General features: G+C 32.7%; 1 protein-coding gene and 1 long non-coding RNA gene across 4 annotated transcripts; both read left to right on the top strand.

Moving 5' to 3' along the window:
• The first annotated feature begins 16,912 nt into the window (after nt 1-16,912).
• On the top strand, nt 16,913-25,354 carry LOC112741073 (ABC transporter C family member 5). 2 transcript variants are annotated; one of them, XM_072216117.1, is made up of 11 exons: nt 16,913-17,249; nt 17,961-20,089; nt 20,176-20,496; nt 20,577-20,663; nt 21,446-22,126; nt 22,226-22,390; nt 22,540-23,049; nt 23,189-23,494; nt 24,033-24,096; nt 24,180-24,419; nt 24,764-25,354. In XM_072216117.1, the coding sequence occupies exons 2-11, from the start codon at nt 17,981-17,983 to the stop codon at nt 24,874-24,876; spliced, it is 4,596 nt and encodes a 1,531-aa protein (XP_072072218.1). In that variant the 5' UTR covers nt 16,913-17,249; nt 17,961-17,980; the 3' UTR covers nt 24,877-25,354. The 2 variants fall into 2 exon arrangements, with proteins under 2 accessions (XP_072072218.1, XP_072072224.1); XM_072216123.1 differs by lacking the exon at nt 16,913-17,249 and adding an exon at nt 17,434-17,502.
• A 20,554-nt stretch (nt 25,355-45,908) lies between these two features.
• On the top strand, nt 45,909-48,668 carry LOC112741065 (uncharacterized). 2 transcript variants are annotated; one of them, XR_003171362.3, is made up of 3 exons: nt 45,909-46,678; nt 46,793-46,897; nt 48,432-48,668. It is a non-coding gene; the product is annotated as an uncharacterized lncRNA (long non-coding RNA). The 2 variants fall into 2 exon arrangements; XR_011871854.1 differs by having other exon boundaries at nt 45,932-46,678; nt 46,798-46,897.
• The last annotated feature ends 23,421 nt before the right edge of the window (nt 48,669-72,089 follow it).

Genomic DNA, 72,089 nt, shown 5'->3' with positions numbered 1-72,089 from the left:
TTTCCATTTTTAAAGATACTTACTATCAATTAATGATTTGATTCAACATTTCAAGTATGTTACCTTTTCTGTTGAGAAAGGTTTAATGTTTGAATCATATCTTTTCTTGTTAGTCAAGTCTTTAATTTTCAAATCAAATCTTTTTAAAATGTTTTTCAAATCATATCTTCTCAATCACATTTTTTTTTTAAAAAAACAATCATATCTTCTTAACCACATCTTTTCCAAAATAGTTTCAATCAAATCTTTTTGATTTCTAATTTCAAAATCTTTTTCAAAAATCACTTGATTTCTTTTCCATTTTCATTTTCGAAAATTAAATAATGTTTTTCAAAAATGTTTTCAAAATTTTTCACTTAATTTTCGAAAAATTACTTCCCCCCTTCTCACATCCTTCTATTTATGGACTAACACTATTCCTTAATGCAAAATTCGAACTCCATCTTCTCTGATAAGTTCGAATTTTCTACTTCTGTCTTCTACTCTTCTTTTCTTCTGACACCTAAAGGAATCTCTATACTGTGACATAGAGGATTCCACATTTTCTTGTTCTCTTCTCTTTCTTATGAGCAGGAGCAAAGACAAAGGCATTCTTGTTGAGGCTGATCCTGAACCTGAAAGGACCTTGAAGAGAAAGCTCAGAGAAGCCAAAGCACAACTCTCTTTAGAGCACCTAACCGAATTCTTCAAAGAAGAAGAACAAATGGCAGCCGAAAACAACAACAATGCCAACAATGCAAGGAAGGTGCTGGGTGACTTTACTGCACCTACTCCCGACTTCTATGGGAGAAGCATCTCTATCCCTGCCATTGGAGCAAACAACTTTGAGCTTAAGCCTCAATTAGTTTCTCTAATGCAACAGAATTGCAAGTTCCATGGACTTCCATTGGAAGATCCTCATCAGTTTTTAGCTGAGTTCTTGCAAATCTGTGACACAGTCAAGACTAATGGGGTTGACCCTGAGGTCTACAGACTTATGCTATTCCCTTTTGCTGTAAGAGACAGAGCTAGAACATGGTTGGACTCTCAACCTAAAGAAAGCCTGGACTCTTGGGAAAAGCTAGTCAATGCCTTCTTGGCAAAGTTCTTTCCACCTCAAAAATTGAGTAAGCTTAGAGTGGAAGTCCAAACCTTCAGACAGAAGGAAGGTGAATCCCTCTATGAAGCTTGGGAAAGATACAAACAATTGATCAGAAAGTGTCCCTCTGACATGCTTTCTGAATGGAGTATCATAGGTATTTTCTATGATGGTCTCTCTGAACTGTCCAAGATGTCTCTGGATAGCTCTTCTGGAGGATCTCTTCATCTGAAGAAGACGCCTGCAGAGGCTCAGGAACTGATTGAAATGGTTGCAAATAACCAATTCATGTACACTTCTGAAAGAAATCCTGTGAACAATGGGACTAGTCAGAAGAAAGGAGTTCTTGAAATTGACACTCTGAATGCCACTTTGGCTCAGAACAAAATATTGATTCAACAAGTCAATATGATTTCTCAAAGTCTGTCTGGAATGCAAAATGCACCAAGCAGTACTAAGGAAGCTTCATCTGAGGAAGAAGCTTATGATCCTGAGAACCCTTCAATGGAAGAGGTGAATTACATGGGAGAACCCTATGGAAACACCTACAATCCTTCATGGAGGAATCATCCAAATCTCTCATGGAAGGATCAACAGAGACCTCAACAAGGTTTCAATAACAATAATGGTGGAAGAAACAGGTTTAGCAATAGCAAGCCTTTTCCATCATCTTCTCAGCAACAAACAGAGAGCTCTAAGCAGAATACCTTTGACTTAGCAACAATGGTCTCTGATCTAATCAAAACTACTCAAAGTTTCATGACTGAAACAAGGTCCTCCATCAGAAATTTGGAAGGACAAGTGGGTCAGCTGAGCAAGAAAATTACTGAACTCCCTCCTAGTACTCTTCCAAGCAATACAGAAGAAAATCCAAACGGAGAGTGCAAGGCCATCAACTTGGCCGAATCCTGGGAGGAAGAAGAGGCAGTGAACGCCACTGAGGAAGACCTCACTGGACGTCCACTGGCCTCCAATGAGTTCCCCAATGAGGAACCATGGGAATCTGAGGCTCAAAATGAGACCATAGAGATTCCATTGGACTTACTTCTGCCATTCATGAGCTCTGATGAGTATTCCTCCTCTGAAGAGGATGAGTATGTCACTGAGGAGCAAGTTGCTAAATACCTTGGAGCAATCATGAAGCTAAATGACAAGTTATTTGGAAATGAGACTTGGGAGGATGAACCCCCTTTGCTCACCAAAGAACTGGATGACTTGTCTAGGCAGAAACTGCCTCAAAAGAGGCAGGATCCTGGGAAGTTTTCTATACCTTGTACCATAGGCACCATGACCTTCAAGAAGGCCTTGTGTGACTTAGGGTCAAGTGTAAACCTCATGCCCCTCTCTGTAATGGAGAAATTAGGGATCTTTGAGGTGCAAGCTGCAAAAATCTCACTAGAGATGGCAGACAACTCAAGAAAACAAGCCTATGGACTTGTAGAGGATGTTCTGGTAAGGGTTGAAGACCATTACATTCCTACTGATTTCATAGTCCTAGAGACTGGGAAGTGCATGGATGAATCCATCATCCTTGGCAGACCCTTCCTAGCCACAGCAAAGGCTGTGATTGATGTTGATAGAGGAGAGTTGATCATTCAAGTGAATGAAGAATCCTTGGTGTTTAAGGCTCAAGGATATCCCTTTGTCATCATGGAGAGGAAGCATGAAGAGCTTCTCTCCAAACAGAGCCAAACAGAGCCCCCACAGTCAAACTCTAAGTTTGGTGTTGGGAGGCCACAGCCAAACTCTAAGTTTGGTGTTGAACCCCACATTCAAACTCTAAGTTTGGTGTTGGGAGGTTCCAACACGGTTCTAAGTATCTGTGAGGCTCCATGAGAGTCCTCTGTCAAGCTAATGACAGTAAAGAAGCGCTTGTTGGGAGGCAACCCAATGTTTTATAATTAACTATTTTCTTTTGTTATTTTCTCTTTTTTGTAGGTTGATGATCATAAGAAGTCACAAAAACAATGAAAAAAGCAAAAACAGAATGAAAAACAGGAAGAAAAACAGCACACCCTGGAGGACGCACCCACTGGCGTTTAAACGCCAGTGAGGTTAGCTGGTGGGCGTTTAACGCCCAGTCTGGCACCATTCTGGGCGTTTAACGCCAGAAAGGGGCACCAGACTGGCGTTAAACGCCAGAAAGGGGTAAGATGCTGGCGTTAAACGCCAGAAATGGGCACCAGCCCGGCGTTTAACGCCAGAAATGGCTCAAAACGTGATTTTGAATGCCATTTGGTGCAAGGATGACTTTTCCTTGACACCTAAGGATATGTGAACCCCACAGGATCCCCACCTACCCTACCACTCTCTCTTCTTCACCAATCACCTCCACACCTCTTCCCCAAAAACCCCTCACCTATCAAATCCCATCTTTCTCTTCACCACTCACATCCATCCTTCATAAAACCCCACCTACCTCACCATTCAAATTCAAACCACTTTCCCACCCAATCCCACCCTCAAATGGCCGAACATCTCTCTCCCCCTCTCCTATATAAACCCTCCTTCACTCCTTCATTTTCACACACCTTAAACACTACTTCTTCTCCCTTTTGGCCGAACACATAGCCATTCCCTTTCTCCTCATTTCTTCTTCTTCTACTCTCTTCTTTCTTCTTTTGCTCGAGGACGAGCAAACATTTTAAGTTTGGTGTGGTAAAAGCATTGCTTTTAGTTTTTTCATAACCATTTATGGCATCCAAGGCCGGAGAAACCTCTAGAAAGAGGAAAGGGAAGGCAAAGGCTTCCACCTCCGAGTCATGGGAGATGGAGAGATTCATCTCAAGGGTGCATCAAGACCATTTCTATGAAGTTGTGGCCTTGAAGAAGGTGATCCCCGAGGTCCCTTTTTCACTCAAAAAGGGTGAATATCCGGAGATCCGACTTGAGATCCGAAGAAGAGGTTGGGAAGTTCTTACCAACCCCATTCAACAAGTCGGAATCTTGATGGTTCAAGAGTTCTATGCCAATGCATGGATCACCAAGAACCATGACCAAAGTGTGAACCCGAATCCCAAGAATTATCTTACTATGGTTCGGGGGAAATACTTGGATTTTAGTCCGGAAAGTGTGAGGGTGGCATTCAACTTGCCTATGATGCAAGGAAATGAGCATCCTTACACTAGAAGGGTCAACTTTGATCAAAGGTTGGACCAAGTCCTCACAGTCATATGTGAAGAGGGCGCCCAATGGAAGAGAGATTCAAGAGGAAAGCCGGTTCAATTGAGAAGGCATGACCTCAAGCCCGTGGCTAGAGGATGGTTAGAGTTTATACAACGCTCAATCATTCCCACTAGCAACCGGTCCGAAGTTACCATAGACCGGGCTATCATGATCCATAGCATCATGATTGGAGAAGAATTAGAGGTTCATGAGGTTATAGCCCAAGAACTCTATAAGGTGGCGGACAAGTCCTCTACCTTGGCAAGGTTAGCCTTTCCTCATCTCATTTGTCACCTCTGTTATTCAGTTGGAGTTGACATAGAGGGAGACACCCCCATTGAGGAAGACAAGCCCATCACTAAGAAAAGGATGGATCACACAAGAGATCCCACTCATCATGAGATCCCTGAGATTCCTCAAGGGATGAACTTTCCTCCACAAAACTATTGGGAGCAATTAAATACCTCCCTAGGAGAGTTGAGTTCCAACATGGGACAACTAAGGGTGGAGCATCAAGAACACTCCATCATCCTTCATGAGATTAGAGAAGATTAAAGAATCATGAGGGAGGAGCAACAAAGACAAGGAAGAGATATTGAGGAGCTCAAGCACTCCATAGGATCTTCAAGAACAAGAAAGAGCCGCCATCACTAAGGTGGACCCGTTCTTTGATTTCCTTGTTCTTTATTCTTCTGTTTTTCGAATTTTATGCTTGTGTTTATCCATGTTTGTATCTTGTGATCATTAGTGTCTTAGTGTCTATGCCTTAAAGTTATGAATGTCCTATCAATCCATCACCTTTCTTAAATAAAAATGTGCTTAATTGAAAAAAGGAAAGAATTGCATGAATTTTGAATTTTATAACAGTTTAATTATTTTGATGTGGTGGCAATATTTTTGTTCTTTGAATGTATGCTTAAACAGTGCATATGTATCTTGAATTTGTGGTTCATGAATGTTGGCTCTTGAAAGAATGATGAAAAAGGAGACATGTTACTGAGGATCTGAAAAATCATTAAAATGATTCTTGAAGCAAGAAAAAAGCATTCAAAAAAAAAATCGAAAAAAAAAAGAAAGAAAAGAAAACAAAAAAAATATAGAGAAAAAAAGAGTTGTGATCCAAGGCAAATAAGAGTGTGCTTAAGAACCCTGGACACCTCTAATTGGGGACTTTAGCAAAGCTGAGTCACAATCTGAAAAGGTTCACCCAATTATGTGTCTGTGGCATGTATGTATCCGGTGGTAATACTGGAAGACAGAGTGCTTTGGGCCACAGCCAAGACTCAATAAGTAAGCTTTGTTCAAGAATCATCATACTTTACTAGGAGAATCATTAACACTATCTGGATTCTAAGTTCCTAAAGAAGCCAACCATTCTGAATTTCAAAGGATAGAGTGAGATGCCAAAACTATTCAGAGGCAAAAAGCTAAAAGCCCCGCTCATCTAATTAATACTGATCTTCACAGATGTTTTTTGAGATTCATTGCATATTCTCTTCTTTTTATCTTATTTGATTTTCAGTTGCTTGAGGACAAGCAACAATTTAAGTTTGGTGTTGTGATGAGCGGATAATTTGTATGCTTTTTGGCATTGTTTTTAGTATGTTTCTGGTATGATATAGTTAGTTTTTAGTATATTTTTATTAGTTTTTAGTTAAAATTCACTTTTCTGGACTTTACTATGAGTTTGTGTGTTTTTCTGTGATTTCAGGTATTTTCTGGCTGAAATTGAGGGACCTGAGCAAAAATCTGATTCAGAGACTAAAAAGGACTGCAGATGCTGTTGGATTCTGACCTCCCTGAACTCGAAGTGGATTTTCTGGAGCTACCGAAGCCCAATTGGCGCGCTCTCAACGGCGTTGGAAAGTAGACATCCTGGGCTTTCCAGCAATATATGATAGTCCATACTTTGCCCAAGATTTGATGGCCCAAACCGGCGTACAAAGTCACCCTCAGAAATCCCAGCGTTAAACGCCGGAACTGGCACCCAAATGGGAGTTAAACGCCCAAACTGGCATAAAAGCTGGCGTTTAACTCCAAGAAGAGTCTCTACATGAAAAAGCTTCATTGCTCAGCCCAAGCACACACCAAGTGGGCCCGGAAGTGGATTTTTATGTCATTTACTCATCTCTGTACACCTTAGGTTACTAGTTTTCTATATATAGGACCTTTTACTATTGTAAAAAAAAGATCTTTTGATCTTTGGAACCTTTTTCTTTAGATCTTTTGATCACTTTGGGAGGCTGGCCATTCGGCCATGCCTAGACCTTGTTCTTATGTATTTTCAACGGTGGAGCTTCTACACACCATAGATTAAGGTGTGGAGCTCTGCTGTACCTCGAGTATTAATGCAATTACTATTGTTCTTCCATTCAATTCCGCTTGTTCTTTATCCAAGATATCACTTGTTCTTCAACTTGATGAATGTGATGATCCGTGACACTCATCATCATTCTCACCCATGAACAAGGTGACTGACAACCACTTTTGTTCTACAAGCGATCAAGGCTCTAGTGAATATCTCTTGGGTTCTTTAACCGGAATCTTCGTGGTATAGGCGAGAACTGATGGCAGCATTCAAGAGAATCCGGAAGGTCTAACCTTGTCTGTGGTATTCTGAGTAGGATTCAATGATTGAATGACTGTGACGTGCTTCAAACTCCTGAGGGCGGGGCGTTAGTGACAGACGCAAAAGAATCACTGGATTCTATTCCGGCCTGATTGAGAACCGACAGATGAATTCCGCTATGCTGTGACAGAGCATATGCAATCGCTTTCACTGAGAGGATGGGAGGTAGCCAATGACAACGGTGAAACCCTTGCTTAAGTTTGCCATGGAAAGGAGTAAGAAGGATTGGATAAAGACAGTAGGAAAGCAGAGAGACGGAAGGGAAGGCATCTTCATGCGCTTATCTGAAGTTCCTACCAATGAATTACATAAGTATCCCTATCTTTACCTTTGTGTTATTTTCGTTCATCACCATTACCATTTGAGTTTGCCTGACTAAGATTTACAAGATGACCATAGCTTGCTTCAATACTAACAATCTCCGTGGGATCGACCCTTACGCGCGTAAGGTTTATTACTTGGACGACCCAGTGCACTTGCTGGTTAGTTGTGCGAGGTTGTGTAATGCCATGGTATTGAACACCAAGTTTTTGGGGTTCATGACCGGGGATTATGAGAGTTGTGAAAAAAGTATTGTTCACAATTTCGCGCACCAGTGACCTAAAAATAGTCTATGGTCACGGTTTTTCGAAAAAGTGACCTAAAAGGGTCTATGGTCACAGTTTTTACATATATATTTTATAATTTTAAATATTTTATAAATTTAAAATTTAAAAATTTTAATAACTAAAAACTAATAAAACTTTTATATGATTTACTTTAAATATTAAAATTTTAAATCTAATTTTATAAATAAAAAATTAAGTTGAATACTATTAATTTTAAATTAAAGAATATTTAAAACTTAAAACTAATTAGTAAATTGACAAATAAATATTATATTTTTAAAATAATTTAAATAAATTATAGTTAATTTTTAATTACTATTCTATCTTTTAATTTTACTAAAATTTCTAAACTACTCTAGTCCTAACCCTAATTGTAACTTTAATTACTATTCAAAAATATTTTTGTAACTAAATCAGATTTTGATCAGCTGAATATAAATTAATTAAAATTCTTATATATTTTTTTATAATTTTGGTCTTTCATATATTTAAAATTTAAAAATTTTAATAATTAAAAACTAGTGATAATTTATATAATTTATTTTAAATATTAAAATTTTAAATTTAATTTTATAAATAAAAAATTAAGTAAAATACTATTAACTTTAAATTTAAAAATTATTTAAAACTTAAAACTATTTAATAAGTTAATAATTAAAAATTAATAAAAATTTTATATAATTTAATTTAAATATTAAAATTTTAAATTAAAATACTTAATTAAAATTTAATAAATAAATTGATAATTTAATAATATTTTTAAAATAATTTTTAAAAGATTAAATTAAATCTTAAATTATTCTATATCCTAATTTAATTAAAATTATCAAACCTTAACCCTAAAATTCAAATCACACACTAACCCTCACAACCATATCTACTGACCCTTACTCCTTACCCCCACCCACGGTTTGAAAGAAAGAAAGAAAGGAAGGAAGGAAAAAAGAGAAAGAGAGGGAGCAGGGAGAAGAAGAGAGGGAGGTGACGGCACCGGCAGGGCTGGATATCGTCGTCGCCGTCGTCGTTGTCAGAACCGAGAAGGAGATAGAGGAGACGTTGAGAGAGAGAAACATCGTCTAGCCAAACGCGAGAGAGAGAGAGGGGGCCATCACAATCCATGCTGCCGCTAGAAGGATCGTTGCACATTGTTCTTCCATCAAGATCGCCGCCGTCATCGTCCAGTGCCTCCCGTCGCCGTTGCCCCGTCGCCGTAGCCATTGTTTATGTAGTGACTGGAGGGAGTCGTGACTATTCGCACCATTGTCGGAGCTGCTGCTCTATTCCGTCACTATCTGCGTGCTCAGGTATGTTTGTTCCCTCTTCCTTTGACCCCTTCACCCAATAATGTATCAAATTCCTAAGCTAAAAAGAAAATTGAGCTTTAGGAGTTTTATTAAGGTGTAATCTGATAATTTTAAATCTGATAGCTTTAAGGAGGGGTGGCCATAGAGCTATGGTCACAGTTTTAAGGAAGGGTGACCATAGAGGCTATGGTCACGGCAAAAACTGTGACCATAGTCCTTGGTCACGGTTTTAAGGAGGAGTGACCATAGAGGCTATGGTCACAGTGAAAACCATGACCATAGTTAAGGCTATGGTCATGGTTTAAGGAGGGGTGACCATAGAGCTATGGTCACGGCAAAAACCGTGACTATAGATAAGGCTATGGTCACGGTTTTTATGCGTGACCATAGATTAGTAAAAAAACGTGGCCTAAAGTGTCAGAATTTGAAAATTGAAATCGTGACCATAGATAAAAAAACCGTGACTATAGACCTATGGCCACGAGAGAATAGGCCACGGTAAAAAACTGTGACCATAGGTCCAAAACCATGACCATAGATCTATGGTCACCCTTTTTGCTAGCTATGGTCACCTTTTTTACCATGACCATAGGCCTTTTTTTTTGTAGTGTGTCACATCAAATGCTACGACATCCCCAAACAAATGATAATCCAGCTGACTACAATTATCTTACTAAAACAGGTATACCAGACAACCATCTTTGTCGGCCAAATACGCACATACATTCCTGGATTCTCTTGTGCTGTGGATTCCAAGAACTTAAGGCAAGATATCACATCCCCACGTATGAGCCTCTGTTGCTTGCCTATCTGGTTATACATATCCCTCTTTAGAAAGGGAACATTTTGGAATACCTCAGTAGTGTACACAAAAGACGAATAAATCTGTGGTGTTTTTATCCCAACTTTCAGCATCATGTTCATTTGTTCCACAGCGACTGCATCCATTTTTCTATGCCCCAATAGTATACATGTCAGTCTATCCTCTAAAAATTTGTGGTTGTAAACTTTCTGAAAGTATGATATTATCCATCTACCACTTTCTGAGTGCACGTGAACTCGCATCTCTGCCTCACAACCGCATCTAGTCTCCACCTTCGGCTCACGTTTCTGTCGTAATCCGTCGTTAACAAATCCTATATCTCTTAAGCCCTGCCGAAAACATACAAATTCTTGTTGTGTAATCTCATTCTTCATATTTTGTTGAATCTTATTCTTTCTCACAGCAAAACCATTCATTTTCGCATACAAACTGTAAAATAAGAATGCAACTGATTGATCCAAAAAATGAAACATCATAATCTCAGCAGTTATTTCTTTGAAATTAATACATCCAAGCTTTGCAATACCGTCGACGGCTCTCTCTTCCCAATTGTCATAGAAATTGTCCTCAAAATACTCATGTGACTTCGAGTCCACCCCTAATCCCCCATCCTCAAATTCATTACCACCAAGATCAAAGGCATCCTTTTCTCCTCTTCAGCACAGAGTGACCCATCAAAATGGTTCATTGCCGATTCTCCCTCCAGGCAGGCCTGTGCAGAACAAGCGTTCAGAGAATTAGAAGTGATTAGATAAGGCATAATACCGTGTAACAAAAATTTGTCAAAACACTACCATCGTCTATTCTGCTCTACAATTTGCTGTTGCTAAAGATAAATATTGATACGTGGTCAACAGGGCATTTTCGTCATCTTAGAGCTAAGAGACAGAATGATAATCTTGTCATATTCAAGGATCTAAATTCTAGAAGAATTGTGTCATGCCAGTCTTGGACATCAAGAAGACCAATAGTCCGTCTCAAAAACAGTGGTGCTAAAAGGGCAACAATTCACAAGGCCCATTGGGATAAGGCAGGACAACTAGAAGTCCAATAAAACTTTTCAAATTCAATGGGAGGCATAATATTTATTAATTTTCGAATTTTAGTAATTTATTTTTAATTTTTGTTGTTGTTAGAGTTTGTTGGAAAATTTGAATTACTTTTGATTTGCTCAAGGTTTTGAAAACCGGACCAGACCGGTCGGTTTGACTGGTTTAACCGTGAACTGGCAACGCAAGCAGTCCGGTCCTCCTCTAATAACCGCCAGACAAAAAACCGCTTGAAAACTGGCAAACCGGCCAAAAATCGGCCGGTTCTTCTAAACGGCGCCGTTTTGCAATTGTTTAAAAAATGAAACCCGACCCGACCCAGGACCCACTCACAAACCCAACCCCTTTCTTCCCACGAGCCCCATTTGTTAATCTCACTTCTCAGTCTCACAGTGAACCCTAGCCCTCCTCCTCTGAACTAAAGCATTCCCAGGCTCCCAGCCCAGTAGCCCTCCATCGTCGCCGTGGTCTTAGGTCATCAGCGCCACCGCCGTCGCCTGGTCCTCAGCACTAGTAGCCCTCCATCGTCGCCTGGTTCCCAACCCAGTGAACCCTAGCCCTCTGAACTCTGAACTGAAGCATTCCCAAGCTCCCAGCCCAGTAGCCCTCCATCGAACCCAGGTGAGTGAGTCGTTGTCTTCAATGTTCATCTTCTCTGAACTTTCTCTGCTAATCTTCTTTGGTCTTCGTTCCTCTGCTCAATTTCTATTTGTTGGTTAGTATAAGAATAAATAATCTAAAAATTAAATTAATTCTGGTCTTCAATTTTATTGTATTCCAATTGCAATTTATGTTTGTTGGTTAGTAAGTTTTTTTATTGTATTCGAAATTTACCATCTGATACAGAAAAATGAAGACGATGAAGAGGGCTACTGGTGTTTTAGTGTTTTGTGCTTTTGCTGCTTTGTAAATTGTAATTGTTGACTGGCTGAATGCTATAGCAAATTGTTAACTGGCTGAATACTGTTTTGCACTTTTGCACTTTTACACTTACTCTGTTTTGCAATATTGTTGACTGGCTAAATGTTGTAGCAAATTGTTAATTTGTTACTCTGTTTTGTTAATGCTGGAAACTTACTCGGTTTTGCAATATTGTTGACTGGCTAAATGCTGTAGGCAGAATTGTTAATGTTCATTGTGTTGTGTTGTGGGCTTGTGGTTGTTTTTAATTTCCTATTTATGATTCCATAAGACCAAGGTTAAATTAACAATTCAGGTGGAGTTGAGTTTTGTTTATGAGTAATTAAATGCACAAAACAGGAAGTATTGCTAATTTCTTGTGACTTTCATTGTTCTTTTCCCCCTTGTTGTGTTGTTGTTATGCTGCTGTTTTATTATGGCACTGTGATTCTCCGATCACTGATAAGTGTTTTGAGTTTGGAATTTCTGATTAATGACTTGTTAAGCTGCTGTTATTATTATGATGTTGTTTTGTTATGGCACTGTGATTGTGTGATCACTGATCAGTGTTTTGAATTTGAATTTGGAATTTGTAATTAATGACTTGTTAAGCTGCTGTTGTTGTTATGCTGCTGTTTTGTTATGGCACTGATGTTGTTATGCTGCTGTTTTGTATTGGTTGTTGCTGAATGCTAAAAATGGAAATCAAATCAAATGTCAGTTGTTGCTGAATGAGTAGGGTAGCTACCTGCCAATGCCATATATAAATAAACTGATGAATGATGATTATAGTAGTGGAAGGAGAGTCAAAGTGTATCGGTAGTTGGTGATATGTTATGCTTTCTTATTCAATGACTATTTGTTATGTTGATACCTCAATTTGGAAACAACACTACATCCTGTTTATGGCTTGCTCAGCAAGAAGAATCTGTTGCTAAGAGAGCTTTCTTACAACAGATGAATGCAACGCTGCCTAAGATTAGACCGAAAAGGTCATCTTGCAAGGTTTAGGTTCATGTTCAGTTAGCATAATACCACAGAATGATCAACATTTTCTAATTAAACTAGCTTAACATTCTTTTGAAATTGATAATCTTTTGTCTTCTGACATTTCTAAATTAGAATCTGATATGTTAAGTGATCCTGTTAACCTTCAAAGTCAAAATTTAATATTTAGATATTTCTTTTTACTATTTAACTTTTGAGTTTATATTTTGATAAGATCATATGAATTTGGTTGATGATTTTTTGTGTAGTGTTTTAAATTTGGAAGATATTTTAGGATTTTTATTTATAATTTATTTATTATTTTATTCTAAAACGGTTTTTTCGGTTGAACCATCGGTTGGACCGGTTGGACCAATGAACCAGTAAACCAGTGACTTGAGTGGTTTGATGACCGGTCCGATTTTCCGAACCTTGGATTTGCTTAGTAGTATTTTAGGGATTTTAAATTTAAATCAAATCTGATCTAATCTAATAAGATCAAATCTGATTTAAATTAGTTATCATATCTTTAGGATTTTAAAATTTAAATCAAATCTGATCTAATCCAATAAGATCAATATGATTTAAATTAGTTATCTTATCTTTTAGTTAGTTTGTTAGGTGCCTATTTAAACACCTTTGGTGAGACAATTTACATAACTTTTGATGAATAAAATTTCTTTAGTGCTTTATGCACATTTTTTGTGTGATTAAGTGAGGTGAGTGATTTGCTTCGCTTGTTACATTGAAAAAATTGAGTGATTCAATTTTCATCCCTCTGATCTAGGATGTCAAGGACAAGTTCTTTGAAGGTCTAGTAGGGAGCCCCTTCCGGTGACCTAGGTTGCTAAGAACATGTTTCTTAGAGGTCTAGTAGGAAAACCCCCCTTATCTATCCTTTGTTTTTCATTATCTATGTTTTATGTTTCCGCTATTTATCAAATATGCAAACCATAAAACGTGACAATACCCTTTGTACAACTTCATCCCTCCAAAACTTAACTAATGAAACAATATCCTTGCCACCAGCAACAGACTCCTTAGTCTAGATTCAAACCATTTAGGGTTTTACTGTAACTTGCAATCTTGCCTATGTCGATTTCTTGAAACAGTGCCTTACGGTCAATGCTTTTCGTCAACGATCCATTCTTTTATTGTTGGGCTAATTTCAGTAAACAACCCAATTGTCTACATGGAGTTTGAATGAAACTATTATAATTTGTAAGTGCCATAACATTATATGTTGTAGTGTGTAGGCAATTCTGTAAAATATGTAAAGACCTAACATTAAAACAAAAATCTATGTCAAAAATTTTTTATGCATCCTTTTCTTCATCCTGCGAGGTTATAACTTATTGACTATTAGTAGTATTCTGCTGGATAGCCAAAAGTTGTGTTAAGAAAACTCTTTTGTTCTTATTTTCATATAATATTAAATGTTAAGAAAAAAAAAGGAAAACGTGTGAAAAGAAAAAATTGCCAAAGGTAAATAGCAAAAAGCGGCGAATGTACCAGTAAATAAAAAGGTGCAAGCTAAGAAAAAAATAACACTGAGTATTGATTCATATAAAAAAAATAAGAGAAAGTAAAGTGAAAAGAAATGGTAAAAAAGAAAATAACAAGGATTAATAACTATAAATTATTTTTAATATAGAGATAAAGATGCTGTTTTGGTTAAATATTAATATTTAAAGTATTTTATAATATTGTAGATGTGTAAAAAATATATTCAATATGTATCTTATATATTGATTAGAATGTTGACACGTATTCAATACGTATTTTATATATTGTCAGAATATTAACACATATCCAATACATATTATGTATATTGACTTTTCACCTATAAAATTTATCCATGTATAATTATACTAAATAATTTTATTTTTTTAAAAAAATATTTATATTTTTTTCATATAAAAAAATTAGCCGGTAATAAACTTTATATATATATATATATATATATATATATATATATATATATATATATATATATATATATATATATATATATATATATATATCATGGGAGAAAGATAAGATCGTAAAGAAAAATGAGACATTATATTAATTCAACAAGGTTTATTATTAAATGAGATATAAGTTTTTAATTTGAGCAAATTTATTTCAATAAAAAATTAGTTAATATATATTTTTAAGGCTATTAATTAAAAAAGTATTTATCAAAAGCATATGATTTAAGATTTTAATTTTTTATTATATATTAATTAAGAAGTGATGAAAGAGAAAAAAGTTTCATAAAAAAAATTCGAAATTTGAGGAAATATTTATAGTTTGGGACAAAAGGTGGAGTTGAAATTATAATTATTTTTAGAAGGATTACTAGTAATATTCTTTTTCTTTTTTTATAATCAACAGTGTTACCAAAAAAAAAAAAAAGAAATAACTACGAGCAACAAATCGAAGGAATGCAACCCCTCTAAAATTAGCAGAAAATTACAAAAAAATTGTACCTAGAAGAGAATCATAAGTAACAAAAATGTCATTGTGACTATGGCCATTTAAAAAGTTTTAAACGTTATTTTTTTTTTAATTTTTGATTTATAATAAATAGTAATAATATTTGGTATAATTTTTAAAATTAAATTATAATTTTTTAAAAATCTATTTAAGTATTTATAGAAAAATTAAAAAAATAATTTTTTTATAATAAATTTTTTTATCATATTTTTTTAAAATAAATATTTTTAAAATTAAAAAATAAAATATAAAATAATTTATTTATAAATTATTTTTAATATAAATATTTATTGTTTAAACTATTTTTTTTAAATTTAATTAAACTATTTACCTAAATTGCTGGACCTATATTCAAAGATTGGCTAAATTATCAACACAATCATTTCCTTCTTTCGAACACATGGTTGCAGGTTAAAGCCCGACAGGTTCCAGGATTCAACCCAGGAGGAGATGGGATATTTGTAATTTTGTACGAGAATTATATACTATTTAATAATAAATGTTTAGTTAATGGTTTAATTATTTTGTTAGTTTTTATATATTTTTTTGTAATTGGATCTCTATATTATATTAGATTTTGTAATTAAATTTCTATCGTGACAAAAATATTAGAATTAGCTGAATATTTCGTTAAACAAAACGAATATATCTAACACTTGTCTGAAGATTCTGTATAATTTAATAGAATATTCTGTTAATTCTAACATTTTTGTCACGATAGAAATTTAATTACAAAATTTGATATGGTATAGAGACTTAAATAAAAAAAGTATAAGAATCTAATTAAAAATTTAGTAAAATATAGGAACTGACAGAATAATTAAACCTTAATTAATTACTATCTTTGTCCAAAAACTTTTAGTCAATTAATTAATTTGGTCCTTCAAAAAAATTACGATAAATACTAATGTATTTTAGAAAAAAACAGAAAGTACAAAACTCTTTATCAAATAAAATAAAGAGTTAAAAATTGTTTAATTAATAAAAAGTAAAAAATTAGCTAATGCATATTAACATGAGTGTTAAAATAGAAATTTGAAAAAAATTAACATGATGCACTTTATTCAATTTAAGAAAACAATTTTTTTAGGTGTCCCTTTAAGAAAAGAATTTGATCGAACTAAACTAGGATGTTAATTCAAAATCATATGTAAAATTTGAGAAATCAAATTAAACACTTAATCTTTTATTCAAGGATTTTGTTAGGTTAAGATAATTGATTAAAAAAGCTTTTATAAAACATTAAAATATTAAGTAGTTAAAATTTTAATATATTTATAACGTATTTGTTAAAAAATTTAAAAATTTTCACTGGCAATAATTTTAACTAATGCATTAAGAATATTTGCTAGAAAATTATTTATATAATAGAGTAACAAATAAAATGAATGGATAATTAGCAGCTGTTATTACATGTATAAACAAATTAGTCACTAATCAACTATTTATATAAAATATAAATAAAAAATATATAAAAATATTAAAATATTATTTATACATTAAAATTAACTATTAAAATTAATTGTTAATATAAAATAAAAATTAAAATACAAAATATACATTAAAAATAAATTACTACACATATATTTATGCATACATATATAATAATTAATTTTAGTTATTAATTTTAATACACACTTATCACAGTTGAAAAATCTGTATAACATTTTGGATAACAAATTTCCATTTCTGTTTAACAAACACCTGTCTCCAACTATCCTCAATAGACACAAATGGTGGGGACTAGGGAACAACAAATAAATGTAAATTAAATGTCAAAATCAAGCAATAAACCTCCATTGGTATATTTCCATAACTATAGAATCTGAGCTGAGAATGAATGTGATGGCTTCAAACTATAAATCCCACCAACAAATGGAATTTCTTCCCTTCCGTACTGAACTAAGTCCCTTCTTTTTCTCTTTGACCCCTTTTTTAGGTTTCTTAGCACTCACCGAAAGCTAAGAGAGAAAACAAGCAGTCCCTCAATTTGAGCAAAGTGTAACAAACAACTAAGTCCTTCACTCTCTCACGGAACTTCTTTTCATCACACAACAAAACAAAACAAAACAAACTACAGCATTGTTTAGCTGAGAGACAGAAGAGAGAGAGAAAGGGACAGAGAGAATCTCTTCAATTATTATAATATCATCATCATAATAAAATTTATAGTACATGATATGATATTAATTTTCGCCAACAATAACACCACCAAATCAATTTGGGTGAGTTAAATATTAATTTATTTCTCTACTTAAATAAATATTATGAATTTAATATATAATAATTTGTTGATTGATAATAAATTTTTAAATAAAATTATTATTTATAATAAATTATATTTTTAGTCTATTCAATTAGGAGATCCAGTAGCAACCAATAACACCACCATAGTTTTATATTATCATTAATATATAATATAATATAACATTATTGTTGTGGTTCATGAACAAATTTGCTCCTCTCCTGTTAAAAGAGGTTGGTTAATGTTGTTTGAACCAAAAGCTAGGTTTATAGCTGCCTCGGCAATTTTCAGAAAGGGGAAAACAAAACACGGTTATTGAGAGAACACCCAATTCGAAAGTTTTGTACTTTCCTCAATTGGGTGTCAGTTTTCCACATCAAAATCTGATTTTGATTTCGCGACTCACCACTTACGATTACAAATTTACAACTCGCTTCGTTTCTTTCTGTTTCTGGGAACGGAAATAACAGAACTGACACAACTACAACCCGTTCTCTATTTCAGTATTTCTATTCTGATTTAGTTGTAAAAACTAATCTCATTTTCTTTTTCTTTTAGTTTGCAATGTGTCAATAGAATCTGCTTCGAGATACACCAATTTTGTTTCTTCTTCTTCTTCTTCTTTGTTTCTTTAGACTCTGAAATGCCCTTCTTGTTATTTTATCTAAGGTTTCTTCCATTTTCTCCTCAGCGTGTTTTTTGAAACAAATAATGGAGGGTTCAGATTTTCTAAATAGTATCTCAGCTTCAATATTATCAAAACATTTCTCGGACTCTGAGATTCTATCCGACACGATCCTAGGATTGCCATTTTTGGAACTTGCTGCAATCTGCGTGAACCTTACCCTTGTTGTGTTGTTCCTCTTTGTTGTATCCGTGAGGAAGATTTGTGTGTGCGAAGGTCGGATTCGAATTAATAAGGAAAACGGCATCGCCACCAGCACCACCCCCATTAATGGAAACAATGGCATTGATGGTGAAGTTCAAATAGGTTCAATGTTCAAGTTCTCAGTGTTCTCTTGTTTCTATGTCCTTTTTGTTCAAGTTGTGGTGCTTGGTTTCGATGGGGTTTCTTTGATTTCAAATGGGGCAAATGGAAAACATGTGAACTGGTTCCTTCTATTTGTGCCAGCTGCACAAGGTTTGGCTTGGTTTGTGTTGAGCTTCTCAGCATTGCAATGCAAGCTCAAAGTTTCTCATAAGTTCCCTTTTCTCTTGAGGGTTTGGTGGTTATTGTCCTTTGTTATCTGTTTGTGCAATTTGTATGTTGATGTGAGAGGTCTTTATATGGAAGGTCCCAAATACCTTTCCACTCGCGTAGTTGCAAATTTCGCCGTCACTCCGGCACTTGCATTCTTGTCTGTGGTTGCAATTAGGGGTGTTACCGGTATACAAGTTTGTGTGGACCCTGATCTTCAGGAGCCATTGCTTGTTGAAGAGGAGACGGGTTGTCTCAAGGTTACACCATATAAAGATGCCGGAATTTTCAGCTTGGCCACGCTTTCGTGGCTGAATCCGCTTCTTTCCGTTGGTGCAAAGAGACCCCTCGAGCTTAAGGACATTCCCCTTGTAGCACCCAAGGATAGAGCCAAGACTAGTTATAAGATTTTGAACTCAAATTGGGAGAGATTGAAGGCTGAAAACCCCTCTAAGCAGCCTTTGTTAGCTTGGGCGATTCTCAAGTCGTTTTGGAAGGAGGCAGCCGTGAATGCTATCTTTGCAGGTCTGAATACTTTGGTAGCTTATGTTGGTCCATATATGATAAGTTACTTTGTTGATTACTTGGGTGGCATAGAGACTTTTCCTCATGAAGGCTATGTCCTCGCGGGAATATTCTTTGCTGCGAAGCTTGTGGAGACGCTGACGACTCGGCAGTGGTATCTAGGAGTGGACATCTTGGGGATGCATGTCAGATCGGCGCTAACGGCGATGGTGTACCAAAAGGGGCTAAGGCTGTCGAGCTCAGCCAAGCAAAGTCACACAAGTGGGGAGATTGTCAATTACATGGCTGTTGATGTTCAGAGGGTAGGGGATTACTCTTGGTATCTTCACGACATGTGGATGCTTCCGATGCAGATTGTTCTTGCTCTTCTAATTTTGTACAAGAGTGTTGGAATAGCTGCCATTGCAACATTGATTGCTACAATAATTTCCATTGTTGTAACTGTTCCTGTGGCTAGAATACAAGAAAATTACCAAGATAAATTGATGGCTGCTAAGGATGAAAGGATGAGAAAGACATCAGAGAGTTTAAGGAATATGAGGATTCTCAAGCTACAAGCTTGGGAAGACAGGTATCGTATACAATTGGAGGAAATGCGTGGAACGGAATACAAGTGGCTGAGGAAAGCGCTCTATTCTCAGGCTTTCATAACCTTCATATTCTGGAGCTCCCCGATTTTTGTGTCGGCAGTCACTTTTGCTACTTGCATATTGTTGGGTGGTCAGCTGACAGCAGGCGGTGTCCTTTCTGCCCTGGCTACATTTCGGATCCTCCAAGAACCTCTGAGAAACTTTCCGGACTTGGTGTCAACGATGGCTCAGACAAAAGTTTCGCTTGATCGGATAACTAGTTTTCTGCAGGACGAAGAATTGCAGGAAGATGCAACTATCGTCTTGCCACCAGGCATGACTGACACTGCCGTAGAGATCAAGGATGGTGTCTTCTGCTGGGACCCTTCTTTGTCTAGGCCTACACTGTCAGGAATACATATGAAAGTCGAAAAGGGCATGCGTGTGGCTGTTTGTGGCATGGTTGGTTCTGGGAAATCAAGCTTCCTTTCTTGCATCCTTGGAGAGATTCCTAAGCTTTCGGGTGAAGTATGTTTCTGTTCTTTATCTCTAAATTCAGTGGCATATATATATATACAGTACAGTTTTTACATGATTCATTGTTTATTTCTCAGGTTAAAGTATGTGGCACTGCTGCATATGTCTCCCAATCAGCATGGATACAGACAGGAAATATAGAAGAAAATATCCTCTTTGGAAATGCGATGGACAAACCAAGGTACAAGAAGGTTATTCATGCTTGTTCACTGAAGAAGGACCTAGAGCTTTTCTCACATGGAGACCAAACAATTATCGGTGATAGAGGTATAAACCTCAGTGGTGGCCAGAAGCAGCGGGTTCAGCTTGCACGAGCACTTTATCAAGATGCTGATATTTATCTCCTTGATGATCCCTTTAGTGCAGTTGATGCCCACACCGGATCGGATTTGTTCAGGGTTAGTTTTCTTAATTACTGAATTAATGTTTCTTATTACATGAATTAGATATGGTTTAATCGATGACAATGTGATTGCAGGAGTATGTATTGACAGCATTAGCCAAAAAAACAGTCATTTTTGTGACGCATCAAGTTGAATTTCTGCCTGCTGCTGATCTGATACTGGTATGGCCAAATGGTATTTTGTTGCACATTAACTCATTCATAGCTGTAGGAAGCTTCCTATGTTGAATAATACACTTCATTCAGGTGTTTTTTGTTTTAATTTAATTATTTATTTTGAACTATATTAAAATCTTTTGCATTTGAGAGATATATATTCCCTGCATGATCAGGGGTTGCAGTTGCTTTCTCCTATTTTAGTGTGATGCATTTGTTCTTTTCGGATTAGAATTCACAAACCTTTGGTTTGGGTTACAGGTTTTGTCCCTCTTATTTTTTAGTTACACTTCGAATGAAAATTGAAAGTAGAATTTGAGAAGTACACAATACATACTGTCATATCTTGCTACTTCAGGGATATGATATCGAAACATATATAAAACATCACAGCAATCAGTTTTAAGATTGACTGTGTTAAATTGATCTGTGCACAGGAAGGCTCAGGAGTGATTTTCTATTTAATTACGGAACTCCTGCCTACTGTTCTGTTTTACTGCAGCTTCCTCCTGAGTCAAACTCGTAACAATTGGCCGTTATGGTAATTGAATGCATTGCCGATACTTTCAATAATCTTTTCTTTTTGAATTAAAATAAGCTGTATTGCTTGATCCTGATCGATTTTGCTGCCTACATTTGTAATCTATCTCTGTCTGCAAAGATTATTAATTTGTTGAATGACTAGGTGGAATCCTGTTTGAATTATCTGACTATGATCATGTGGTTGATACAAAGTGAAAAAAGTAATTTTTCTCATTTTTTTTCTTTTTTTTTTTCTGCATTTGAAGGTTCTTAAAGAAGGACAAATCATACAGGCAGGAAAATATGATGAGCTTCTACAAGCTGGAACAGATTTTAAGACTCTAGTTTCAGCTCATCATGAAGCAATAGAGGCTATGGATATTCCTTCTCACTCAGATGAATCAGATGAAAACATGTCCCCAGATAGATCTATTATGACAGAAAAGAGATCCTCTGCTTCACTCGACATTGATGGTCTAGCAAAAGAAGTGCAAGAGGGATCATCCGATCAGAAGGCAATCAAGGAGAAAAAGGCAAAGCGCTCAAGGAAAAAACAACTTGTTCAAGAAGAGGAGAGGGTTAGAGGTCGAGTGAACATGAAGGTTTACTTGTCGTACATGGCTGCAGCATATAAAGGCTTACTGATTCCGCTCATAATTATGGCACAATCATTATTTCAGTTCCTTCAGATTGCTAGTAACTGGTGGATGGCTTGGGCAAATCCTCAAACCGCTGGAGACGAGCCAAAAGTAACTCCAACTGAGCTTCTTCTCGTGTACATGGCCCTTGCTTTTGGCAGCTCATTGTTTATATTTGTAAGGGCTGTTCTGGTAGCTACATTTGGTCTTGCTGCTGCGCAAAAATTATTTTTCAGCATGCTCAGAAGTATTTTCCGTGCACCAATGTCTTTCTTTGACTCTACACCATCTGGAAGGGTCCTGAATCGGGTGAGTTAATCTTGGTTTTCGACTTTTTGTGCCTCCTTAGTTTTGTTTGTCCATAAATGTGTGGCGTGCATTATGTAATGGGTTGTATGTATATACCAGGTTTCTGTTGATCAAAGTGTTGTGGATCTCGACATTCCTTTTCGACTCGGAGGGTTTGCTTCAACAACAATACAGCTCATAGGAATTGTTGCTGTAATGACAACAGTTACATGGCAAGTTTTGCTCCTGGTTATCCCAATGGCTATTGCTTGTTTGTGGATGCAGGTAATTATAGTTTATATCTTCAATTTTTGTTTCAATCTGCTTTTGAAAAAGGACATGCTGTGTACCATAAAGGTTTATTTTATTTTATCCGAGTATCTTGTGCTATCATCTAATGAATGATTTTTGACCTTCTACTAATTCCGTCACAGAAATACTACATGGCTTCCTCAAGGGAACTGGTACGAATTGTAAGCATCCAAAAATCTCCAATAATACATCTTTTCGGTGAATCAATTGCGGGAGCAGCCACCATCAGAGGTTTTGGACAAGAAAAAAGGTTCATGAAGAGGAACCTTTACCTTTTGGATTGTTTTGCACGGCCATTCTTTTGCAGCCTTGCAGCTATTGAGTGGCTATGCTTGCGCATGGAATTACTCTCCACTTTTGTGTTTGCTTTCTGTATGGTACTACTTGTGAGTGTTCCCCATGGAAGTATTGACCCCAGCATGGCTGGACTTGCCGTGACGTATGGCCTGAATTTGAATGGACGTCTATCTCGGTGGATACTTAGCTTTTGCAAACTTGAAAACAAAATTATATCTATCGAAAGGATTTATCAGTACAGCCAAGTTCCTAGTGAAGCACCTGCAATTGTTGATGATTCTCGTCCTCCGTCCTCATGGCCCGAGAATGGAACAATCCAAATAGTTGATTTGAAGGTATCCAGTTTAGTTTTGCATTAAGTATGCTTCTTGAATTTTTGTTTCTGTCCTGTATTAAGAAGTCCAAACTTATTATATTTTGATTTTTCTTTGGTCATCTTAATTTTATCTTTTAATGTGATTTTTCTTCTTGAAGATACGATACAAGGAAAATCTTCCATTGGTGCTTCGTGGAATATCATGTACATTTCCTGGTGGGAAGAAGATTGGAATAGTCGGACGTACTGGCAGTGGCAAATCTACTTTGATTCAGGCATTATTTCGATTGGTTGAACCATCCACGGGGAGTATCATTATTGACAACATCAATATTTCAACAATTGGCCTCCATGACCTTCGAAGCCGTCTGAGTATAATACCACAAGATCCAACCTTATTTGAAGGCACAATACGAGGCAATCTTGATCCTCTTGAGGAGCACTCAGATAAAGCGATTTGGGAGGTTAGTATTGCTTGGATAGTTCCATTTATGTCTTTGGTATTTAAGCTATTTCCCTAAGGGCTTTGTTTGCTCTAAATCCAAAGAATCAAGATCTCGTGTTTTTTTTTTCTTTTCTCTTTTTTTTTTTCTTTCACTTTCATTTCCTTTTTGCCATCTTTTGTGTTGCCTAATGGCACAATACTATGGCAACGTCTCATCCGCGGATCCTCTAAGGTCGTGTCTGTGAATTGGAATCTTGGAGGGAAAAGGGAGGGAAGAGAAGGGAAAGAAGAGTAAAACAGACTCTACTCAGCAAGGCATTCCCTTCCCCTCCAAGATCTCAACTCGCAGATGCGCCTGCCCTAAGGCTTGGTCTTTGTTGTTCTTGTGGTTTACTCTTTCTATATGTGTTTTACATTTTTGCTCTTAGGCAGACATGGTATAAGAGAATAGTCCAACAAACCTTTATCTTTCAAAGTACGGCTTTTTTCTTGCTTTTTTTTTTTTTTTTAAAGTTGGTTGTGCTCTGTTTGATTGGTTTGAGTTTATGTTTTAACAGGCACTGGATAAGTCTCAGCTTGGAGAGGTTATTCGATCAAAAGGACAAAAGCTTGATACGCCGGGTAAGAAGCCAAGATTTGAAAAGTGATTAATCTTCTTTCTCAACCCCACAAAAAGATAAGTTAGATGTACTTTGAATTTGCAGTTCTAGAAAATGGAGATAATTGGAGTGTAGGGCAACGACAACTTGTTGCTCTAGGCCGAGCGCTACTTAAACAGTCAAAGATACTTGTACTTGATGAAGCAACGGCATCGGTTGATTCTGCTACTGATAATCTTATCCAAAAGATTATTCGAGAAGAGTTCAGAGACTGCACTGTTTGTACTATTGCACATCGTATTCCTACAGTTATTGACAGTGATCTAGTTCTGGTTCTCAGTGATGGTGCGTATTTTGCATGCTTTTCTTTGGTCATTTTTTTTAAATATTTTATGCACCGTGACCTTAGGCTTTGTATTCTGTGGTATCGCAAAATGAAAATTTCTTGCAGTCAGATGTTGACATCTCATCCACACATTTTTCCTTTTTTATTTGCAACTGAGAGGTTTTCCAATAAAGTAAATTTCATGTGAAAAATGAAGTAAGCTAAATCATTTAGGAGAATTAATTATTTATATTTGATTGCCTTGCATTTATCGAGAAAATAAAAATACTTCATCACCTTGCGACTCAACTTTGTTAACGCCAGATTTTTGCTCATGGAGTTAATTTTTCAATGTTTTTTACAGGCCGGGTCACAGAATTTGACACTCCATCACGGCTATTAGAGGATAGGTCATCCATGTTCCTAAAGTTGGTAAGCGAGTATTCATCACGGTCGAGTGGCATACCAGATTTCTAAATAAGGTAATATTTCCCGCCTGCGGGTTAGTGCCCCCAAAGATCATTAGAATCTTTGGGGCAGTGGCAGCAAGAGCTCAACACATTTTGGAAGTTGAAACTCGAGATGCCTCGGTTGCTACGGTAGCTGCCGCATTTCGGCTCGTGCACAGACGAAAATGAAGGAGCACACGTTGCATGCCTCCTCTTCGACCAAGCACTCCAATGAGAGCAAAATTAGTTTCCACTTTGAAAGTATTAGTTGATTCATTCCCTTGAAGAAATGTGCATGGTTGGCATTCTTTGTAACATAAACTTAGATGATCAAGAAAGAAAGATGGGTTTGAATTGGGTTCAATAATGTTATATAAAAGTAGCTTTTAGAATGAGGCATTAGGATTTTGCTTAGCTGGAAAGCAGAGTTGACACTAGTTTGTGTATCCCACATTTTCTTGTAACATTTTTCAGTGTTAAAGCCGTTGTAGATTGGAGTTTTTTCATATTGGTTATTACTTATTACTTAAGTTCTTTTTCTTTTTTCATATATTTTGTTCAAAAATAGTATGTGCACACAAAAAATTAGTCGGTAAATAGCTATCATATATTTGTGAATGAATACATGTCTTATTGTAAGTTATTTTTAATATGTATTTTGTATTCTAATATATATTCTATTCGAGTGATTGATTTGGTAATTGATTTTTTATTTGGTAATTGATTTTTTATGTATACTTAATATAGTATTTTGTTAGTTTTTTTTTATATGTGTAGGTCAAGGATTAATCTATTGCCAATTGAGTTTTAATTAAAGAATTATCATTGGTTAATGAGCTATTACATGTACAAGACATAATTCAAATTTTCGACACTTATTTAAATGGACAAGTAAACTATGAGTCAAGCCTCAAAATAGTTCTTGAAATTTTTATGAGTCTCAAAGTAATCAATAGTTACTCAAATGCGTATTTAAAGTTGCACTCCAAGACTCATAGTATTCTCTAAGACACTTTCCGTCCATTGTTGGCCATTGGATTTGGCGCGTCTTTTGTGTGGAATGACGTGGTCTGGTGTCTCTCTCCATATCGTTGAAACCCCAACTTCTCCCCATCTTCCCTCACAAACAAAGACCCTTCTTCTTTTTCTCATAATCTTCAATGGCGCTGATCTGAGCTGCTGTGAGTGTGTGAGTTATCATAGAAAGGAATAGTGAATCAAATAGCGCAACTCTTTAAGATTTGTATTACACACACTTTCCTTTAGACTTAATTCGCCCCATCGATGTGGTGTGCAAAATGGGTTACTGTGAATTTCGATACAATAAAGAACACTTGACTTGTTTATGCACTCACATAGTCAATCCTTACACTAAATGATAATTTACAGAATAATATTTTCTATTCTTTCTTATGTGCATCAAGAAAGTGTTGAAATGGATTTTCAGCAATAATGAAACGAGGAAAATTTATAGGTATAGAGTACATGCAACATGTAGTTACGTACATGCAACTACGTACTCAACAGACATGGTTTTTCAAATAGTTATAACTTTTAACTTTTCAAAATAAGTCACAACTCTATGTAGAGATGTAACTCTTCAAAATAGCTTTTTACATATTTTTGAAAATATATCTCACAATCCCTCACTATTTTTAAAATTTCTTTTCAATCCTATCATTCTGGAAGTTTTATGCTTTCAATAGAGGTATCCTGCGATTTGAACCCTTATCTAGTAACTAGTGATATTCACTCCGAATTTAAAATGGTAGACAAATTTTGAACCATTTAACTCATATGAACAAGTGTGCATTAATAGCACATAAAATTTCGGTATCATGTAGATGTTATATTAAATATGACACACTTAGTATACTACATGGCCTTGTGTCTTGTATCCTTTCGTGAGCGCTTTAAGAATAAAATCTTAACTCCGAAAACCAGCCTCAGTTCACACTTATATAGGTAGATTCTATCAAAAATATCCCATGATTAAATACTTTAGCAATAATATACTTGCTATAGGTCTATTAAGAGTAAAAATTCATCCTGTTTCTCTATACCATTTTGGTTCTAAGTACTTTTTACTTTGGGATGAAAGAAATAATTATGAGTACTTGCAATTACTCTAACTAGAATGAGACCCGCGCGATGCGCGGGACGGTAAATTAATGATAGTATATAATAAATATTAAAAATTATTATGTTTTCTAGAAAAAAAATTAAATATGTGTAAATTGAAGTTAAAGTTAAAAGGTGTTTTATTTTAAATAATTTGTAGTACAAAAGATTTGGATGTTGGAGTTATACAAAGTGACATTTTTATTGGTGGTTTGATTTTTGCATTTGTTTTAATTGATGGACTTAGTCATCTTATGTGGCGCTAGTCCTCATTTTTTTTGTTGGTTGTTAGAGTTGCTGTTTTTTTCTTTTTGTTATAGGTTCTTGTGAAGATATGTTCTTTATGAATTATTGAGTTTGATGAGCTCTCTATTGTGTTATTTGGTTCCATCTTTGTATGTATGTTCTTCTTCCGAAGATGTGTCTTGAATTTGTATGGTTTTCTCTCTCCTTAATCTCTTGATGGGGTGGTGCTTCAATATCATTATTTTTCTGAAATGTCATTAGATTTGAAGCAGTTATACCCAATAGGTTTTTTTGCGTCGCTATCAAATAGTACAAAAGTTATTATAACACTTTGATCTGAAACCTTTAATTGAATTCTGAACCTAAAATAAGTATTGGGTAAGCAACTAATAATTTGATAGATGAGATTATGAAAAGTATATAGAGTTACCTTATTGTTGGATATTGTGGTGTTTGATTACATGTGCCACAAATGTAGTTGTTTCTTTTTTTTTATATGCTTTCTTCTGACGCTTTTTACATTTAACATAGTTCCATCCTAATTTGTCATCAATTTCATTTATAGTTGCTGAAATTGTGAAGATCTTTTCCTATTCCAATATTCAATTTATGTTATCATTAGGTATATAGTATTTGAGTAAGTATGAATGTATGATGCATGTTGTGATTTTTTTTTGTCATACCTGATCATAAGATTCTCATTGTATGGCCATTAGATCTTGGATAGTTATTCGATTTCTAATCGTTCTGCTCTGAAAGAATGATGCTCTATTGAGTAAGTTTGAAATGTGCAGTTCTGAAATAAATTTTTTGTGCTAAATTTGATGTTATGTGAAGGAATAGTGATAAGAGACTTATATATGTATTTTAAATGGTATGGAATTTAAATACTTATAACGTAAAATTTATTATGATTAATAATATTATTATGACATTTGTAATATGGATATTTATTACCTTTAGTGAGTTATTTATAAAAATTAATAAATTAATTGTTGCGGTTATAAATTTATTGTATTATTTATAACGGTAAGATATAATAAATATAGGAATATAAATTCAATGTATTTGTATGTTACAAATTTATTGGATTCTATTTTTTAGTTTTTTATTTGTACAAGTGTAATTACCCGTGTCATGCACGTGATAAGATTGAAATTATAATTTTAAATTATTTTTTAAAATTAATTTAAATTATAATAATTTGATTAATAAAAATTAATATATTATGCATTGTTTGTTTTTTTTTAAATTTAGTATTAATTGAATTAACTCTAAAATAGTTATTAATCGATTTTAATAATCTACTTTCTCCAATAAATCAGACATATATACTGAATGTGATCATAAATAATATAGTAATAGTTAAATCTACCAACAAACATATTGGCTATTATCACACTCTAAAACAAATTAAATATAAAGGCTATTAGCACGTACTTATAAATCTATAAAATCATACTGTTTTTAATTCGTGCAAGGGTTTATTTATCAAATAAACTTAAAATATAAACAAAAAATATTTATAAAATGGACCTGGCATCACTTGAAAGAATCATGGAAAATAATCAACTTATCTTATCATCCATAAGAACCATTTCTATGTAAGTCGTGTTGTTCTTGTCAAATTTGGATGAGACTTTTCATAACCTTATAATTCTTGACTTTATTTTTCAAACTTTTTCATTACATAATCTATCATAGGTAATACTATTGATAGAATCGTAGTTAGTATTCTTTAGGTATGAAAAATAATAAACAGAAGAAGTTCTATATCTGATGTACGAATTTTTTAGATGATAAATAATTGTAACAATTCACTATTAATCCTTATATATATATATATATATATATATATATATATATATATATATATATATATATATATATATATATATATATATATATATATATATGCACACACACACACTAATTATACACGGTAATAGTTAACAAATATTTTCAATGGAGATACTTACTCAATATATATGTTATGGATATTAATTATATGCCAATATTTTTAGGAAAGAGCTAAAAGAGGAGATATATAAATATATATAATATTATTGCTATATAGGAAGCATACATAAATTGCTACATTTCATTATTATGTTATACAACGTAAAATTATACTATCATGTTATTATTAATCCTAATTATGAATCTAAATAAATAAAATAGATAACATTGAATATTACTCTTTTTTTACATTCAATATTACTGTAAATATAAAAAGTAAAATAATTAATGAAAAAATATGAGCAGAAAATAAAACATATTAATTAAAATTCAATTTGTTATCTAATTAATCTTTTGTTCATACGATATAACTTTACAAAAATGTTATGAAACCTTTTTTATTCTAAAAAAGAAAAACACTATATGTAGCCTTTAGTAGTACAAAAAATAATTATAAAAATTAATTATTGATATTGATATTAATCATAATTGATTATTAATACTCTAATTTTTTAAAATATATTTTACCTTTTTAAAATATAATACATGTACCGTGTAGACTTTATTATTATTATTATTATTATTATTATTGTTGTTGTTGTTATCCACTAATTGATATCAAATTAAATGAGTAGGTCACTATTAATGTGTGCATCAATTATCTCCTAATAAAATTATTGCACTTGAATGAGAATTAGAACTATATCAATTGATATAATTAGAATGATTAAAAATATCGATGATTTATAAGTAGTTTAATAACTTATTAAATATTAATTTGATATAATTATAATGAAGATATTTTCTTAAATTAATATAATCATGCATTATTCATGAGCTAATTGTAATATAATTAAAATAAATTTATTTGAAAAAAAAAATTCATGTATAATTTTCAGAAATTATAATAATTTTTTTATTTATATATACGTATATATTAATTTTGTTAAATAATTATATATATATATAATTATATACATATATATAAATAAAAAAATATATGAATTATATTTCTTTAAACTCCATGTTACCAGCTATTAAAAATATTTAAATCACATGTATTAATTTTTTTTGTTATAATTATTTCGTTTTATATATATGATTATTTTTTATTCTACAATCGTGCAATAATATTTTTTATAATATTATTGCTATATATGAAGCAGCTTTATATTACTATAATTATATCAAATTTAATTATGATTGTAAATAAATAAAATAGAAAACAATCAAAACTAATTTTTTTATAGTCAAAATTTACGGTAAATATAAAAAATAAAATCACTAATGATTAAAAATTTGAGTAGAAAATAAAAATCCATAAGCTAAATTCAATTTGTTAACTAATTAATTTTATGTCCATATAATAATAATATTATTATATATTGATTAAAACTGTGAATACATACTAATAAAATTATTACATACGAAATGAGATTATTATTATTATTATTATTATTATTATTATTATTATTATTATTATTATTATTATTATTATTATTATTATTATTATTATTATTGAGTAATGATAATAATTCATGTGATAATGAATATTACCTATAAAATATCTAAAATTAAATAATATTCAAGTATAATTATGTGACAATTATAATTCAAAAATTACTGTATATGAAGTCACGTGAATTATTATTATAATTGATATAATAATTGCTATAATTGCTACATATTCTCAATCTTATCGATTGTATCAATTTAACTATATCAATTATATTCAAATTAGTAGTCAATTATTTTTATGAAAATTCTTACTATAATTAGGTTATAGTTATGAGATTATCTTTTATTAATCGTTATAATTAATTTAATAAAGATATTTATTAAGTATATATGTTATCTATATTAATTATATGCCAATATTTGTAAGAATGAGTTTAAAAAAGTGATATATAAATATATATAATATTATTATTATATAAAAAATAAATTTAAATAATATATTAAATATTAATTTGATATAATTATAATAAAAATATTTTCCTAAAATAATATAATCATACATTATTCATGAGCTAATTATAATACAATTAAATGTATAATATTATTCTATATTATTTATTTACTTTCATGATTTGATTTGATTGTTTTCTAGTTTATTTACTTATATAAATGATTAAAATATATAACATAACTATCGTAATTATTATAATTTTATGATAAAATTATAATTAACATGTTTTATCATAATTAAATTTTGATTTGATATAATTATAATAAAAAAGTTTCCTAAAATAATATAATCATACATTATTTATGAGCTAATTATAATACAGTTAAAGATATTATTATATCATAATGTCTACTTACTATATTAATATAATATCAAAAAATACATGTTTCATTATTTTCTATAGATAAAATTGGTTTTTATTGGCAACTAAATTGTGTTTAGGTCAACGAAAACTATATGTTTAGGTAGAGATTTTTGTCAAATATAATGAAAATACAAATAAAAAATAAAGGATAAAAATAAATTTAAATAATATATCTGGCACCACTTCATTTTATTAATTATTAAATTATTTAAAAATAATACATCCACGAAAAATATTCATAATATATAAATTGAGGCAATAATTTAAAATTTTATAATTATAATTTAATCAAATCTACTTAATATACTAAAACTGGGTTTTCCCCCAGCTACTAAAAATGACGTGTCGATCTCTCATGCCTCCGTTTTCCCTCCAAAACGAATAATTTTTTTTCTATTCTAAATTATTTTATTGTAATTATATTATAATTAATACTAAATGAATAATATATAATTATACTAATTTAGCAACATATCTTCATTATAATATCGAATCAATATTTAATGCACTATTAAACTACTTATCAATTATCAATTAAAAATACTTTTAATAATTTTAATGATAATAATAATATCAATAATAGTAATAATAATAATAATAATAATAAATCTTTGTTATCCGATTCACGTATATCAAATAATTTTTCTAAATTATTTTATAAAAAATATCTTTAATATAATTATATTATAATTAATATTTAATGAATAATATATAATTATACTAATTTAGAAATATATCTTCATTATAATTGTATCAAATCAAAATTTAATGCATTATTAAAAAATTACCTTAATAATAGGTAATTTACATATTTATTTTTGTTTTATTAAAGTCTATATATAGTGTTTTCCTGTGGTACATGAATCTAAATTTGAGAGTCAATTTATTTTATATTTAGTGTTTTTTTTACTACTTCATAGAATAAGAACGTATTCTTCGTTTTTTTTATTGAAGTTGATCCTTTTAAGGTACAATTTATAATTTTTTATAATATTTTTTTATATATTCATTCTATTATATTATTCTTTTGATAATTTTTTATTTGTTGTTACTCTAAGTTATTCTTATCGTCTAATGTTCCAGTTCGATTGTCTTTTGCCACAATCATTTACAATGCATCACATCCATAAAATACTTCATCAAGTTGTCTTCACTGATTCGGGTTCCAACTACATGGTTGTAAGCGTTCAGTTTTGCTAAATTCATAACAAATTCAGATATGCAATTTCAACGATTGGTAATATATTTAAATTTTCTTAGTTTAAGTTGTTCGTTATTAGAATAATTTTTTAACATATTTTGATTTTTTTTCCAGAAATTACCAGCTTTCTTTTGCATGCATGCAATGCCATTGAGGGAAATAAGAGTTAGTTTGGTTTCTCGGTGTGGCAATTCTATACCTTGCCGCATTGCATGGATAGCGAATGATGAAGCTTATCTAACAAGAGGATGGTCTGATTTTGCACGAATTCTAAATATTGAAACTTACGATGTTATTTCAGTTGGTTGTCGTTACAAGAATGATTCTATACTATACGTGACTAAGGACTAAAATAAGTTCAATATTGTTTTGGTAATTTAGTTTTACTATTAGTATTTGATTAAATTATAATTATAGAATTTTAAATTATTGCCTCAATTTATATATTACGATTATTTTTTGTGGATGTGCTATTTTTAAATAATTTAATAAAATAAAGTAGTGTCAGATATTATTAAGTTTATTTTTATCCTTTATTTCTTTATTTGTATTTTTATTATATTTGACAAAAAATAAACCTACACATATATTAAATCGTTGACCTAAAGACAATTTATTTGCCAATAAAAACAAATTTTATTTATAATTGGAATAAAACTTATTTGCCAATAATCGGTGGATAAAATTAAAATTACACCTGTGTCATATAATTATAATTGATTAATTGGTATAAAATGAAATTATACCCGTGCCATGAGTAATAATTTAAATAATTATATCTTAACAAAATATAATTTGAAATAATTTATAAACAATTATCTTAACAAAAATAATTATTTAATAATTGATTTAAAAATCAATGCAAAAAATAATTATTAATAATAGTATTATTAACCGGGTAAATAATATAATTTCAAATTATTACTTGAAATATAAATAATATATGGAAATTTATTGAGTAAGTCAATGATTTTGCACCTTAATAATTTGACAATTATTACTCAATTAGCCAGTTAATTAAATTAGTAATAACAATTTTCAATTTCAAATTTTGTATATTAAGTAGTTATTAAAAACTGGGTAATAATGATTTACACGGGAAAATTATTGATAAATTCAATTAACCATAAAGAAGATAATATACTAACAGTTTTACTATATTATTTATGGCAAAGGAAATTATTTTCTCAAATTAAATTTTATATAATTATAGTAAGTCTTTATAATTAAAGCAATATAAAACTGCTTTATATATAACAATAATATTATACATATTTATATATCTCTTCTTTTATCTCTTTTTTTAAAATATTGCCATATAATTAATGTAAAAAATATATAATATTAAACTGTTTTGTTATGCATATATATGAATTTATATAATAACCCATATAATTTATACGTATGGCATAATACATATGTTAAAAAAAGATTCCATAATTTTTGAAAATCACTGTTTTATTATATGAAATTGAAATTAAAATTAAATAATTTCTATTTATATAATTTTTTTTTCTATTAGTATCAAGTATTTTCATTAAAAATTCATATCGTTTGTAATTAGTATATATATATATATAAGTCGTAATAGTCAATTGTTTCAATTATTTTGACATTAATGCTCTTGCGAATGAACTAAGTGGGTATTAAGAAAGGCTAACTAATGAGCAGAAATTTGCATACAATCAAATAATTGGTGCTGTTAGCGGTAATATGGGTGGACTTTTCTTCTTATATGGTCAAGGTGGTTGTAGAAAAACATTCTTATGGTCAACTATATCATGCTCAATTAGGTCTAAAAGAGGTATAGTTTTAAATGTTGCTTCTTGTGGGATTGCTGTACTTTTGTTGCCTAATGGAAGAACTTCACTTTCAAGGTTTAAAATTTCTTTGGCCATAAATAAGGATTCTTTGTGTAGCATTAAACAGGGAAGTCCTCTTGCAAGGTTAATATCCAAGGCCAAATTAATCATATGGGATGAAGCTTCGATAATAAGTAAGTATTGTTACGAAACTTTAGACAAATGTCTAAGAGACATCTTAAGGTGCTCAGATTCGTATAATGCTCATTTGTCATTTGGAGGTAAAGTTATTGTTCTTAGAGGAGATTTTAGACAAATTTTACCTATGATTCCCAGAGGCTCAAGGCAAGATATAATTCAGTCTTCTATTAATTCTTCATATTTGTGGCATAACTATAAGGTTTTGAAGCTTACAAAAAATATGAGATTGTCACTAGGTGAAAATAACAACATACAAGAACTCAGAAATTTTGCAGAATGGCTACTCAAAATTGGTGATGATTTAGCTGGTGATACAACAGATGGTGAATCGATCGTTCATATACCATCTGACATTTTGATTAAGAACTCTGAGATAGCTTTGGATGACCTCATTAATTTCGTGTATCCAGATATGCTATCCAATTTATCCGTTGAAAATTATTTCAAGGATAGAGCAATTCTTGCACCAACTTTGGATTGTGTCACTAATGTCAACAACAAGATGATTGCAGGGTTACTTGGACAAGAAAGAGTCTACTTAAGTTCAGACTGTGTGTGTGCTGAAGAGGGAAATATGGAATTTGAGTTAGATGCTTTCTCGCCGGAGATTTTAAATGGAATAAATTGTTCAGGTCTACTACCACACAAGTTGGTTTTGAAGGTTGGCGCTCCTGTTATGTTGCTGCGAAATATAGACCAAACTAATGGTTTGTGCAATGGAACGAGGATGCAAGTTAGAAGAATGGGAAATATGGTGTTAGAATGCAAGACTTTAACTGGTAACAAAGCTGGAAGTATTGTTCTTATTCAAAGACTGAATCTAATTCCAAATAATGAAACATTGTCGGTCATGTTTCAAAGAAGACAATTCCTAATTATCATGTCATTTGCAATGACAATAAATATGTCCTAGGGACAAACTCTATCGAAAGTTGGAATTTACTTTCCAATGTCAGTTTTCACCCATGGTCAATTGTATGTTGCGTTATCAAGGGTAACGAGTAAAGATGGTCTGCGAGTGCTGTTGCAAGATCATGGACACTTGGAAGATAACTGCACGATGAATGTGGTATATAGAGAAGTTTTTGAGATCCTATAATAAAAAGGTAATAACAAAATGTCTTACTAAATCTATTTATTTATTAAAATTTATTACTATCACTTAAAAAAATTTAAAAATTCTAGGAACTAATAGATGAATTCTTATTGTACATTAATAGTTTGAGAATATTAAAATTATCATTAAAATTCGTATAATTTTATTCTCTTGACAAACAATTTTATAATTACATTAATCATATAATTTTATATACAAATATTTATACAGTGTTGTTTTATGTATATATTTTGCAGGTATCAAAGGATAGCATTGAATTGTTATTCAGTAGGTTTAAATTATTTATTGTTTATTACAAAACTTTCTGCATTAGAATTCTCTATTAATTTGTTCTTCATTTTGAGCTGATTTTGATATTTTCTTACTTCACAGTAAATCAATATATAAAACTTTGTTGGTAAATTTAAGTATTACTAGATTATTTATGGTCATATTGAGTATATATGCCTGATTTATTGAAAAAAGTAGATTAAATAACTATTTTATAGTTAATACAATTAACACTATATTAAGAAAAGAAAAACAACATATACAAATTATTTTTTTATTAATTAAATTATTATAATTAAAATAAAATTTAACATAACAACTTAAAATTATAATTTCAATCTTATCACGTGCATGGCACGGGTGATTAAACTTGTACTAATATTAAAACCAAATTACTTAAACAATATTGAATCTATTCTAGTTCTTAGTCACGTATAATATAGAGTCATTCTCGTAACGATAACCAACTGAAATAACATCGTAAATATCAACATTTAGAATTCGTGCAAATTCAAACCATCCTCTTGTTAAATAAGCTTCATTATCCGCTATCAATGTAATGCGGCAAGGTATAGAATTGCCACATTGAGAAACCAAACTAACCCTTATTCCTCTCAATGGCATTGCATGCATGCAAAAGAACAACTTAAAATAAGAAAATTTAAATATATTACCAATCGTTGAAATTGCATATCTGAGTTTGTCACAAATTTAGCAAAACTGAACTTAAACTGAGAGAATTCAATCTCATTATGTGCTCCACTTTGAAGATTTTCGGGCAGACGTAAAAAAGCATAGAGGGGATGGAACTTGAACTTGCCCTATAAAATTCCGTTGATGCAATTTCTCAATCAAAAATCGAGCTCGTCCCAAGAAAGCTAACTTTAACCACATTCCATTAGGTTGGTCATAATAGGTGAGTAGATCCAACCATCCTTCGATAAAGTAGAGATTATTGCCCCTTCTTTGAACGTTTACATCCATGTAGTTGGAACCTGAATCAGTGAAGACAACTCGATAAGGTATTTCATGGATGTGATGCATTGTAAACGATTGTGATAAAAGACAATCGAACTGGAACATTAGACGATAAGAATAACTTAGAGTAACAACAATTAATAAATTATTAAAAGAATAATATAATAGAATGAGTATATGAAAAATATTATAAAATTATAAATTATACCTTAAAAGGATCAACTTCAATAAAAAATGAAAAATACATTCTTATTCAATGAAGTAGTAAAAAAAATACTAAATATAAAATTATGAGCTGACTCTTAAATTTAGATTCATGTACCACAGAAAAATACTATTTATAGACCTTAGTAAAACAAAAATAAATATGTAAATTACTTATTATTAAGGTAATTTTTTATTATGTATAATAATTACGCATTATAATTGATAAGTAGTTTAATAGTGCATTAAATATTGATTTGATATAATTGTAATGAAGATATGTTCCTAAATTAGTATAATTATATATTATTCATTAAATATTAATTATAATATAATAATATAATTATAATAAAGGTATTTTTTATAAAATAATTTAGAATAGATGAAAAATTTCATTCGCTTTGGAGGGAAAACGGACTCATGAGAGATCGACACGTCACCCTTATTAGTTGGGGGAAAACCCAGTTTTAGTATATTAAGTAGATATTTTATTTTTTTGCTGATTTGGAAATAATAGTTAATTTGGCAAGAATTGATTCTAAAGTTGTACCAAGTAAACAATATTGCTGACATGGCATTAGTAGGAAGAAAGAAATGTCTCAAAAGTAATGTGTATATGCTTATGTATCTACTTTTATATATTAAGAATAGATAGTGTATTTTACCGCATTGAACTCAAGACTTGATGTTACTCAAGTGTGAGTTGAGTTTCTACCATTGGTAATTATTTAAAATACGGATTTTATTCCCATCCCTTTTGATGTTTTAAACATCAAATCCCTTGTCAATCGTCAAAGGATTTGTAAGATTTTGTTTTGGCCTTATAAAATTTATAGATATAACTCCATTGCCAATAAGATTTTTAACATAGCTATGTCTTACTCCAATGTGCCTAAATTTTTCATTATAAATTTGACTATAAGTTTTTGATAATGTTGCTTGGCTATCAGAATGTATAGAGATTGGTGCCATTAGTTTTGGCCAAACTAAAATTTCATGTAATAAATTTCTAAGTCATTTAGCTTCCTAGCTTGATGCTGCCAAAGCAACAAATTCTACAGCCATGGTAGAGTCTGTTATGCAAATTTGTTTCTTGGATCCCCAAGAAACAACAACCCACCAAGGATAAAGATCCAACCACTTGTTGATGCATGATCTTCTGTATAGCTTATTCAACTGGCATCTGTGAATCTTTTTAAAACAGAAAGTTGACCACTATACAACAAAGTATAGTTTAGTGTTCCTTTCAAATATTTTAATATTCTTCTGACAGCATGCCAATGGTTTTTGCTTAGATTACTTGTATATCGACTTAAACTTCTTATAGCATATGCTATATCTGGTCTAATACAGGTCATAGTATACATTAAGTATCCAATTATTTTTGCATACTCAATTTGTGAAATAGACGAACCTGTATTGGGTACTAATTTAATACTTGGATCAAAAGGAGTACTCACTAAATATTCTTCAAACTCATAAAACTTTTTTAATATTTTTTTCTATATAATGAGACGGAGATAATTCTAAATTGACTATCTCTAACAATTTTAATTCTTAAAATTATATCTACAACTACCATATCTTTCATATCAAAATTACTAGAAAAAAATATTTAGTTTATCCTATCTATTCTAAATCAGTACCAAAAATAAGCATATCATTAACATATAAACAAATCATAATATCTTTACCATTTTTAATTTTACTATGCACACATTTATCAGATTTATTTATTTTATATCAATTAGCAAGAATAGTTTTATCAATTTTTTATGCCATTACTTAGGGTCTGTTTCAGTCCATATAAAGATTTAACTAATTTGCACACTTTATTTTTTTGACCAGCAACTATAACTCCTTCTGGTTACTTCATATACACCTCTTCGTCTAATTCACTATTTAAAAAAGTTGTTTTAACATTCATTTGGTGAATGGAAAAATTAAAAATTGAAGCAAGCGCTATAAGCACTCTAATTGTTGCAATTCTTACTACTAGTGCATATGTATCAAAGTAATCAATTCTTTCTTTTTGTGCGAACCCTTAGTAACTAACCGTGCTTTGAACTTATCAATAGTTCCATTTACTTTCATCTTCTTCTTGAAAATCCATTTAAAACCAATGGCCTTTGACCCACAAGGGAGATCCACTAATTTCCAAGTGTTATTTCTTATTATTGAGTGCATTTCATCTTGTATTGCTTGTTTCCAAAAATCTGAATCTCGAGAACTTATAGCTTTTTCATAGGTCTCAGGATCACCTTCCATATGAAAACATATAAGTGCAATGCTATCTATTGATTTACCTGTCCCTTCCACAAGGAGCATAAAGAAATCTAGTCCATAAGTCTTTGCTTTTCTGATTTTTTTTTTTTACTTTTTCTAACTTCAATATTTTCAACGGGTTTATTTTTTACATTATCTTCTATTTCTAAGTGAATTTTAGGTCTTGGAGTTGAATTAAATCCATCCTCTAGAAAAATTGTATCTCTTGATTCAATAATTGTATTAGCAGAATATGATTCATTAGATTCAATAACTACAAACCTACAAGCTTTATTATTCTCAGCATATCCTAAGAAAAAACATTTTATACCTCTTTCTCCTAATTTTTTTCTTTTAGGTTCAGAAACGTTTACAATTGCTCTACAACCCCAAACTTAAAGATATTTAAAATTAGGCTTTTTATTCTTCCAAAGTTCATATGGAGTTATTTTATTCCTTTTATTAGAAATTCTATTTAAAATATAAAAGGCAATTAACATAGCCTCATTCAAATAACCTTTTGCTAGACAAGAATAAGATAACATGGCATTAACCATTTTTTTCCAGCACCTTATTTTTCTTTCAGCAATACCATTCTGTTGTGGAGAATATGGTGCAGTGGTTTGATGAACAATATTAATGGACTCAAAATAATTAGAATTATAATATTCTCCTCCACAGTCACACCTTAAGTATTTAAGAAATGTTTTATGTTACAATTCAACTTTGGTTTTAAAAATTTTAAATTTATCCAAGACTTCATCTTTAGAATACATTAAATATATATAACAATATCTATTAAAATCATCAATAAAAATTATAAAATATTTCTTTTCACTTATAATAGGCCAACCATGCAAATCACATATATCAGAATGTACTAATTCTAATAATTTAGAATTTCTTTGTATTCTTTGAAAATGAAGCCTTATTATTTTGGTTAACATACAAATTGTGCATAAATCTGAATTTTTAATTAATTTTGGAATAATATCATATTTTATCATATCATTTAATTTATGAAAATTAACATGTCATAACCAATTATGCCATCAATAAAAGGACTCAATAATATAAAAAGAAACATTATTATTATTATTATTATTATTATTATTATTATTATTATTATTATTATTATTATTATTATTTACAATATTTAATTTAAACATATTTTTATATAGATATCTTTTACCCACAAACACTCCATCTTTAGACCGAATAAATTTGTCACCTTCAAAAACAGCCTTAAACCCATACTTGTTAAGTAAAGGTACAAAAACTAAATTTTTTCTAACCTTGAGTACATACTATACATCAGTAAGAGTAAGGCCCAATTTGGGTAAACTATTTAATTAAGTTACTTTTGAAGAAATAGCTTAAATAATAAATGCTTATATTAAAAGTAACTTATAAATAAGTTATTTTGTATTTGGTTTTTTAGTTCTAAAAGTACTTATTTTAAGAAAAAAGTGATAAAAAGTTTTTTATTATGAGAGAAGTCATTTTTTTAACTTCTCTTTAAACACTAAAATAGCTTTTCAGAAAGTTACAATTTTGTTTTGAAAATTGTATCAGACATTAATACTACACCTTTTCATAAGTTAAAAGTTAAAAAAAGTCACTTATGAACCTAGCCAAACGGACCCTAAGTACTCTTCCGGAAGTGAATTCAAGTTTCACAGTCCCTTTTTCCATTACTTGAACAGATGATGCATTTTCCATGTACTAAATAGCCCCATTCTCTTATTTGAATGTCTCGAAAACATTTTTATTCTTGCACACATGTCGAGTTGCACCAGAATCTATCGACTATGACCCAATATCTTTAATCATGTTGATCTCAGAAATAACAGCAATAAGATTATCTTTTATTGCTGTGTTGTTCTTTTCTTTCTTCTTTCTTCTTTTTTAAGAAGTGACATTCTTTCTTAAAATGTCTTAGTTTTCCACCATGAAAACAATTTTCTTTCTTTTTATTCTTTCTGATATACCATTGTTACCTTGAGATCTATTAAAATCTCGATATTTTTTCTTGTTGGGCTTGTTGGATTTTTCATCCTCCATTACGTGAAGATTAGCATGAGTAATTTGCTCTTTAGTATTGTCTTGTTTACGATACTCTTCTTCAAGACGAAGGTGATTACTTAATTAATTGCTCGAGAGAAACATCATCCTTTCTATGTTTCATAGTTCTTTTGAATTCTTTTCACAGTAGAGGAAGTTTGTCAATAATTGAAGAAACAATAATGATATCATCCATGTGCATGTTATGTTACTTAAAATTATTTAAAATACGCTCAATTTCGTGCATTTGTTCCATAACAGATCTACCATCAACAATCTTATAATTATTAAAGCTAGTGACAAGAAATTTCTTACTTGTTGCGTGCTCAGCCATATATTTTGCCTCTAATTTATCCCATAGTTCTTTTGTACTCCCAACATTTTGGTAGACATCAAACAATCAGTCAAGCCATTGAATATGTGTTTGGTGCATATATAGTCATCGCTATCCCATTTTTGCATCGCTCGTATTTTTGTAATGGACTCTCCTTCAACATCTGGTGGTCTTGGTATGGCAAGAACATATGCCACTTTTGGTAATGTGAGAAGGAAGTGCATCTTCTTTTGACATCGTATGAAATTTATTAGCTATCAAATCTTTTTAACTTGACAACATTCGAGGTCATTTTCTTAATTGATGTCGTGGCTATTTTTGTTTTATTGGTGAATGAATTAAGCCTAAAGATAAAGTAAGGGTTTAGGCTCTTACTTTTTTTTTCATGTATATCTTCAATTTTATATTATGTACTTGCGGTTCTTCGAACTTACCTCAAGATTTTATTTAATTTTTTTTGCCGAGATGCATTTTAGTTATGATCTATTTTTTTAACATAGTAGTAATAGTAATAATCACTAATCTGGAAAGTTATAAAAGAAAAAAGAAAGTGATTCTTTTGGGACATGATCTTTTTCTTTTCTTTCTTCCTTTAGAAATTTCTTTTCAAATTTTTTCAAAAAATCTGATTTAAACAAATACTGAGTAGTAGCAGTAATGTAGTAGTAGAGCAGCAACAAGGATGTTAATTAACGAGAGATAGACGAAAATAAAAATGTGCTTTCATGGTTATTTATAATTTGTGCACATGCTATGTAAACAGCTGTAATTTAAATAGTTGTTTAGTTTTGTATAGATGTTTTGAATTGTTGATAAAATGAGTTGTTTATATAGCATTATTATTATAATATTATTTTGTTTTATTTGTAATATGGGGGACATGTGAGTTCACCTCGAGAGATCAGTTATCACTATGCTGAAACAGTGGATTTTGGTACTTTTTGGTCTAATTTCGAAGAGGCTGGTGAGTACTCCATTTGTTTTTGGGCAATTGATCATAGTCTGGCAGTACCTTTGATCATTGATTTTGACGAAAAAAGTGGAGTTGCTAAAAAAGGACATGTTGAAGTAAGTATACCAAATTTGTTTTTAATTATGCTTTTAATTTTATGAAATTGATTCTAGGAAGCAGAATAGTTTGATTGGAATGTCAAGATGAGAGAATCTAGAATCAATTCTGAGGTGATGAAATTGATTTTGGGACTAGGAAGAGCGAAATCAAACATGATGTTGCTTGAGTTAGCATTTCATGTATATGTGTGATTAGTATTGTATTGGTTAGAGAGAGATCATTTGGAACTCTTTCAAGTCAGCATGATTAGTCTGTTTGGAATGTCAAGATTTTCTTTCCATTGTTCTTGTGAACTGTGATGATAAGCTATTGAATATTAAAACTTTAAACTAGCAATGCTTTTTGCCTTTGCAGTTCATAGAAATAGAGGACCTTTCTATCTAATAACTTATTTATTATATCTCCTTACTATTGCTTGAGCCTTCTTGTTCATTTTTGAAGCACTTGATAAGAAAAAAAGCGAATTATTTTGGTAATATTTTGATACCTAACTCTAATTTGGGAAAGAAACTATTTTCTTGCTTTTTGTAAATTTAGGTTTTATTGATTTGATGTGCACTAGATATTGATTTGATGTGCACTATTTTACGATACTGGATTTTATGGTCCTAGAACGTTTGGACCATTAAATGGTTCCATAACAAAACATATTTTTCAAATTTTTTTAACAACTGCGACATAGTTCTTTAACTAATGTTAATTACAAATTAACCCTATATATTTTATTTAATTATAAAAATTATTTTTTATTTTATAAATTACTATTTTATCAATCATCTATTATGTTTATTAACAATAAAAAATAAAAACAATAACGAATTAGATCTTCCATTGATCGTAATAAAGCTTTTGGTCATTCTAATGGATTAAAAGTTTATATTTGATCCGTGACATTCGTCCAGGGTCACGAAATCGTGTTTTCTTGAAATCCAATCGATTAGATTATCAAAACAATCGATTGAATTATAACTCAATCGAGTGGATTACATTGTATCACAAAACAATTGATTGAAAAATACAAGGCCGCATGGTTTTCACATAAATCAATCGATTGGTCATATGACCTAATCGATTGAACGATGAATAAAAAGTGGATTTTTGTAATTCAATCGATTGTTTCTACTACCCAATCGATTGAACGCTTGAAAATAACCTGAGGTCTCACAATTTAATTGATTAGTTGTGTTATCCAATCGATTGAATTCACCAAAACAAGATGGATTTTCCAAAATCAATCGATTGGTTGTGTACGTGAATTCCTCATCTGCCACAATAATTGGTTGGGAGAGTTTGGAGAAAAATCGAGACATATATTCAGCGATTAATTCCCAACCAATAAGGATTACTAAACATCGTCAAAATAATTGAATACAAATAGATGATACTCTAAAGCAATTTAATGCAAAAAGATTCTTATCAGGTGTATATTAAAGACTTAAAGTCAATTTATCATGCCTAAATTGGTCAATGAGAGCTTCATTGGTTCATGAGAATGTAATTTGAGAGCAGTTGAAAGTTAAAATGGAAGATTGAATTTTGGAAAATCCATCTTTTTTTGGTGAATTCAATCGATTGGATAACACAACCAATCGATTGAATTGTGAGACCTCAGGTTGTTTTTAAACATTCAATCGATTGGGTAGTAGAAGCAATCGATTGAATTACAAAAATTCACTTTTTATTCATCGTTTAATCGATTGGGTCATATGACCAATCGATTGATTTAAGCGAAAACCATGCTGCCTTACATTTTTCAATCGATTGTTTTGTGATACAATGTAATCCACTCGATTGAGTTATAATTCAATTGATTGTTTTGATAATCCAATCGATTGGATTTCAAGGAAACACGATTTTGTGGCCCTGGACGAACGTCACGGATCAAATATAAACTTTTACTCTATTAGAATGGCCAAAAGTTTTATTATGATCAATAGAAGATCTAATTCGTTATTGCTTTTGTTTTTAATTGTTAATAAACATAATAGATGATTGATAAAATAATAATTTATAAAATAAAAAATATTTTTTATAATTAAATAAAATATATGGGGTTAATTTATAATTAACATTAGTTAAAGAACTATGTCGCAATTGTAAAAAAAACTTAAAGAATATGTTTTGTTATAGGACCATTTAATGGTCTAAACGTTCTGGGACCATCGAATCCCTTGCCCTATTTTACTGCACACACTAGTCTCTGCATTTTGATGTATTCTGTTTTAAAATTATCCTCTTCTATAACATTGGAGAATAGATGAGAACATAGGAGAAGATTGGAAAATATTGAAAATCATTTGGGGATTAGGATTTTAAAAGAAGAAAAGGAATCAAATTGCAACAAAAAAAGTTTTCATCCCCATATTAGTGTGGCAGTGTAACAAGAATTAGTCTAACTTAGCTTTAACGATAGACAAAAAGTACCTTAGAAACTACTACGAGTTTCGGAGTGCAACTGTAAGACTCCTAAATTTTTAAAAATTATTAATAAATTATTTATGATATACTATATTTATTTAAGACTATATTTGTAGAGATTTTTATATAAAAGTTGAGTAAACCCTTATTTATTATTTAGAGTTCTTATAATTGAAAAATAATGAATAGTTTATATGCCTTAAATTTTAATATATAGATTTTTAACCTTATTTTATAAATAAAAGAGAATTAATTTACTTATCTCTAATTTTTACTAAATTAGTATTTAACTGAAAATTATTTAAAAATTATTAATTAGAAGACATTTTTAAAGATGGATATTTTATATTTAATTTGATTTCTATTATTACCCTACTTTTTATTTAAATCATAAATAGCTTGTTTTATAAAACTTTATTCAACCGTAAGAAAATTATTTGAATGCTTTAATGCTGCTGCTTTGGAAATATAAACAAGACATAGCACTTCATTTTATTTAATAATTGTTATGATAACTAGATTTAGCAATTCTGGTTCTGATTTTAACTAAGAAAAGATTGGGAGTTAATTATCACTCACTCCTTCCCTTTTCCTTTTCACGCTAAGCAGCTCTAACCCCTTTCTCATCCTCTCTGCATTTCACCGACTCATAAACGAAGCAAGCACACTCACATGCACGGAGAAGAAATCTAAGAAAGAGAGGCAGCGTCGATGGAAGAGGAAGACGCGCTAGAACTGGTAGGCCGCGCTGCTGCTGTCGCCGCGCCATCGAGTCGTCGCCGCCGAACCGCCTACGAGTAACAGAACCGCGAAGAATAAGAGTGCACGAAGAGAGACAGGGAGCCGATTATGCCACCACCGCCGCGTTCTGCCGCCGTTCCCCGTCACCACTCGTATTGCCGGCGCCGTCCTCGTCTGAACCGTCGCCAGATCCGCCGCCGTTTAAGTCGCGAACAGGAGAACGCACGCGAAGGAAACCATCGCGGAGCTCCTCGCCGCCGCTGCTGGCACCGGAAAACCATGGCTGCAGCCGCCAGAGGACGCCCCTGCAGCTGCCAAACCCCATCCCCTTCCAGTTTGGGTTCCGGCTCTGGTTCGTTTATGCTGGGTTTTGTTCCCCTGAGTGTCGGAGCCGCCATTCTCTTGTGAGTTCTTCCTCTGCTGGTTAAAGTCGCCGCTGTTGGAGCTTGCCGGAGTTAACCGCTGGAGCTGTGGCTGTGCTGTACTTAGTTTCTTGTTGGTAGAGTAAGTCGTTCTTGTTCTGAAACTCTTTTAATCGCTGTTATATTATATGTGGCTGAGGTTTTGCGATACTATTTGCTATTTGATTGAGTTCCGGTTATTTCTTATTACGATTAGAGTAGCTGTGGTTGCTACAAAAGTGGTTTAGAGTTGAGGATGAGACTGCCGCATTGTGGGCCGAGAGGAAAACTGAGTTTATCGCGTAGCTAAGTCGTAAACGAGGTAGGGGTTTTCTTAAAATCTATCTTATATTACAGAGTTGTGATAAATAGATATTGATGCAAAGAGATTCACTTCTGTGATTATATTGGTCTTATGGATGTGATGGTTTGTTGGACTGAATTATTGGGTGCTTGATTTGCGTGAGTGGTGTGTGGTTGTGGATAAAAACCGGTTTAGAATGTCATTTACTTGATTATTAAGAAATGTAGATTTTCTTGGTTTTAGAGTTTACTTAGTAATAAAAATGAAACTATTTTGGAAATAATTTGAGATATGAAAATAAATTGATTCTGGGAAACGGTTTGATTGTGAGTTGGTTTGATTTTATGAATGATTTAATATTTGAGTTGATTCGATTTTAAAAAGAGTTTTATTGTTAGAATTGGTTGATTTGAAAATAATTTGACATTGGTACTGGTTCAATTCTGGAAAATGTTTGAGATTTGGAAATGGTTGAGAAAATGTTTGAAAAATGTTCGGATGGGACCCGAAAAGGGTGGCAGTGTCCGAGTTTTAGAGGAGATGCTGCCGAAATTTCATAAAATTGAAAGTTTTATTTAAAGTAATTAATTAAAAAAGATTTGTTTTTAAGCATTATACGTTTTAAGATTGATTTGTCTATCAAAGAAAGAATTTTATTTTGGGAATTGAGATTGTTAACCAATAGAATGAAAAAGAGGATGATGAGGATTTTCTTTGAAATGAACTTGGAAATGAGATTTGGATTGATGAATGATTATGATGTTGAGTATGATGAGATGTGAAATTTGAATTGTTCACATGGCTTATGAATTTGAAATATCCGAGATACGAGGTTCCCTGGATTAAGTGCCGTGGCTTGCCACCACGTGTACCAGGTTGAAAACTCGATACTCTGTTGACCCTACGATGTAAGTGGGTGACCGGGCACTATATAAATTCCCGGGAATGTTACCCCCATTGAGCAATATTGATTATTTGAGAAAAAAGCTATGCATAGACTCTTGGGGATGCACGTCGGGGGACAGTCTAAGTACAATTCAGACTTGTCGGGTTGGCTGGATAACCGACAGATGAGCCTCATCAGCCATAGGACAGGCATGCATCATATGCATCTGTATGCTTTGCTTGGGTTTGAACTTGTTTGGGTTTGCCTAATTGCTAAACTGTTCTTAACTGCTACTTGAACTATTTGCTGTAACTGCTACCTACTTGTGCTTTCCTTGTCTGTCTTGTCTGTGTTTGTCCTGGCGTGCTACATTTGAGAATGAACTTTGGTGCTGAATTAATGATTGTGTGGTTTGATTGCATGAATGATTTCTGATTGAGATTTTCTTATAAGAAAAAGATTTTGGATTTCTGAAAGATTAAACATTGCCTCCTCGAAAAGGTTTTAAATGATTACCTATTGGTTTTTTTAAAGAATTCATAAGGCAATAATAATCACTAAGCTCGAAAGCAGATTTCTTATTAGATATCTTCTTATGACAACTTTGAAACTCCGTGGTGAGACCGTGTGGTTAGGTTCTCACCCCCTACAGATTTACCTTTTCAGGAACCGGATGAAGAAGCATTAAGAAGAGTTATACTGCGTTTGGTTTATATGCTGTTATATTGATTAGATTATTTTTTTTCCCTCGTCTTTGTTATTACAAGTTTGTAAGAGGGATAGGAATTGTATGTTTTATATGTATAATATATTGAATTATTATGTAAGGAGTCTTGTATATGAATGTATGCCTGTTTTGTATTTTTCTTAAGATAAAGTATTTATTTATGGTTTTCAAAGAAATCAGCGATATAGTGTCGAATCACAGGCTCCTATTTTATTATTTAGTATGTAAAGTGGTTGTAACACTTCTTGCTATCAGAGTAGTGCAGCCGGAAGCGTGACTTCTGATAGAGAGGGTGTTACAGCAACTGTAAATATGCATTTGGATAACTATCCACTTCAGAAACCACTTTAAAATTCGGGTACAATTTCAAGAATTATTTTGAGATTTAACTCGGAAACTATTTACGTAACTCAAGTTGGTTCATCCTCCCCATCTTTTGCAATATAATGATACATTGTATCCCTTAAGATGGGGACTAATTCCCTCTAAAAACGAGGTGAAAAGGGGAAAAGGTCAACAATTTTTCTCACTAGAAATAGACATTCGACACGTAATTTTGGAGGACTGATTATTTGTGTATGATTAATATCAATCATAAGTTAGGCCCTAAAACTATTTTAGAATGAAACCCACGTTGTACGCAAACTCAAATAAATGATAGAAATGACTAATTTATGTTATAGAAATAATTTTAAATACTTAATTATGAATATGAATAAAAAAAATTTTGGAATAATAAAAGTCTAATTATATGAAAATATACATGGTAAATTTATAAAAATTATAAAACTCAATTATTTATATAATGTCTAAGATTATCTTTACTAAAAATGCTATATATACATAAAAAATGAATTAATATGTATTTGCGTATAAATATGTGTTGTTTTATTTTTAAAGTGTATTTTATATTTTAATATATATTTTATGAGGATAACTAATTATTTTTGTGCACGTAATATGGTTGTAAAAAAAGGAATTGAATATTAGCTTCTTTTTACTTTACTTGAGTAATCTTGGAACTTAATAGAACTTCTGGATTCTGTAGTGTTGCCTCAGGTGAAAAGTAGGAGATTAATTTATTTTGTCTCTTGTCGAAAAAAATAGTTGGATAGAATAAGTAGGAGATTATTAAGTAGAAGACATATAGTTGTAAAGTCTAGTTGGATAGAATAAGTAGGAGATTATTTTGTTTTATCTCCTAAATAGAGAAACCAAAAACAGAGAAGAGAAGAAGAAGTGACAGGGCCACATATCCCGATTCAGCTACCGTAAGAATCGCGACTAATTAATAGTTTAACTAAATTAAATTAATTGCCCAAAATAGGATCCAAGAATTTAGAATGTTAATTAGAAAATTTAAATATGATTTTTGGATTTAGTAGATTTTTTTGAGTTCAAAAATGTAATTTTTTGCGAAAAACTACGTGAAAATGCGTACCGGTAAATTAGCTGGCAGTACCAGCTTAAATCTATCCAGTACTGTGTGAGAACAGTAAAAATAGTAGAGAAACTTATAAAATCAATTAAAGTTGAAAATCGGACACTAATTTTAAAGGTTTGGCCCAAAATTGGGTCAAATGGGTTAAAAAATGCTAACGGATTGGATTGGGCCCAAGTCCAACATATAAAATCCTTCTTTAATGAGCATTCAACTCATTCACTACACAAAACACCACAAACACAGCTGCAAGTGAGAAGAGAGTGTTACTATTTACTACCAACTTCCGAAGGTCATAACTTGAGTTACGGAACTCCGATTCGCGTGCCGTTGATGGTTACGCGAAGTTCTCGTCGAGTCTGTTAGTTCTATCCAACTTGTGTAGGTAAGATTTCGAATTTCACTCCCCATTCTACTATTCTAAGAATTTCAAAATTTTAGGTTTGGTTTTTGAGAGATTTTTGTGATTTTGGGTGTTTAGGTACACTCTAGCACTTGGTTGCTATTAGATTTTGCTCCCAAAACTGTTGGGTAAGGTAAGCTTGCTCTTATCCCTTGTGAATTTGTGTATTTAGGAACTCTAGATATTGATTTGTCGTAAATTAATGTGTATAGTTTGGAAAATTTGATTGTTGATACTTGTTGGAGTTGATTGGTGATTTGTTGGTGATTGGAGGCTTGAATTGGATTCAACTTGGTGAATTGTACATATTGGGAATCGACCAAGGTATGCTTTCGATTTTTTCTATGTAATATGTAATATTTCTAGACACTTAGGCTTGTGGACCATAGGATAGGTTTGAAAATTGATTGCTGGTAATTGTGATGTATGATGATTTCGATGATTGTGATGATTTTTGGTGAATGATGAGAATGAATTATGATATTTGTTGATGTTGATGTATGTTGAGGATGGTGGATTGATGTTGAGATTGGATTATTGTGATTATGCGAAATTATGATGAGGTATGGTAGGTGATGCTTATGAGTAGTGAGATTGTGTTAAAGTTGGTTATGTTGGATTCTTGATGTAGAAATTGTGAAATAATTGAGTTTATGGTAGATGAATTGATTGAAATAGATGTTAAATTGATTGGATTGTAATTGTGAGGTAAAGTAGAGTAATTGGTAGTGTTTTGTGGTGAAATTGAATAAGCTTTGATTTGGTTTGGTTATGAATTTTGGAAGTTTGAGAACCTAGCTAATTTTGGTAAAAAATCAATTTTTGGTAAATTTTGACGGATCATAACTTGAGCCTCAGTTTTTGAAATTGGTTGAAATTTGTCTTAAAATAAACTTCATTTAAAGATCTTTAAATATACAAAGTTTGATGAAAATGGATTTTTGTAGAAGAAGTTATGAACGTTTAAAGTTTGGTGTTTAAAATTGATTTCTCTAACCTTACAGAATTTTGCAAATTTGGAATGGCATGCGTACGTGAGCACCCCATACGCGAGCATGCGCCTCTACCAGGCTCTCATGTGATACGTAGCCCTATGCATGCGTACGCGAGATGGGCCAACAACAGGGAATGGGTACGCGGCCTCCTGCACCATACACGGGTGATGGTTTCTGTCCAGCACTCTTGCGTATGCGACTCATGTATGCGTACGCATGATAGTCCAAAACTGAAGTGTGCATACGCACACTTGAGCATGCATACGCATATGCCATGTTTTGCTGAAAAATGATTTTTTTTGCTTTTAAGGGTTCCCTAACTTTCTAAAGTTCTTTCAGATGTTGTTTAAGAGTACTATCTAGTAATTAGGTTCTAATACTACTAAAGATGAGTTAGTGACTTATTTTAGTAAAATTCTACATGAATTTAGAAGACAGAGACTTAGGTTTCTAGAGTATTAAGAATGGATTAGTTGAGTGAGATGGCGGAGTACTGTAATGACGATTGAATTGATGAATTTGTGAATTTCAGATTGATGATGTTGAAGACGAGTCTAGGATTCGGAGTGGACTAAGTAATGAAAATAATTTTTGAAAACCACTAATACATTGTTTTATACTGAGATTGTTGAGACGCTATACGTCTGGCAAGGACCGTGGTTAATCCCACTTATCGAGGGCGTGGCGGTGGCGTAAAGACAGTGGTTAATCCCGCTTATGTTGAGATGTGAGATCTGTGGCAAAGTATCCCACTCGTATCCTTTCGAATCACAAGAGTGTGTCCGACACTATATCTGTGGGAGGTTCCTGTAGCTATATACGTGATCGAAAGGCGACATTTCCATGGGAATGTGTCGGGTTGGTAGTTGAACTGACAATGTGATATCACAGCCAAATAAGACATGCATTCATCATGTACATATTTTATATGTTTGCTTGCTTTGCCGACTTGCATTGTTTGCCTAATTGTATAATATGCTTACTTGTTTCTTGAATTACTTGCTATACATGATTATACTTGTGTTTTACTTGCATTGCTATTACTTGTGTTTTCTACTGGGTTTGAGGAGGTTCGGAAGGCGGTGGCGATGAGATCACATGGAGGTTAGGCTGGTGAAGACTGTGGGACAGCGATGTAAATGTTAGAGTAGAAAATCCCAAGTTAAATTCCCTTATTTTATTATGGTTTTAAAGTGATGGTTTTAAATTTAATTATCCTTTAAGTTGAATCTCATGATTGATATGAAGCTCTAGGATTTTCTTTGGTGTCCTGGAGTCTTATATCTTACATTACTGGCATTGTTACCATACTGAGAACCTTCGGTTCTCATACCATATTCTGTTGTTGTTTTTCAAATGTAGGTCATAACCCACCTTAGTGAGTTACGTGATGGTGACAGAGTGGAGGATCCTTATCATATTTTGGAGTCTTTTGGATATTTTGTTTAGTACTCTTACTTTTGTATTTATATTTGCCTTAGAGTCTTACTTTGATAGAGATATATTGTATATGCTGGTTTTATTTTCAAAACTCTGTATGTCTGTATATAACTAGTTGGCCTAAACTCTGCGGGCTAAGGCTAGTATCTTATGATTATTATACTCTTATATCTAGGTATGCCCTACTATTTTGTATCTATAACTTGTGCCTTGTTGCTTTTAGTTTCGTGTGAACGTTTTGCGCTTTGTAACTTTGTTTTTGGGCTTATTCCTTCATCGGACTTCTAGAATTATTATTTCTTTCTATATATAATATTGTATAAGTCTTAGAATTATCGTAACCTTTGATTAACCTTTGCTTTATGGCATGAGATAAGGCTTAGAGTAATTAGGGTGTTACAGCTACTCAGTGTAATGTAGCCTACATCTAGTCTCCATCACAACTTATGATGGAATTTCACTATCTTTGAACAATATTACATTCGCCAATTCTTCCTAAGATTCTACCCAATCCTATATGGGATAAATCCAATTTCTAACCCAAACCACATTTGACTAGGAACTCACCCTAGCTTTCAACAGCAATGTACTCACCCAACTTGTAAGAGAATCCCCTCAGGATCATGACAACAAAACAGAAAAACTTACAAAAAATTTTTAAATAAACTTTTGACTTTTTTCCAATTCTAACTCTCTTGCCTTTTTCCACTCAATAACTTTTTCTTACATATCTCACTGTATTGCCTTTTACCGTTGAAAACAAAGAAAGACTAGATTGAGAAAACAAAATATTCAATAAAAATTATGAAGGAGAAGAGTGTAATAGCTCTGTAAGCTATGGAAATTCAAACGTTGTGCTCTCACTCCTTGCCTTAATCATTGGCCGTTCACCCCTTTAATAGAGGAGTGAACTTTCCAAAGTTTGAAACTTGTTTCAGCTCGTTAGTCTTCTTCTCTCAAAAAAATCAGTAACAGCAGCGGCGTCGCAGAGGAGAGATTAAAGTAGTATCAGTGACTGAGTCATACATGCATTCATACCTTCTATCTTCTCTTTCATCCTTTTTCAAATTTTTTCTTGAATCTGAACCCTTCATTCTTGCTTTGGCTCCAAGTTTGATTCTTGAACGTTGATTCATAGCAGAGTTTTATCATTTTCAATACCTTCAACTTTTCATTTCTGTGTATACAAGGAGAAGATTTTTTCACCAAATTTCAATGAAACACAAATTTGTAAATATGTCTTTGTTGATGCTTTGGAAGTGATGTTTGCTTTTAGTCCTAACCTCTTTGACTTCTTCTATAATTGAATTGGTAACCCACTTTTGATTTTTTTATTTTACCTTAACTCAGAGTTTTCTTTTTCTTGCTTTTTCTACTAAGTTTTCACGTGGATGATAAAAGAGAGGGAAGAGGGAAAAGAGAGAATTTGGTTTCGGTGGTTTGGTGTTTAGTTAGATGGAATGAATTTCAATTTTCTAGTTAGCCACTAAGTTAGAGAAGGAATTGATTTAGATCACCTAGTTGGACTTGTGATAGTTTTTGGATATGGGCTTAGTTCATTAATTTGAGTACTGAAATATTTCTTTGTTGTTTGAGATAGAAATTTGTTGTTGTAATCAACATTTTTTTCCCTTAAGTTGAGTGTATGTGTGTGGGCCTATTTTTTTGCTTCTTGGACTAGTGTTAATTAGTATAATTTTCTGCACACTAGACAAACTAATCATACACATAATTGACTTTTTAATTCAATAATAATATTTAGTCATTATTTATAAAATATTGTTAGTTTTCAAACTCAACAGTATCTTTATTAATTTATATTTTAAAAATTAAAATTTCATATATCTATATTATCAATTATTTTGATAAATAACAGATTGTATTTTTATTAGATATAATTAAAACATAAATATTAAAATAAAATAAAATAACATTGAATGGCTACTCGAATCAATTCAAAAGTTAGCTTTTTAAAATATTAGTAATTATTACTTTTAGTGATTTTTTAAATGTGAATTATTTTTGTAGTGTCTTTGTTAATAATTCTCGATAACATTTTTTTATTCTCTTATCTATTTATAATATATTAAAAGACAATCTAAAATAATTTCACAATTACTTTTAGATATTTAATTTTATTTTATATTGATGTATAATTTTTTATCTTTACATTATATCATAAAATTTTTAGTTGCATTTCTATCTCCTCATTATATTAGTTTTGGACAGAATATTAGTCATTTACTTAATGACTTTTTTAGTTTAAATTTAGGATGTTCAACTAATAGATTTTCTTAATTGTCTATTTTTTTATCAATTTAATTTAATATTATTTTATGTTTTATTTTTTAAATTAATTTTTTGACAAAAAATTAAGATATTCAATAAATATTGGTGTATTATATCCAAGGTTTCAATCTTCCAAATTTTAGGCAAGTATAACTTTTTGTATTATTTTATATTTTATTAGTTCTTTAATTAATTTCTTCTACTAGAAAAAGACATTCAAATATTTGATAAATATATATTGTAATTTTTAATATTTATTGTTTGAACTATATTTTTTTTAAATTACATATTGGTCCTCCAAAAGTTCATTTCAAGTTATGTCACTATAATAAGTTATCTTTGTATAATATCATATGTTTTGTTTAATATTATTTTTTAATAGTTATAATTGGGTTATAAAATTTGTTTTATTATCTCATATCAAGTCTATTATTTTTCATTTTCATTAATTTTCACTATAAAATTGACATTTAACCTTAATTTTTTATGTTCTTATCTTTTATTTTATGTAAATTACACTGTTATTTTCAATATTAATATTAATGTTTTTAATAAGTATAAATTCATTTAAAATTTTATACTTTTTTATTTCTTCTTACATAATTTCATAACTCTTTTTTTCTCCTTTTCCACTCTTATTAATTTTGAACAACTATAATTTGACTTATGACCATAGTTTTTATTTTTATTTATTTTTTAATTTGCTAAACATGTGTACTTGGTGATTATGTAATTGTATTTATTAGTTTTTTCTAATTTTTTGTGTAATTATATTCATTAATTATGTAGTGTCTTTGTCATTTATATATTACTTTTTTTAACAATTTATATTTTTTTAATATTATTTAGTTATAATAATATTATTAAAAATACAAGTTGTCATGATTCATGAAAAATAAAATAAAAAATTGAATATTATTTTTAATTATAAAAAATATGAATAATATTCATACATTAATTTTATTATTTTAAATGATTATTTATCATTAATCATTACAAAATTTAAATCACTTTTTATATGTCATTAAACAAAATTTTAAACTTTTTAACTAATTAAATTTAATACATATTATTACTCAATTGAATTACAAAATAATAGTTAAACAAAATTATTATTTAGAGTAAAGTATCATTTTTATCCCAAACGTTTCAAAATTGACTCAATGTTGTCCTGCCGCTAGGGATTTGTTAATAGAATTGCCGGCGAGATAAAATTGAGACGATTTTGAAACGTTAGGGACTTAAATAGGACAAAAATGTTGGGGACAAAAATGATACATAGAAATAAATTTTAATTTTATCCTTCAATAATATCAATTTTTACGGTACATAGTTATTCAGTTATTTTTTAATCACATCTAAGTAAATTATATTTAATTAGATTGCTTTTGTTCTAAATAAATTTATTTTTTATAATTTTATTCTTAAAAATTTTTACTCATCATAAAATATTTGTAAAATGAATAGTACATAAATTTGTGGGAAAAATGATACATATACAATAAAGTTATGCGATTCTAATCATTCTACAAATATTTTATAATGAGTAAAATCTTTAAGAGAAAAATGATAAAAAATAAATTTATTTAGAATCAAAGTAATGTGATTAAGTGTAATTTATTTAGATGTGATTAAAAAATAATTGAATAACCATGCACCGTAAAAGATTGATATTAATGAAGGATAAAATTAAAATTTATTTCTATCTATCGCTTTTGTCTCCAACGTTTTGTCCTATTTAAGTCCTTAACGTTTCAAAATGTCTCAATTTTGTCCTGCCGTCAATTGTGTTAACAGGTTCCTAACGATAGAACAACATTGAGTCAATTTTGAAATATTAGAGACTTAAATACAACGATTTAAACGTTAGGGACAACTTTAGGACTTACTCCAAATGTTGGGAATAAAAACAATACTTTACTCTATTATTTATATTAGAATTGTGTATTTTTTTTGTTGAATAATGATATTAAATTATATGTAAATTACCAAATAAATATATGGTGCGCGAAATTGAACTCGCACAACTTCACTGGCAAGTGCACCGGGTCGTCCAAGTAATACCTCAGGTGAGTGAGGGTCGATCCTACAAGGATTGTTGGATTGAGCAAGTAGTGGTTATCTTGCAGATCTTAGTCGGGCGAATAGAAAGATAATTGTTGTTGTTGAATGCGCATAAACAAGTAAATAAAGAAAACAGTAAAGAACAGGTGTAGAAATAATAATGAGAAAACAGTTAAGGCTTTGGAGATGTATTATCTTTCCGGATTAATACTTCTTACAGACTACTTTAGCAATGAATGATTCATTCTATGGCAAAGCTGTAAGTGATTAACTGATGTCCTCTCATCAAGTTAATCTCCTCTAATTCATATAAAACGTCATTGTTAGTGATTCAATATGAACGAGGGTGAAGCTCACGCAATTCACTCTCCTTTTTTATCCTACTCAAAACGCCACAAACAAGGTCAGATCTTCCGATTCGAAGAATGAAGCTCAATGTTCTAGCCTTATCGCCTCAGAAACCTCATCATTCATAATTAACGAGATTATATATCACATAACCCAATTATCCCGGATGAATTATTGGTTTAAGAGATGCATTCTCAAGCTTTAGCTCAATAATATCCAAGTCAGGACTCATAAAGAACTCATGTAGAATAAGGGGTCATACTTCTGTTCCACCCCCAGATTCATTAGATGAAGAATGATAATACATCATAGATAGAAATCAAACATATATTAAAATAGAGAAGTAATCATATTAATCTATAGGAATAAGCAGAGCTCCTGACCTTAACCTAGGAGGTTTAGTCGCTCATAATTTACAGAGAAAACTTGTAAAACTTGGTCTAATCGTAATTAATTAAATAATAAATTAAATAGGAGCGAATATGGTTATAAAATTTGGCAATTAGAATTTGATAATTTAAATATGATATTTAGATTCAGTGGATTTTTCGGAGTTAGAAAACATAGTTTTCTGCGTAAAAACGCACGCTGGAATTTTGACCAGCAGTACCAGCTGAGATTTGTCTGGTACTGCAGCAGAGAAAAGTGATTATAAGTAAATAAGATTAAAAAATGAAGAATTATAATTAGGGAAGGTAGAAATATTTAAAGTGTAATTTTGAGCGCTAATCTTAAAGGTTTTGGCCCAAAATTGGGCCAACAGACAAAATTAAATGAACCGGGCCTAAGTGGGCCCAAGACCCAACATATATAAACATTAGTTATGAGTATTTCAGCTCATTTTACCCTAAAAGAAAGGGTTGGGGTGCTGAAATGAAGAGGGAAGAGAAGAGAGAAATCCTAACTCTCTTTGATCTTCAAACCACCACAACTTTCTCTCCGGAGCTCCGATTGACGAGTTGTTTGCGGCCACGCATCGCTCTTCTCACCCTCTACAATTCTATCTAAGTTATGGTAAGTAATCCGCTATCCTCTGCCCAGTTTTCATTTTCCTCTTTAAATTCAAATTTGGTTTGGGTTTTGAGAAAACCTTGGGATTCTGGTTGTTCAAGAGTGCTCTGGTATGAGCCATATGTGATATTCATTATGAACTTCAATGGGTTGAGGTAAGAAGTATTCAAATCCTTGTGATTTATCAATTTTATGAACCCTAGATTAATGTATATATGTGAAATTGGTTATGTTAGTGTATTTGGTGATTTTGGTGCATAATTAGGAGATTGGTGTTGCTTGATGAGCTTTGGTCAGGCTTGGAACTAAGGTTGGTGGAGACTTCCAAAGAAGATGCTCAATTGGTTTGGCTACAAGAGGTACGGTTTAAGTTTCATTTAAGTACCATGTGGTGTGATGAGAATTCCTAGGCTAGATGCCCCTAGGATTAAGTTTAGATTGTGTAAATGGTTAGTGCTAATATGCATAGTTGATATGTAATATGATTTAATGATTGAGTTGAGGATTGTGTGACCTTGTATGTTGGTGTGTTAAGAATTTGATAAATTGGATAACGAGTGTTGATTTGTGAAATATGCATTTAAATTATGACTTTGGGCCGGAGGTCGTGAATTTTGGGTCGAAGGCCAGAAAGAGATAAGGAAGGTAAGTTGATGTGTGCATTGTGTGATGACATAAGTGATTGAATGAATTTTAGATATTGAATATGTGAATAATTGGGTTGGTTATTGAATAATAAGGTTTGAGGAGTTGAAGTGTAGAATTTGGTAATTTTGGGTAAAATTGTGTAGATGGGGTATGTTTGATTTTGGTTGAGATATATTATGTGGTCATATATGTGATTATGATTATTGATGCCTTGATGGTATGATACATGAGATATATGCATGTTGTGATATATGCCTGATGAATGATTAAGGTTGATTTGTGGGTGAAACCATGTGATGGTGAGTATGATATTGATTATGTATAATGATGGTTGATTAGAAATGGTGTTGTTGGAAATTGGGATGAGGAAGGATGTATGACATGTTAATGTGTTTGTAATTTAGTCATTTGTTAATGTATGGTTGATTTTGGAATATCTTGATTGATTTCAAAAAGGGTTGAAATTGGCATGTTTTGGTTGATTTTTTAAAAGGGATGAAATTTGTTTGTTTTGAAAATGGCACTTTACGGTTTTATGTGAAAATATAGTTTTTGGGTATACTTTGACGGGGTATAACTTGGACTCCGGATCCCCGTTTTGTGCCAAACTTATTTAGATATAAAATTGGATCCGGGATAATCATGCCGTTCGAAGAACGGGCAAAAAATTATATAAAATGAAGAAGTTATGTCCGTCGGAAGATTGGGGGTTGAATCTGTGAATTCTGCAGCTTTTTAACTTAGTAAAAATTTTTAGCAGAATGCCCCCCACGCGTAGGCATGCTTGATGCGTACGCGTCATTTTTCATAAACGCACCATCCACACGTGCGTGTGGCCCACGTGTGTGCTTCGATGTGCTGCACCAAATGTCCAGCCATTTTCCCGAGAGTTGTGCCAGTTTTGTGCGTGGGACACAAACGCACCCATGCGTACGCGTGGCTGACACGTAAGCGTCACTTGACGACGCGTACACGTGGCCTTGTTTTCATCCCAAAGTTAATTTTTGAGTTTTAAAAGCCAAATTTTATACTTCTAAACCTCCGATCTCACCCCTCGTGTATTAAATCATTATGATATGCTTAGCAATGAGAATGGAGCTAGGGGGTGAGATAACTTGTGAATGGAGCAAGGGAATGATTTATGATCAATGATGATCAAGGATGATTGCGTGAGATACGGAGGATGGCAGTGAAAGTGCGTTATGTGCCATGAGCAGAAGGACTGTACATGTTGATAAATTGGCTAGTTCTGGATTGAACTGTGAGCCGGATGGCTGAGTTATTGCCGAGTTATGGCAGAGCCATGTTGATAAATTAGCTAGTTCTGGATTGAACTGTAAGTTGGATGGCTGAGTTATTACCGGGTTATGGCGGAGCCATTATTGATTATGGTTGAGTATAAATGCATATATGCTATTGAATGAAATGTGAATGTTGCACTTTCACTATCTGAGATACGAGTTTCCCTGGATGAAAGCAGTGGCCAGCCACCACATGCTCCAGGTGGAGACTCGATACTCTGCTGACCCTATATCGTAAGTGTGGCCGGACACTGTGAAAGTTCCGGATGAGCTCGCCCCCGTGGATAAATACCAGTGTGGGTGTTGTATGATTATGATTATGATCATGATGATGATCAAGAATAACTCGAGTTGGGGATGCACGACAGAGGGACAGTCCAATGGTTAGCTACCAGGACTTGTCGGGTTGGTTATATAATCGACAGATTATATCATCAGCCATAGGGCAGGCATGCATCATATTGTATATGTTTGAATTGCTTGGGTGTGCCTACTTGTCTTGATTTGCCATATCGTATATGCTACATTACCTGATTATGTGCTACTTGTTCTACTTGTACCTTAATTGTGCATTACTTGTCTGTATTGCTTGTGTTTGTACAACTGAGAGGCCCCTCATGTTGGTGTCAGTGGGCGTTGAGGGCTGTTCTTGATGAGATGAATTGGTGATGCATTTGCATGATAATGATTATTATTGAACGAGATAATTTGAGCTCACTGGGTAGACATAGTGAAGTGGATTCACTTGCTCCTGGTGAGGATATGATGTATTGATATAGAATTGCTAAGACAGAACAACTGGTGATGGTTTTGTTTATGAATCTGAGTCTAATTCATGGGAGAGTCAGCGAGTTGGGAAACATGTGAAATATGAATTAGATTTAGCATTCCCTTATGACAGTTGCCTATTCATGGATTAGCGAGAACTTAGGATGGATAATTGGTGAAGAGAAGTCTAGGATGCTTAGTGAGTTTTTATTGCAGTGCATTGTATTTATTTGGCACTTTTACCCTACTGGGAACCCATGGACTTGGGGTTCTCATTCCGTATATATCTCTTATTTTTTAGATACAGATCCAGGTGTTCAAAAGTGAGCTGTGGTTCATCTGAGAGACGGCAAAGATCTTTATTTTCTTTATTTTATGTTTTGCTTAGAATCTCTCCACCTTTATTTTGAAAAGATTATATTATGTATTGAACTCTTTTGAACATGCCTATAGAGGCTTTCATGTTCTATTTGGGAGAGATTAGGAGTTTCTGTTGTCAACTACTTTCATACTGTTCCCTAGCTGGCCTAAACTTCGTGGGTCGTGACTAGTGGCCATTTACTTATGTTATATATATCTATCTGTTATCTATCTTTTTATGCCTTTATCCGTATATCGCTTTCGACTTCACACTTTATCTTTTAGTTATCGAAACATGAGTAATACGCCTTCACGATTTTATTTTTACTCTTTTCAGGCTTCTCGATTAATACTCCTTTCAATTATACTTATATTTATATATTAAAGATCCACCTGAGAGTTGTACCATTGTAATATCATTGATTTATGACTCGAACATAAGGATTTGAATATTAGGGTGTTACAAAACTTAAATGTATTGGATAGTAAAAAAGTGATACTTAAACCTAAGTGATCTCCTCTTTAAATAGGAGATGCTAACCCTAAAAGATGTTAATTTAAAATTAAAAAGTACAAAAGATAAATGAAACTAAGCTAAAGAGTGCTAAAATCCACTTTGGGCCCACTTTGGTTGAGTGCTTCGTCCAAGCCTGGCATTCAACTTGGAGAATGGGCATTGAACGCCAATTAAGGGGTGGATGTGTTGCTGCCTTGCTCCCTTGGTGGCGTTGAACGCCAACTTTGGGCGTTCAATGCTGGGCTTGGTCCTTCTTGGGTGTTGAACTCCAAATGTGGATGTTCAATACCAGTTATGGGTAGTGATCTGGAAGAGAAGTATAAACTATTATATATTGCTGGAAAGCACTGGAAGTTAGCTTTCCAACGCCATTAAGAACGCGTCAGTTGGACCTCTGTAGCTCAAAATATACTCATTGGATTGCACGGAGGTCAGGATCTGACAGCATTTGCTATCCTTTCTTCCTCTCCGAACAAGACTTTGCCAACTTCAGCCAAAAATGCCCAAAAATCACCTAAAATTATAGAAAAAATAAAAAAAAAAACTCAAAGTAGCATCCAAAAGGTGAATTTTGCACTAAAACATAATAAAATTAATAAAATCTAACTAAAAACAATATGAAAATGCTATGAAAAAGCATATAAGATATCCACTTATCACAACACCAAACTTAAACTGTTACTTGTCCTCAAGCAACCTAAAAAAGATAGGACTAAAGAAGAGAAAAATACATAAGGTCTTCAGAATTGTCAATGAAGCTCAGTGTTAATTATTGAATAAGGCTATGAGTTTTTTATTTCTGAATAGCTTTGGCATCTCACTTTCCCTTGAAGTTCAGAAATATTGGCATCCTTTGAAACTTAGTATCCGGATGATATTATTGATTCTTCTTTTTTAATTTTTCTTGATTCTTATCTTTGAGCCTTGCCGTGACTCTAAGCGTTTTGCTTTCAAGTGTTACCACCGGATACATAAATGCCACAAGCACTTAACTGGGGGAATCCTTTAGATTCGAATTTAGCTTTGCTTAAATTTCCAGACAGTGGTGCTCAGATTCTTAAGCGTACATTTTAGCTTTAGATCACGACTTTAAATGCTTAATCTCAAGCTTTTTACTTGACACTTTCACACCACAAGCATATAGTTAGGGATAGCAACTCATTTGAGCTTTTTAGGCCAATTTTGACCCTCCTAAAATACAAAAAAATATACAGAGAAAATAGAAAAATAAACAAAGGGAGAATAAAACTAGACCACTGTAGAGATGGCGACCACTACTCCCTCTGGGGAATCCTCTGGAGCGTTTGAGCTCCTTAATATCTTGCCCCTATCTCAACTGTTCCTCCCTCATGCTCCTCTGATCTTCCATCATCTGATGGAGGATAGTGGATTGTTCTTGATGCTCTATCCTCAGCTGATCCCCAGATGAATTCAGCTCCCCTAGTGATGTAGTCAATTGATCCCAATAATCACGGAGAGGGAAATATATTTCCTGAGGCATCTCCAGGATCTCCAGTGGAAGTGGCTGAACAGGCTCGTGATGTGGTCCGTGTGTAGGCTCCCTGACGTTCTCCATCCTTCTTCTTGTGATAGGTTTATCCATCTCAATGAGGGTGTATCCTTCTATACGAACGTACTCCATCTGAATTGCATAGGCGATATATGAGGTAAAGGAATGCTAGTCGTGCTTGGGTGAAGGTCTTTTCAGCTACCTTGTAGATCTCTTGAGGAATTACCTCGTGTACCTCCACCTCATTTTCCAGCATGATGCAATGGATCATTATTGCTTGGTCAATAGTAACCTCAAATCGGTTACTTGTGGGGATGATGGAGTGTTGGATAAGCTCCAACCATCCTCTAGCCACGGGCTTGGGGTCAAACCTACCCAGTTGGTAGGGCTTGCCATGTGTGTCCTTCCTCCATTGAGCTCCTTCCACACAACTGTCCGCAAGTACTTGCTCCAGCCTTTGGTCAGAGTTGACCCTTCAAGTGTAAGAGTGTGGGTCCCCTTGAATCCGAGGCAGCTGCAGCGCCAATCTCACACTTTCTGAGCTGAAATCTAGGATTTGTTCTCTAACCATGGCGCGTCATATTTTGGCTCTGGGTTCACACTAGTGTCGTACTTTTTGGTGACCTAAGCATTGGCAAAGAATTCTTGCACCATTAAGATTCCAACTTCTCAGATAGGATTGGCCATAATTTCCCAATCTATTCCCCATATTTCTTGTTGGATCTCCGGATATTCATCTTTTTTGAGCATAAAAGGGACCTCGAGAATCACCTTTTTCTACCTCACCACATCATAGAAGTGGTCTTGATGAGTTTTAGTGAGGAATCTCCACGTTTCCCAAGGTTCAGAGGTAGAAGTGGGAGCTTTTCCTTTTCTTTTCCTTGAGGATTCTCCAGTTTTTGGTGCCATGAAGATTAGGAATAGAAAGCCAAAAACGGAGCTTTTCCAACACCAAACTTAAGGACTTTACTCGTTGATGCACCACTATTTCGTGGTACATCTTGTGCTTAATTGAGTGGATTTTATCCACTAATCTCACATTTATTCATGTAAATTGCATCGGTTCCTCCTGTGTCAATCCCTCCTTATCGAATGGCTCCCACAGAATTGCGAGAGTTGAAAGTTCAGTTGCAAGAGCTATTGGACAAGGAATTTATCTGTCCTGGAACTTCTCCTTGGGGAGTTCCTATCCTCTTTGCGAAGAAAAAAAGATGGTACAATGTGATTGTGTGTAGATTATCGGCAACTTAACAAAGTAACTATTTGTAACAAGTATCCCTTACTAAGGATTGATGATTTGTTTGACCAACTCCAAGGAGTCTCTTGTTTTTCCGAGATAGATCTTCGTTTTGGATACCATCAGTTAAAGATTAAAGGAGAAGACATTCCCAAAACGGCTTTTCGAACTTAATATAGACACTACGAATTTTTGGTGATGCTCTTTGGTTTAAACAATGCCCCACACTATAAGAAAAATATTGAGTACCGTCGAAAAAATGAATAAAATCCGACGCTAATTTAATTACCATCAAATTTACCGTCGGAAACAACAGACGCTATAAACCTCGCCGGCAAATGTTTACTGTCGGAATTTTTTCATTCGACGATAATTACCGTCAGATTTTATGACGAATTATAGGCTCAGAAAACCAATTGGTTACCAGCGGATTCTTCCGATGGTATTGTTGGCGCCAAAAAATTTTGTTTTACGTGCTATTACCATCGAATTATTCCGATGGTAATGTCAATTTTTTATTTTTTAATTTAAAATAAATGGTCAATTTTAATTTTAATTTTAAATTTTTTCATACAATTAGTGGTCCATTCATAAATAATGAAAAACTTTTATTTAAAATAAATAATACAATGTTCAAATATATTAAAGTCAAGTACATCAAATGAATATCATGAAACAATAAAATGAAAAACTAATAACTACAGATCTAGGTAGTCATTATCGTCATCATTGTCGTCGGTCCCGTGGCCGTGAGTCAGCAGCGCAGAAGGCGGTGATGTTCATATGCCACGAGCTGGGCCGCTGCCACGAGCAGGACCGCTGCCACCAGCAAGGTCAATGCCAATAGCGGGCATTTGAGACCACTGATAAGCAAATGTCTCTTTGTTCTCCTTCAGCATGTGGGTGTACTTCAACGTCTCCGCCAACATCACATCGCAATCCAACGACTTTGACTACACATGTTGCATGGAAATAATATAATTAGGATGCCTAGTATTGATATGCGGAAGAATATAACTAAGTTAATAACAAAATTAAAGTCACTTTACCTACCAACCTGGCCTTTGTCTTCAAGAAAGTTGCTGAGCTACCAGTATACTTGGACGACCTGGCTGATACTTTCTTAGCTCTATTGGTGAGATGCCAATGCTAGAACCCCTCATCAGTCTCCCAATGAACAAACAGAGCCTTCTTTATGTCCGGTCGGAGCCACTGCGTCTGGTAGTCCCGCCCTAACGAACATCTTCCAGCATCTGCTGGAGCCGCCGACCCATTCTATGGTCGAATATCTTCCTGATGGAAAGTTCATGCTCAACGTCCCACCTAAAGTGTAGCTGCAACAAAGAAACTTTAAAATTAGTTAAGTAAGATGGAAGATAGAAACTAGTTAAAAAGGTTTGAACATAAAAAATATTAATTACGACCCATTTCTAAAACATCACTCCCTGGTCTAGCAGGGCATCTTCATGTAGCTGGGCCATGGATGGTCGTACATCAGCTTGATGACATTGGTCATCTCCTGTGTACATGTGTTGTTGATTGGCGCAAACCTAACAACCCTCAAACAAGAAGCAACCTAAATCCACTAGACAGGAATCAATTAGCAAGAACTTTCATCAATAAAGTTAATCATAATCATTGAAACTTAAAAACAAAAGCCAGCCAACCAAATCAATCTAAATTCGCTAAAAAGGAATCTATTTTCAACTTTTAGCAACAACTATAATAATTGAAACAGGAAATACATGAAACTGCAACTAAATAAACCTAAATCCACTAGACAGAAATCAATTAACATGAACTTTTAGCAATAAAGTTAACCATAATCATTGAAACTTTAAAACATTAACTAGCATTCAAACCTAAATCCGCTAAACTAGAATCAATTTTTAGGCACTTTCAGCAATAACCTTAAACAGGAAATACATGAGACTCAACTTGATACTTACCCCATGCCGCCATCAGGCCAAATCTTCAACCGTACAATGGGAGGTGGTGGTGGGGCATTAGCTACTGGCTCACTACTGTGGCTGGACTCCAGGGCCACGGGCTCTGTCGCTGGAGGTAGCATCGATGTGGATGTGGGCTGCTGAGTAGTAGGAGATGGTGTCATTGCTGTAGATAGAGGCACCTAATTGGGGTTAGAGACCATGATGAATGGCTGGTCCACTAAACCTGCAACCTGTGGTATTGCTGAGGTGGTCAGAGTAGAAGGAAAAGGAGACAAAAGTCCTGGGGATACTGGAAGAAACCCTCCCTCTACCCTGACCACGGCTACGACCACGACCAACAGCCCGATCTGCAGCACCTCTACCTGTCGACATGTCTATAAATATCAAATTATTAAGCAATCTCAGCAACAATTTCTCAGCAAAACAGTCATCAATGCAGTAATTAACACAATTAGACATTGTCAAACACTTTAATAATTCAAAATCTAATGTCTATTAAATCTAACCTAACTTAATCAAGCTAAATCAAATAAGATTAGAAAACTAAACTAAACTAACTTTGAAACTGATTAAAAACTAAAATTGAAATTTTAATCAAACTTAAACTAAATTAAACTAAAATTAAACAATTCAAATTCCATAAAGTAAAGTGTATCAAACTTGCAATATTAGGTAAGAAACCTCAAACATTCAAAATTCAAAAATGTCGGTCAATGGGAAAACAAATCAAATTCCATCAATGCAATAGTCAAAACAAGAGGAGAACAAGCAAGATTTCAAGGGATTGACTAAAATTTTCAATAAAAAGCTTTATGAGGCATATTTACAAACATTTGGCATCCAAAGTCATAAACAACATAACTTAGCATTAACAAGTAATCTGTGCAACACCAATACACAAAATTCAACATCAATGACACCAAAAAAAGTCAGCAATGTTGATCATAAATTCATTGGACAGCTGTCTAATTAATTCAAAATATCAAAACAATAAAATAGTAATTAACATAGTGAATGAGCACAATCAAACAATTAACCAAATAAAATCAATAGCAATTTCTCCATTAATTCAATCAACAAACTCAGAATAGTTCCAAACACTTTTAGTAATAATTGAGAACCTATAAATCTAAACTAAACTATCTTAATCACCTAAATTCACTAAAACGGAAAATTAAACTAACTAAACTAATTAAACCAATCTAATAAACTAAAACAACTAATAGGATTTGAAAAAAAGTTCAAACAAAGAACCTTGAATGCAGGATGCAGAAAGCAACGAAGAAGGACAGAGGAAGGCGACGACACTAGGTTGTTGCTGGCGCTAGAGGTGGCAGTCGTGAGCCACGGGAGCAGGGAGCTGCAGGCTATTGGCTGAGAAGGGCAAAAGGAAAAGGGGGAAAGGACTGTGACGACATTGAGAGGGAGGGGAAGAAGGAGTAGAAGGAGGCACTGGCGGTAGGGATTGACGGTGTTGGAAAGGGGGTGTCGATGACGGTGGTCAAGTGGCGATAGCCAGAGAGAGAGAGAGAGAGAGAGAGAGAGAGAGAGGAGGGATGGTGGTGAGGGTTCGAATGAGGGGGAAGGGGTTTGCGTTTAAATTTATGCCACATTTACTGTTAGATTTACCATCAAAAGTTTTCGATGGTAAATAATTGTGAGTGACCAAAACGCATTGTTTTACTAAATTAAGTTACCATCAGATTAATTTGATGGTAAACTCGATGGTAAAGGACGTGCCAATTTAATTTTTTTCCTCTAAAAATTACCGGTGCATTTGCCGTCGGAAAACAGAATCTGCCGGTAATTAAAAAACCTTAAGAATTTGACGTGGTTACCGCTGATAAATCCGCCACTACTCTGTGACGATAAACTGACGGTACTTGTAACATCCTAATATTCAAATCCTTATACTCGAGTCATAAGTCAATGAGACTAAGATGATACGGTCATGGTGGAGTTGCAATACATATATAACTTGAAGCAAGTATTAAACTAGAAGCCTAAAAAAAGTAAAAGAAAATCACGATTGACGGAGGATAAATGTCGATCTAAAATTTCTCAATAAAATTGCGTTGCAAGTATAGTTCTAAAATGATTAATAATCCTCGGTCAACGTTTAATTTGTTTGTCACAATGCAAACCAATAAAAATAACCGAAGTATTTAAACCTTGGGTCATCTCTCAAAGAAATTGCAGGGAAGTGTACTTATTATTGGTTGTGGTAAAATATTTTTGGGATTTTTGAATGATGAACAAAGAATGTAAATAACAAGAAAGTAAATTAACAACTAAGAAAAGTCCTAGCAAGGGTTGAGAATTGGAATTCGTATCCTCATTATCATCGTCAACTGTGATGGTAATTTTCCTTTTGCTTTCACTTAGTTAACCTCTAACCATTAAAGGAAATTCAAGTGAGCAAAATCAACTTAAGTTCACAAGTCTTAATCAAAGACTAGATTTAGTGAAGCTCAAGCCAACTAGCAACTTTCAATTACTAATCAACAAGAGATTTTGACAATTTAAGAGTCTCCAAATTACTCAATCCAAGCTAAGAACACAAAAATCTATTTTAAAATTCAACCAAGCATTTTATCAAACACTTGGAAGGCACAAAATAAAAAAATAGAAAATTAACAAGAAATAGTAAAATCTAAGACTAACAATTGCAAGAAAACAATAATAACAAATTAAAGAAAGCGACAATAAACATAAAATACCTCAAAGTGCATAAAAAAGAAGTTAGAATCAACAAGGAATCATGAACAATAAAGCAACAAGGTAAAGGAAACAACATATAAAACTAAGAAAGCAAAGAGGTAATAACAAGAAAATAAAAGAGGAACTTGAATCAAGGTAAGAAGTAAAAACTAAACCTAGATGAAATTGAAAATAAAAGAGGAAATCCTAAACCTAGAGAGAGGAGAGAGCCTCTCTCTCTCGAATCCTACATCTAAAACCTAAAACAAAAAATGTGTGAATGAATGGAATCCTATCCAGCTCCACTCCCCAGCCTCTTGTCTCCCTTTTTGGACTTGAAATTAGGTCAAAAGCAGCCCAAAAATTACCCCCAGCGTATTCTCTTTACTGAAGCATGTGCTACTCATCACGCGTATGCGTCATCCATGCACACGCGTTGCTTTGATAATGCACTGGCCATGCATACGCGTCAGTCACGTGTACGCGTCATTTGGACTATGGCTTGGTTATGCGTACGCGTCATCCATGCATACGCGTTGATACCACCTTCTCAAATCTTTAATTCTTTGTGTTCCTTCCACTTTTGCATGCTTCCTTTCCATCCTCTAAGCCATTCTCACTTAACAAACATATCACGACATCGAATGGTAATAAGAGAGGATTAAAAATTAGTAATTTAAAGGCCTAGGAAGCATATTTTTAAACATAGCACAAAATTCGGAAGAAAAATTAAAAACATACAAATTATATGGATAAGTGTGAGTAAAGTTGATAAAATCCACTCAATTCGATCCAAAATAAGTCATAAAATAGTGGTTTATCAACGATCGGAAACACACACGAAACAAAAAGATATATCACGTTCGCGAAACAGAGTAAAATAAGAATTTAAAGGAAGATTAGAGTAAAGACAGAATATATATAAATATGTATAATAGCCACTAGTCACGACCTTCAAAGTTTAGGCCGGCTAAGGTTATAGAATTAAAAATAGTTGATAACAAATCCTAACTCTCCCAAAGATACACCAAAGACTCTATAAATAAATTTTCCAAAAGATATATATATATATATATATATATATATATATATATATATATATATATATATATATATATCCTTAAGTCTTTCAAAATATGAGGGAGAGAAATTCTAAACAAAGTACTAAACAGAATTCAAAATAAGCTTTGTCGTCTTCCAGACGAGCTCCAGCTCATTATGGAGCACTAGGACATGCATCTAAAAAAATAAAGAATATATACAAAATGAGAATCCCCAACCCATGGATTTTCAGTATGCTAAAAGTACCAAATAGATACAATATAAGGTAACAGAAAACTCACTAAGTAATCTTAAACTTCATACATTTACATTTCCATCCTAAGTTCTCATTAATCCATAGTCAAGCAACTCTCCTAAGGAATGATAGTCTAAGTCACTGTAATTAAAGTTTCCACAATCATTCCTCTCAAAGTTTTCCACCATCCTTAAAACTCCAAACAGAACAGCCCTCAGTGTCAACCAACACCAGCATGAGGGACCTCTCAGATATGCAAGCACAAGCAAAGCAAACAAATAAAACACAAGTAGATTCAAGTAAAGCATTTAGCATATAGACATTTAATTATACAAATAAAACAAGCCAAGACAAGAATAACAAGCCCAAACAATTCAATCAAATGCAAATGATGTATGCCTACCCTATGGTTAATGATATCATTTGTCGATTATACAGTCAAACCCGACATATTCGGTAGCTAACCCAGACATTGTCTCTTTGCTCAGCACATCAGTTGGCCATTAGAGGGAGAGTGCCCTGTCACCATTAAAGGGAATACATGCCTTGTCACCATTAGAAGAAATACGTACTCTGTCACCATACAACCAGCGAGAAATCATAGACATATTCATCATCAATCATCCTCACCTCTCAATATCATAATCATTTTCATCATATCTTAATCAAACTCATTCATCATCATCTCATAATATCATAATCATTCTCATTGTATCTTGATCATCATCAATCATTCTTATTTCTCATTATCATAATCATTCCCATCACAACTCTCATTACATTTAATCCGTCTTTCCTCAATTTGCTATCACAATTTAGTGGGTCTCATTCCCTACTCCTCTACCCTCTATTAAATCGGCTCTAGACTCATAATAGGGTTTATGGAAATTTAGAAGGCTTGAATAATGGTAAAAAATACAAAAATATATTTTCTGCAAAATTGGGTGGTCATGCGTACGCATACCTTGTTCGCGTACGCATGTATATCAGGTACCAGAAAAGCTGATATGCTGCAGAAATGCAATTTTTTACCAAAACTTCAAATAGGCATATCGTTTATGTAAAAAATTATTTTTTAACTATTCTTGAACCATTGGAAAGATTATTGAATAAACTTTTATAAAATTCAAGTTTCGTTGAATTTTTAACTCCGAAAACCGAGTTACGGCCTGCCAAAGTTGGCCAAAAATAGTTTCTAACCAAAAGCAAAATTTTCAACTTTGCAAGAGGTTCACATGGCACAAACAATTTTCTACATCAATATAGTGCCTATCAACTGTCCCAAGTCACTCATATACTATCAAACAAATTCAAGC

The sequence above is a fragment of the Arachis hypogaea genome, chromosome 2 (genome assembly GCF_003086295.3).
Source record: "Arachis hypogaea cultivar Tifrunner chromosome 2, arahy.Tifrunner.gnm2.J5K5, whole genome shotgun sequence".
In the NCBI taxonomy this organism is placed as follows: domain Eukaryota; kingdom Viridiplantae; phylum Streptophyta; class Magnoliopsida; order Fabales; family Fabaceae; genus Arachis; species Arachis hypogaea.
The sequence above is the reverse complement of the archived record's forward strand: the minus strand, read 5'-3'. Positions and strand labels throughout refer to the sequence as shown.

Excerpts from the sequence above, each read along its gene's own strand:
- LOC112741073 (XM_072216117.1), top strand. The coding sequence starts at position 17,981 with ATGGAGGGTTCAGATTTTCTAAATAGTATCTCAGCTTCAATATTATCA. Across the intron at positions 22,127-22,225 it reads CTGGAAGGGTCCTGAATCGG|GTTTCTGTTGATCAAAGTGT; the intron begins GTGAGTTAATCT and ends TGTATATACCAG. Across the intron at positions 24,420-24,763 it reads AGTTCTGGTTCTCAGTGATG|GCCGGGTCACAGAATTTGAC; the intron begins GTGCGTATTTTG and ends TGTTTTTTACAG.